This window comes from Sceloporus undulatus, chromosome 8, assembly GCF_019175285.1.
Source record: "Sceloporus undulatus isolate JIND9_A2432 ecotype Alabama chromosome 8, SceUnd_v1.1, whole genome shotgun sequence".
NCBI classification, from domain to species: domain Eukaryota; kingdom Metazoa; phylum Chordata; class Lepidosauria; order Squamata; family Phrynosomatidae; genus Sceloporus; species Sceloporus undulatus.
In genome coordinates this window covers 22660351-22732255 of record NC_056529.1, presented here as the reverse complement: position 1 = coordinate 22732255, position 71905 = coordinate 22660351, and the positions used below count along the sequence as shown (strand labels likewise).

Below are 71905 nucleotides of genomic sequence, written 5' to 3'. Positions count from 1 at the left end.
CTGGCTTTCCTCCAGATCCATCTGCAAGAAGGCTAGCAAAGACATGCCAATGTCAGTGCTGTTGTCCTACGCCAAACGCCAGAGCATTTGCAAGGAGCAGAGAGAAGAAAAGGAAAAGGGAAGGGGAGAAAGGCATGCTCTGGCTGCATCCACACTGGGGAAATAACCCTGTTTGGCACCACTTTAACTGCCCTGGCTCAAGGCTATGAGCTCTGCTCCATTCCACTCCCACAACAAACTCCAACTCCCAGAATTCGATAGTCTTAAACCAGGATGCTGAAAAGCGGAGCCAAACTGGGTTATTTCTGCAGTGCGGATGCAGCCTCTGTGTCATGCTTCTCTCTCTCTTTGTTTGAGGAATCAACATTGGAAAAAATGTATGGGGAGAGAGGAAGACTAAAGAGTCCCCCCTCTTTCTTTCTTTCTTTCTTTCTTTCTTTCTTTCTCCAAAACCTTTATTAAACCTAAAAAACAAAACACATCTGGCCAATCAAATTCACAGCGATACAAAGGAACCAATAAAAGTTTATTCCTTCTCAAACAAATATTGGCCAAGATATATATGCGCTTGGAAGCCCCATACAGAGAACAAAAGCCAGGGCAGCGGAGTCCAGCTGTGAAGCCCCCCCCCCCAAGAAGACTTGGAGAGGGGGCTCTGGAGGGAAGGGAAGGGGATGCCGGATCCCAAAAGGGCCAACCCACCAGATGTGTGGATGGGGTGACCAGAGGAAACGCCCAGAATCCCCTTCCAAAGCATTTGGGATCAGGCTGAAAGGATGTCTGCACATTTTCCTGGCCTTAGTGGGGTCCCCCATTGAGAAAATGGCCAGCCACTCTGAGCGGGTTTTATTCCTTGCAGTCCTGGAAAGATAGGGGCAAGGATTTGGCCCATGCTCCAAGTCACCCCACGCATGGCGCAACCTTTACCCAGAGCAAAATGCAACCTGGGGTGCATCTGGATATTGACCAACTGAAGCATGTCCAGAGGAGGGTGACCAAAATATGGAAGGGTCTGGAAACAATGCCCTTTGAGAAGAGACTTAGGAAGCTGGTTCTGTTCAGCCTGGAGAAGAGACGGTTAAGAGGTGATATGATAGCCCTGTTTAAGTGTGGTGGTGGTGATGATGATAATAATTTATGTATTTATATCCCACCCCTCCCTACGGATTGAGGCAGGTTACAGAAGTACAGTTAATACAATAATACAATGATGCGGCTGCTAAAAAGGGCAATGCAGTTCTAGACTGCATTGATAGAAGTACAGTCGACTCTTGCCATAGACAGACTTGCCTTCCGTGGCTTTGAGCTTATGCGGAAGGCAAGCTACACCAGAAACAATGGGGTGCGTACCCACGCCTTGCACCCTGCACCACCATGAGCATGGGCCCTATTACTTTCTATGGGGCTTGAGCATATGCACCCTTCCCCATACGCGGGTGGGGTCCAGAACAGATGCCCCACATATGGGGAGGGTGGACTATATATTGCTAGATCAAGGGAAGTCATAGTCCCATTCCATTCTGCTTTGGTCAGGCATCACCCAGAATACTGTGTCCAGTTCTGGACAACAAGAAGGCTGTTGAGAAGCTGGAGCGTGTCCAGAGGAGGGTGACCAACATGGTCAAAGGTCTGGAAACCATGCCTTATGAGGAGAGAGTTAGGAAGCTGAGTATGTTTAGCCTGGAGAAGAGAAGGTCAAGAGGTGATATGTTGATAGCCCTATTTATATATTTAAAGGGATGCCATAATAATAATAATAATAACAACAACAACAACAACAACAATAAACTTTATTTCTAGCCCGCTTTTCCAAGGATCAAGGCGGGTTCCAATAAATAAATTGTACAGTTACATAGCACATAGTAAAACAACAATCAAAGTACAATTATACAGTTAAAAATGCAATAACAATTTCCAACTAGCAGCAGTAAAGCAGCAGAAGGGGAGAGCAGGAGTTACATTGGGGCATTAGGGGTATGCCTGCTGAAAAAGATATGTTTTTAGCCCCTTTTTAAATTGGTCAAGGGAGGAGGCCGAGCGGAGCTCGCCGGGAAGCGAGTTCCAGAGCTTAGGGGCCGAGATGGAAAAGGCCCTCTGTTCGGTGGTAGAATATCTAGTTTCTGGAACTCTCAGCAGTTGCTTCCCGGCCGAGCTGAGTGTGTGGGGCGGATTGTATGGAGAGAGGCGGTCCTCCAAGTACCCTTGAAGAGGGAGCAAGCTTGTTTTCTGCTGCTCCAGCGAATAGGACCCAGAACAATGGAAAAGAGATTCCAGCTCAACATTGGGAGCACCTTCCTGACAGTAAGTGGAAGACTCTCCTTCCTTGGAGATTTTGGTGGAGCCTCCTTCTCTGGAGGTGTTTAAACAGAGGCTGGATGGCCATCTGTCACTGGGGATGCTTTGATGGAGAGTTCCTGCAGGGCTAGGCTGGATGGCCCTTGCAATCTCTTCCAATTCTAGGACTCCATGAAAGTGCAACCTGGGTTGCACCCATAGAGGTGCAGGGCTCCCGGATGTGCCTTCTCCTTCCAAAGTGAGGAAGGCCACCTTCTCCTCTTCCTCTTCCTCCTCCTCCTCCTCTGCAGCCCAGTCTTTGAGACCCCAAGTATGAAATGTACAGACAGACAGACAGACAGACCATCCCTATTTTGGGCACTTGGTGTGAAACGTCCCCCTGAAACACAATGGAGGAGCCCCATGGCTGCCTAGGAAGAAGCGGGAGAAAGAAGGAGAGGAGAGGAAGAACAAGAATTCCTCCTTGGGAATTAACAATGTCAGGCTGTCTCCATATATCAAGCTAATTTGAAAGGGCTTTAATTTTCATAAAGGATAAAAAAAGGTTTCTTTGCTAGATTAAACTTGCAATTGTCATTCATATATTGTTTATAAGGTACTCATCTCCTTGCTTTTTCTGTTTTTGATTTTGTATACTAGTTAGCAGTGAAGACTTGTCTGCGTGTCTCCGAAGGAATAAAGAGCGGAATGTCCTTAACTGTCAGTTTTAATAAGAGGAGTCAACATGCCTCCATTCAGGTTAAATATTGCCCTGTCACATTTCAATAGAGTCAACAGATTTTTTAAAAAGAAAGCTCAAAAGCTCGGTGTGTGCAGAAAAAGGGGGAAACATCTTCCTTGTCATTGTGTGTCAAAGCCCCGCTTTCTTTGGGGGTGGGCTGCGGAGGGTAGGACAGGGGCTTCTTTGGTAAGAAGCGAGAAATTACCACTCAGACTTGGGGCTGACATGAAAAGGGGCTCTTTTTGTTAGGAAAACAAAGGAGATCTCTAATTTAATAATCACCTGCAAAGGGTTATTGTGATGGAAACAAAACGCAACACAATCAAAGTCAGCGCTTTTAACTAACTATATTATTCTTAAGCAATCACTTAAGCGTTTCCCTCGGATGGGGAAAAGTGAAGCTGCAGCAAAAATCCTAAATCCAGAGAGCTCCCTTCTGGAATGACAAGTGTCCAGCTAGGAAGGAGAAAGGAAGAAGGACGGAGAGAAAGAGGGGAAAGAAAGAAAGAAAGAAAGGGTCCATACAGACAGGCCAAAATAAAGCTGCTTCGGGTCACTTTGGGGGTATGCTGTTTAAATGCTGTATGCATTAGGACTGGAGCATGGCTTTGGCACTGCTTCTGGACTCTTAGGACGCATGCATCATTTAAAACAGCGACCCAAAGCAGCTTTATTTTGGCCTGTCTGTATGGGGCCAAAGAAAGAAAGGAAGGAAGGAAGGAAAAGGGGGGAGAGCAGGAGCAGAAGTGTGTTGAGGAAAAACAACAAGGGTTTGGAACATGGCAGCTTAAAGGGCCACCTGAAACCACCATTTGGCACAAACTGGGCCTTTGCTGTTATTGCCCAGTCTGGCCCCTTTCTGCCAGCCATTTAGAAATCCAGGTCATCATAAATAAAGAAAATTCAGTTGCACACAAGAACTGTCAGAATATGGATCCAGAACCTTTTCAGACAGCAGATTTAATGCAAAGTTTTGAAGGTGTATAACTGTAAAGGCAATTACACAACAAACACAATAAAGGACAAACCTTTATTTTCTGACTTACTATCTAGAAGGCCTAACCCAAGAACCTCCATCATTTTGTGCCCAATACAATTTAAACTAGGAGGACAGTCATCCCAATTGAATAGAAAATGTCCTATTTCAGCAAAATGGATGTCAAGTACACAAAACATCCATGGACACAGTATGCTTTCTGCTCTAATTCTGCAGCCTTTCCCCTGCCTTTGACATGTTGTGTCTCATGGGATTTGTGAGCGTCTTGAGATTGAATCGCAGCCAGGGATAAGTGTCCCCATTCCTTGCCTTTCTCCTTTCCTTCCTGCTTTCCTGACATCTGAAGAGACCTCTCTCCATCCTCTCCTTTGCAGTCCTTCGAAAGGAGAAATATGGGTCCCTGGACGCCAAGGAAAGCCCTGGTTGAAAAGCAAAACCAAAGCACCACCAGCTTGTGCCGGCTGTAAAAAGGTGGTTGTGCCAATCCTACGTTTGAGTTAATTTTCGCTAGAACAAAACAAGGAGCTGGTCAATAGCACTAGAAAATTGGAGACTGTCTAAAAGGAAAGTCCTGCCCCAGATTATCATGTCAAAAGAAAGGAGATTTTGATGACACTTCCTCATCTCAAATGGTGTAGAACATGGTGCAAATGATTTCAGGAGCATCAGGAGGAAAGCCCAGTTCCCATCAAAGTGGGGAACGTAGGACCCCAAAGCCCAACATCTGCAAAGCCAGCCTCTCTCCTTCGCACCATCCCTCCATCCTCATAACAGCATTCAGGCCAGAAAGCATTTCCTTTTAGAGCAGGTTCCTCCCTTCCCTGAAACGCAGGTGGCTCCTTGGATTGTGTTTTACAAGCCACCTGCAGGATGCTGCCCACGCCTTGCTCCAGACCCTGGCCTTGCTCTCAGGAAGCCGCTCTCTGGGCTTTAATCGGAGAAACCCAATCCGGATGGGTGCGAACTAGAGAAAGACTGGGAGGGGAAGCGGAGGGGTGCCATGGGGCAGGTGGCCCTGTTTCAGGCAGGCAGGGAAATCTCTGCCCTCTTCTGCTCTTCACTTTAGGGAGACGCTTTGCCACAGTTTACCCACCGAGAAGTCTGCACCCTTCAATTAGTCAGAAAGAAAGGAGGCTGCATCTTCTACCAAGGCAGGCCAGCGGTCCACATGGTTTAGTTCTGTCCACTCTGACTGTCAGCCTATCATCTCACCTTCTGTCCTCCAAAGTAGACATGTCCAGCTCCCTAAGTGGCCATTCATCCTAACTGGGAGATTTTGTTGCCAGGATCGGATATTTCCGCGCATGGCGCAAGGGCTGCACCACTGAGCTCCCTCCTTCCTGCATTGCAAAATTTGAGTTTCCTAGGAAAGCCACAGTCTCCCGTTTGGGCAGATCTGCAAGAACAGAAGCAGGGAGGGAATGCTCCACTAATTTTCTCCTCCAAGGAAGAAAAGGGTCATTTTCACAATTTTCGAAAAAGTCTATGAAAACTGTGCTGGTGTCGATGATGATTCGGGTGCAAGACTTATTCTGCACAAAATTCACAAAGGGGTGTTTTGCACAGAAAACAGCACAGTCTGTCCAGAAAATCTGCATAGATTTTTCTATGCAGGAAAAAGAACGTTGTTGTTGTTTGTGTTGCTAACTGCCGTCAAATCGACTTTGACTTATGGAAACCCCATGAATGAGAGACTTCCAAGTCCCCCTTTCGTCAGCCTTGCTGCTCAGGTCTTACAAATTCAGGGCAATGACTTCCTTTTGCTGGAGTCTATCCATCTGTAATGCGGTCCTCTTCCTCTTTTCCTTCTGTCTTCTGCCTTTCCTAGCATTATTTTTTCTTTCTAGCCCTTTTCTGCACAGAAGATGCACATATTTGCACATATAACGTTATATGTGCAAATATGTGAATCCTCTGTGCAGAAAAGGGCTTTTCTCTCTGCAAAAAAAGAATGCGTGAATTTTGCATGGAATAAATCTTGATTTGGAGAGACTCATCATTCTTCTTGTCGGGGTTTCTTGACACCCAAGAAACACATGACTTTTTTACCATTTCCCCAATATTTTCAAAGGAAGGGACCATCCCAACCGACTCCTGCTTGCCCATGGTCTCTGGTGGGCTGGTTCCCCATCCCCATCAATAATGTGGCTTTTTGGATGGAAGAAACCCTGGCTCCTGGTTCTCAGCCCTTAGTAGCCCCTGCTTCTCACCAGCATCTGTTCTTGCGCATCTCCATCTCACCGGTGCCTCTTTTCCATCTTCCTTCCAGCCTGACGTCACCCGTATATAGACAATGGAGCTTTTTTGCAATTTAATCCTCCTTAAGACAGTACGCATTAATCTCTAAAAGGCTCCCCGTCGCATCTGTTAACCCAAAGGGCATAACATCAACATACTATGATCCTTTGTGACGTACAAAAGTAGTTATTAATTTGCACTCATTATCTCAAAGCCATTTGTCAGTAGCCTTTAGATATAAATGCAAGAGCATTCACGCACCAGACGTCGTTGATGGACAACTGGCTTCGGAGTTGGCACCGTCTGACACTGCTGCCGGTTCACGCTCGACTGGCATTTACCCACCTGTGGCAACCTTCATGGCTGCTGTAGTGGCAAAAAAACAAACCCAACCTGTGCCAAACTCCAGATTTACTGGCCTGAGGAAATAGGGTCAGAATCCAGCCCTGCCTTGTCCTCTGAATGCAGGGAGGGGACAGGAACATTTACATTGGCCCTAAGAAGGTAAGCAAGAAGAGGAGGTTAGAGCTAGGGTTAGCATTGCATTAAGGTTAGGGTTAGAGTTGGTTAGGGTTAGGGTTAGGGTTAGGGCTAGGATTGAGGTTAAGGTTGAGTTAGGATTAGAGTTGTGTTAGGGTTAGGGTTGGTTAGGGTTAGGATTGAGGTTAAATTAGGTTGAGTTAGGGTTAGAGTTGCATTAGGGTTAGGGTATGGTTTAACACCTTTGTCTGATGAAGAAACCAGTTGAGTTTCAAAAGCTCAGCACATAAAGTGCATATTGCTTGGTTTAATAGAGGTATCACTGTTTTATTGATTTTAAATGTTATTTTGTTAGATGTTATTTTGTTGATTTTAGATGTTATTGTGGAGGATGTCTTTCCTTTTGCTCTGGTTTCTTCCTCCTTCCCTTCCCTCCCAAAGCACAAACAAAGTGCATGGTCCCACATTGAGAGCATATATATATATATATATATATATATATATACACACACACACACACATACACACACACGCCTAAATACTATGAAGGAAGTACCAGATCCTGCCTAATGTGCAAAGCTAAGCAGGACCAGTCCAGGTTAGTACTTGAATGGGAGACCACCAGTGAATGATACCAGGCACTGTAGGCTGTATTTCAGAGGAAGGAACAGGCAACCTCCCCTAAGAGGATTCCTTGCCTAAGAAAATCCTATGAAATTAATGGGGTCACCATAAATTCCCTCCTTTACCAACATGCCATGGCCACCATTGCTGGTCTTTTCTTCACAGGTTGGGCTTGATGTCTTGTGTCTCTCCTTGAGGAAGAAGGTTTCCAGTTCTGCCACCAGCTTTGAATATATATATATATATATATATATATATATATATATATATGAGGGGGCTCTAATTGGGTGATTTGGCGTTGACCTCTGCCCTTTGCTGACCCCGGGGGCAACGCGAGGCGGCTGTCGCAAAGCGCCTGGTTGGCAGAAGTCCCTTTCTGATGCTTCTCCAAAGGAGCGCCAGGTGGTGAGGGAGGAGGGCGCTTAGAGACGGTTCTCAAACAGGTAATTAATTTCTGGTGGCAAAAAAACTGAGCTTCATTATCGGACTATAAAAGAAACTTGTTTGTTTTAAAGTGACAGCGGAGTCCCTCCTGGGCAGCAAATGTCAGTGCGATCATCAGCGCAAGCGGAGAACGCGAGGAGTTTTGAAAGCAAAGCCACCGTTTGGGCCTTGATAGCTAAGAACATAAGAAGAGCTCCGCCAGATCAGATGGCGGCATTCGGATGCAAAGGAACCAGGTGTCCAAGGAACGGGGTCTGTAACACACACAAGCATATCCCACAATGGATTACGGAAAATCTCATGTTAGATTTGGGATTTCACCCTGAAGAAAGCTGGCTGCATGTGCATGGCAGAAATAATAATCCGGTTTGACCCCACTCTAAGTGCCACGATTGTAATTTTGGAAGGCATCTAGCCTTCTCCGTCAGAGAGCTCTGGTGCCACAATGAATTACAGTTCCTAGAACTCCACAGCATTGAGTCATGGCAGTTAAAGTGGTGTCAAACTGGATTATTTCTGCAGTGCGGATTGAGCATTGGAAATAGAAACTCGATCCGCACCTGAGCGCCAGAACAGAATGGCTGCCCTGTCTTTCCATTTTAATAATTTTAATGGCATTGTTTTATTGTTATCCTTTATAATTATGATTTATTGGTTATGGTGGGTGGGTTGGGTTTCTGGGACACTGTGTTCTATTGTATTTTAATGGAGAGGCAGGGTAATAATAATAATATATATCCCACCCCTCCCAATGGATTGAGGCGGGTTACAAAGGGACAAAAAGAACAATAGAATACATGTACATTGAAAATTAAATCTCCATAAGCCCCTTCCCCCCAAGCCTCCCTCCCTCCCTGAAAAACTCAACATAATAAAAGCCATGACAATATAAAACACAGTTAGTTAAAATGGAGATATTAACTGGAATGGAAATATTGGAGGTGAGACCCTATGCCCAATATGAAGGAAACCCATCATTAAAAGATGCCTGAGAGGTGGCCACCCAGCCTCCAGCGAAGGGGCATCAAGCGCCTTCTTCCAAGGCAGTCTGTTCCACTTTTGGCCAGCACTTGCCATCAGAAAGTCTGGGTGGGATTTCTTTTCTTGCTATTTGAATGCATTGGTTCACGTCCTAATAGTGTCAAGTTCATCAGGATACCAAGTTCAGAAAATCCAGGCTTCAGTAGTAAAGTCTCAGAAACCTTTATCAAGAAACTATGGCCTCATTCCCACTACCTTTTAAACTAGATTGCAAATCAGTTTGAACCGGTTTAAATGATCATGGTTCGCACTTGAACTGAATCAGCGAGGGGGCCATGCGCCAGACCCATTTAATCCGCGTCTTTTTGATGCTGATTTTTCCCCACGTCTTTTTGACTAAATCGATTCCATGCAAGTGCAAACCAGATGCAGATTGGAATCGGTTTAAATTTGCCCTTTGGCTGGCTGGAGTGGGTCCATTTTGAACCGATTCATTTGTCAATGTGAACCACAAGTGGGTTATGTTATTTTATTTTGCAGCAAGATAATGTGATTGGGGCAAATGTCGTGCGACCCATTCTCCACTGCCAAACCAATCCAGTGATTTGGATTGCAAAGTGATCTATGGATCCGATCCAGTGATGTTCATTGTCAGAACTCCCTCGAAGTGTAGTGGAGTCTCCTTCCTTAGAGGTCTTCAAACAGAGGCTGGATGGCCATCTGTCAATGGGGATGCTTTGATTGTGATTTCCTGCATGGCAGAAGAAGGGGGTTGGACTGGATCAGGGCCCTTCTTGGGGTCTCTTCCAACTCTATGATTCTATGATTCTAACTGAGCAGAACATGTTACATTTCAGATAGACTTAATTCTTACTCATTATAATTAGTAAACATATTTATTCCTCCTTGTTCCCATACTGACCCTTTCCATGTTATTGCAACCACATTCTTCACCTGAAACACCCTTGAACGGGTTTCATTCATCCTTGCCTCCTCATTGCTATCTTAGCGCCTGGGTCTGAGATCACCAAGTTGTAGCAGTATCCTTTTTTGAGTATATGTCCCATCATGCCAGTTTCCCCACACTATTATGAAGGCAAGGTGTATACATGCAACTCCCAAGACCTAGCCTCCGGAAAACAAGCTGGCTCCATCTTTTCTGTGTGAGATCCCTTCAGATATTTAAAGATGCCTATCATCTCACCTTCTTTCTGTCCTCCAAGGTAGACGTGTCCAGCTCCGTAAGTCATTCCTCCTAAGGCTTGGCTTCCATAGCGGTTACCGTCTTGACCGCTGTCTTCTGGACACGATCTTTCTTGAATGTCATGTCCAGAGCTGGACACAGGCAAGTACTGACCAAGGCAAAAGAGAGTGTTCCTCCCATGGCTGCCCTTGATCCAAAGGACCACCGATGGTAGAAAACAGTGAGCTGATGAATTAGTCTTTGTTAACACCTTTCATTGAATTACCATTAGGAAAGGTAATGCGCAAGTCTATAGATGCACAGAGGAAGGCACCCCCCCCCCCCCCCCCAGAAATGCCCTGGCAAGTGTTACAAATACCAAGGAGGAAAGGAATTATGCCAAGCAAGCCTTGGAAGTTGCAAATATTGACAGGCAATAAAATGAGTCAAAAGCTGGATAATGCAGACGCATGCATCTGGGGAGCCTCTGGGGAAAGCAAGGGTGCGTTAGGCAAGGCATGATTCTTTGTTTACTTTGCTTCGTAAAGTGTTTAAAGCAAACCCTCAACAAGAAATGTTGTGGCAATTTAAAAGGCAATTTAGGAGTCCTAGGAACCGCTTACTCTGGAGTAATTCTATTGAAGTTCGGCACAGCAAATTGCACCTGGAAACCCAGAATGCAAGGAAGGATAATGACCTTTGTGATAAGCTGTGGCATTTTTAGACAATGTGCAACAGTTGAACCACCAGAAGTGGTGTTGAGCATGTGGGGTTGTTGCACATGCAGGTGTGCATTAAGAGCAAAGCGTGAATGTACATTGCTTCTGTGCATTGCATATTGCATTTTTACAATGGCCTGCCAGCCATGCACATTGAGCATTGAACCACCTACGTGGCACTACCTTAGTATTCACCATAACGTAACTCTGCCGGTGGGTATGCCATGCTGCGGCAACACGGGGTCTTAGCCTCCATGTCTTTACACAGGTCCACCTTCAGCAGTAATGAATTTTAGACCAGCGCTGCAGCAAGGGAAGCATTTTCTGCGCACTAAGCTTACGAATCTTAAAACACATCTGAGGAGCGTCAGCCAAAGAGTAGCATGGACAAAGCAGAGCCCTTGTCCCGTGTGCTTTGGAATGACGCATCCAGGAGCCCCATGTTTGCAAGAGACTTTGCACTGCATTTTGATTTTGCATTGCATTGTTATTTTTGAAAGTGAGAGATGATGATGATGATGGAAGAGATGCAAATACACAAGAAGGGAAGGAAAAGTGCAGTTTTGCCCAGAGAAGGGCTTATAAGCGGCTTGACCTTAGTCCCCTTGTAGAAAAATGTTCATTATTCTGTGTAATACTTTCTCCCTCAAAAACTGCAAGTGTGGAAGGAAGACAGTTATTGCATTCATGTCTTGATCTAGAACATGGAACCAGCAAACACCTGTCCATCACTTTGGGCTCAATTTTCAACAAATATTCCCCTCTTCACCTGAAACAGATGAGAGAGAAAAGCCCCTTTAAGGCAAAGGGGGGAATATTTGTTGAAAACTGACCCCAAAGTGATTGAAAGTTGTTTGCTGATTCCAACGGAGCGAGGGAAGTCCCAGGTGACTTTCAAAAGTAAAATCCATAATCCACCCCACTAATCCAGATTTAATTCTACCAAGAAGCATATGGGGCACTTTGAAATGTTATCCAAAGTGGGCTATAATTTATGTAGAACTGCTCCCACTATTTCTGTCTCACACATTAAAAGCAAAACTTGTTGAATGTATCCCCATGAACAAAATCTAACCGGCAGACATTTAATAACGTCACAAGCAGAGTGGGTTTTGTTCCTTTGCCGCAGGTGAGGAAAGCAGCAGCGACACAGGAGCAAATCCTGTTTCAGTCCCATACAGGGAGAAATCAATCAATCCATTTCCCTGCAGAAACGGATGGACAGTTTTGTCCAGCGCTGAGTGTCTGCATTCAAGTTAAGGCTGAAGAAGTGGACATGGCCATTAGGTACATTGTGCATTGGGCTGCGCCACGTTGCCTTTGGCACAAGGGCTGTGCAACACAATCCATTCATCTATACGGCGTGGATATGGAAAAACCACAAATAACAAAAACATTATTCTTTTTACCTGAGAGGACACCTGTCTAGGAATCTCTAGGTCCTCCAGTGCAACTCTGTGGTCAACATCTGCCAGACATTGACCATAGACTTGCGCTGGAGGAGGACCTAGATATTCCTAGAGAGAACATATTAATCAAATCTGTGAATAATCAAATCTGCAAATATCAAAGCCACAAATATGGAGGGATGAGTGTAGTAGGAAGATGTCAAAGAAGGGGCCATTCTGGGCTCTCTCACGCTGGCCATGTGGAAAATGGCCACTGATCCAGAGGGCAGGATCCAGACCAAGAGTGGATTCAAATGAGGAGGAAGGAGATCCTAGCTAAACCTCATGAAAAGCCATTGGGCAGCAGAAGAAGAGGCTTCCTGGGAAGTCTCTGGTGTGGCTCTGGTCCCATCCATGGTGGCTTCCCATCCCTTTGGCTGCTCCCATCCATGGCACTTCTACAAAAATGAATCACATTTGAATTTGCACCTTTTCTCCTGGATCTTAATGAAAACGTTAAATAATAAACCGAGAGCCCTGGCACTGATCCCTGAAGTGCTGCGCTTAATGCCCCTTCCTTGCGCAGCAGCCGCGCTCCTCATAATTACACTCCGCTGCTCCTTGTCTGTCAACCAACAGCAAAAACCATCTTGGAAGTGGAGAAGAAAGAAAGAAAGAAAGAAAGAAAGAAAGAAAGAAAGAAAGAGGCCTCAGAGGCGACAGAAACAGAGGGAGCCAAGGGGGCTTGGAAGGACCAGAGCTGGGCCTAGAACTGGGGCAGACCTTAGCGACTCCCGAGTAGACGCCTTGCAAGACTACAGGAGTTTTGTGTAGGCATGAAGGTGGCCCCAGAAGGACCAGGTACCTAACAACCCAATGCAAAATTCACGAAGCAGGAATGAAACATCCTGGACCTTTTCTAGTCTGGCTTCCACCCGCGGCACTCGACACAGACAGCCCTCACCAAGATCTCAAAGGATCTCTTGCGGGCCAAGGCAAACGGCCTCTATTCTGTTCTCATGCTTCTTGATTGCTCTGTGGCCTTCAACACAGTGGATCACCATCTGTCTCCTGGTTGATCTACTTTCTGACCTTGGGTTCTCTGACTCTGCTCTCGACTGGTTTAAATCTTACTTGTCAGATAGATCTTTTGCAGTGGTCAGACTTCGTCCTCTGTTCCCTTGTCTGTTGGAGTTCCCCAGGGCTCTGTCTTGGGTTCCCTTCTGTTCTCTCTATACACACTGTCTCTAGGTAAACTCATCAGTTCTTTTGGTTTCTCCTATCATCTGTACGCCGACGACACTCAGCTGTATCTCTCCACCCCTGACCTTTCGACGGGGCTTGAACACCAAGTGTCTTCTTGTCTGACTGCCATCTCTCAGTGGATGCGGCTTCGGCGCTTGAAGCTCAACATGTCTAAGACTGAGCTTCTCGTCTTTCCACCTAAACCCACCCTTCACTATTCCTTTTCTGTTTCTGTCGACGACACTTCCATTCAACTGGTTCATCAAGCCCACAGTCTTGGCTTCATTTTTGACTCTTCTCTGTCATTTATTCCCCAGATCCAGGCCACCGAAAGGCCTGTAGATTCTTTCTCCACAACATTCCCAAGATCTGTCCATTCCTCTCAGCCTCTACTGTCAAGACTCTGGTCCATGCCCTAGTGGCATCGCGACTTGATTATTGTAACCTCCTTCTGACAGGGCTTCCTCTCTCACACCTCCATCCTTTAATCTCTGTCCAGCATCCAGCTGCACATATTATCACATCCGCTTGCTGCTTTGACCATGTTTCTCTTCTTCTATCCTTCCTTCATTGGCTCCCCTTCCCCTTCCGCATCCGGTACAAGCTTTTGTTGTTGACTTTCAAAGCCCTCCATGGACTGGCCCCTCCTTACTTATCTGACCTCCTTTTTCCTTACATTCCCACTCGTATCCTCCGCTCTGGTAGTCAAGGGCTCCTGTCCCAGCGCAGAATTGCCACTGCCCCCCTCCCGGATCCATCCCTTCTCACTTGCTGCCCCTCATTCCTGGAACCGTCTTCTCACATGTGCGCACCTCATCACTTCTCTACCCAGTTTTATAATGGAGTTAAAGACTATATTGTTTAGCGAAGCATTCCCAGGGGTGAGCCCCTCTCTGCCCCAGGATGCCTCCTTTTAACCATCCATCAAGAAGCCAAGCCCTTCCTCCAGTCCACCTGCCTTGGTCCAGGCCTCAGGGGGAGAGAAGAACCCCTGGACCTGATCCCCTTCCCCACCACCACTCCCTTCTCCTTTTGTGTTGTGTCTTTTTAGATTGTAAGCCTGAGGGCAGGGAACCGTCTAATTAAAAAGATCATATGTACAGCGTTGTGTACATTTACAGCGCTTTATAAATAAAGGTTAATTATTATTGTTGTTGTTGTTGTTGTTGTTGTTAATAATAATAATAATAATAATAATAATAATAATAATAATAATAATAATAATAATGTGTCCAGCATGTGGCTTGACCGGTCAGGTGGCCTTTTCTGCTCCATCCTCTGGATCAAACTCTGCAAACAGTGCAAAGAAAGAGAAACAGACAGAGAAGACATTCTTTTGCCTTGTATGTGGATGGAGGAGAGCAAGGAGCAGAAAAGGTGGAATGAGCAGCGGAGATGGATGGATGGATGGATGGATGGATGGATGGATGGAGAGAAAAAATGGGAAAGGAAAAAGGAAGGGGAGAAGGAGGAATGAGAAAGAGAAGGTGCCCAGGGCAGCGGCAGAAGGGACTTTGTGGTTTCTAGCTTTGCTGGTGGTTTTTTCTGGGGTTAAACAATAGTCAGCTTTGCAATTGCATTAAAGTCACAGTAAATGCAAGAGGTGTTTTCAAGGTTGTAACTGGAGAATACTCCTTTGCTGCTGCTGCTGCTGCTGCTGCTACTGCTGCTTCTCCTTCTCCTTTTTTTATTATTGATGTGTATTTAGTTGACTCACTTTTATGTTTTAATTATAATTTTGTACGTTAGCCTGCGTTTTATAGTTTCGGCCGCATGGAGGACTGTTTTCCAGTGGAAAGGTGGGCCATATAATGGGAATAAGGTTGCAAAAATAACTAGCCATGAAGAACGGTGAGTTTTGCAGGAGCATTTTACCCCCTTGAAGTTCAAAATGCTTTTAGGGTCAGGCATGTGGAAGAGAAAGGAGGCCGTTGTACATGCCATGCACACCTTGTTCATGCGATCCCTGCAAATGTGTGCATTTATATGGGTCCAGTTCCTTTAAAAATAAAATGAAAAACCAACGTGTTCATTTCTTGTAATTAATTTTGGATGCATGAGGCATTTTCCTAAGGTCCTCCTGACTTTGTTCTTCCAAGAAATTTCTCATTCCAAAAAAAAGGGGGATGGGAAGGAGGAAGAATAAAAAAAGGTGAGAGATTGGGGGGAGATGCCATGTGCTCCTTTTAGCTGATCCTGTGTTTCAGCAACAGACACAAAGAAAAACATGTCCCCGAATATGCAGCCCAGTTCATTTCGAGGGGTGTATTGGACCCAGGGGGAGGTCTTTGGGGTGGGTTTGGAGCCGGACGAAATTCGGAGGAAGCCCCCGAAGCTGCCGAAGCACCCTCTCTCTCTCTCTCTCTCTCTCTCTCTCTCTCTCTCTCTCTCTCTCGCCGTGAGACCGAGGGGGATTGGGAAACGGCTAAAGTTAATTGCATTTCCAGATGACAAACCTCTCACCTCTGAACTGAATGGCTCTTTATAAAAGCTATCAGTAATAAACTGTAAATCTCAGCTATGATTGCAAATAAAGGTCATCCTTTCCAAGCTGCCACTTCTTCCCTGGCTCTTATTATTTCCCTCTCCGAAGCCGCCTTCCTCCTTAAGGGCTGCAGCAGCAGGGCCTCTTCCTCAGCCTTAAAGAGCAAAAGGGCTCCCCTTTTATGTTATCCTTTTGCATCATCACAAATAGAGGATGGTGCACTTTCCAAGACACAAGGAGAGCCAGGGAGCAGCAGCCTTCCCACCCTCTTGCCCTTTCCTTGGTCTCCATCCATCCATCCATCCACCCTTTCTCTTCTGTATTGTTCTCTCCTATTTTCAGTGCAGAAGGATTCCCAGGATCCCAGAAAATGGGTTGGAAGGATTTGGGGGTCCAAAGGCAGGTGAGACAGAAGCCTGGAAAGGGTTAGGGGGCTCAATTGGCACCCAGGAGACCTGCAAAAACCCCTATAGAAAACCAGACACCTCCCCCCCCAAATGCCCCCATACCCTCTAGAGGCATGTGTGCCTGGTCTTTGCCCTCCTTAGATCCATTTTAGGCCTCTTTTCTTGGGCATGGGTTGGGCTCAAAGGTGGCAGAGACGGGTGCCCAAATGGGTTTCCATTTGGGAAAGAATGAAGATGCCTTTCAATCCCAGCCCAGTCCAAGGTGGGCAAGGGAGACAGCAAGAGACGTTTCCCAATAGACTGAAAAATGGCAGAAGATACTTGTCTTTGGGTACCAAATGCAAAGGCTGAGGATGAGATGCAAGAGGGAATTGCTGGGAAGCATCAACAGTTGTGGTGGAAGGGAAAACCTTTCTCAATGCAAATGGATTGCAATAACTTGGCACCAGAAAAGTGCATTTGGGGGCCACTGTCGTTGGCGCAACATCGGCTTCAGGAGCCCAAGCCAACACCATTTTGGAGAAATTCTCATTTGTAAAAAGGCGCGGCTGAGGCATCCGTTGCAGAAATGAGTCTCCTCGCTTGCTTGCCTTTTTAAAAAGCAGAGCTGAGACATAAAACAAGGCAAACACACACACAAGAAAATAAAAAAGCAACCCTGCCTTCTTTCCCTCTTATTCACTCAAATGCAGACCGAAGCCCTAGGCAACACAACGGCTGTGGATTTATGATAAAACGCAGTTCAGAATAATGGCTGGAAGTCTTAGGAGCAGAGAAGAGATGAAAAAGGAGAAGCAAGCAAGGCTTTCCCTTCTCCTCAGTGATAAATGGAAAGGAGCACTTGGCTCTTCTGCCTCATTTATTACTGCCTTTTGCGCTGAGGCTGCTGGAGCTACGTTTGTGTCAGCGTTTCCCCCTATTTTTAGGGGTTTTTTCGTTCATCCGTTTAAAAATAATGCTACGGTTGTACCCTCACCTTGCTTTGATTTTACTCCGGGTCCAAAGCTTGTTTGGCAAATGTTAAGAAAAGACAGCCAGCATGGCGGAGTTGTTTGAGCGCATTGGACTACAACTCTGGAGATCAGGGTTCGAATCCCAGCCCCTGTGATGGACGGTTGTGTGTGTTTATGTGTGCCATTTTTATCTGGAAAGAAAAATGCATAGATCTCAAGCCACAGCTAAGCCACAAAAACAGGATTTATACAGTACATTACCGGCTGAAGAGAGAGGGAGGGGAAGGGAAGTCTCTTTGCTTGACCGACTGACCGGCAAAGGGGCAAGTGGCTGCAAACCACAAAAGCTACGAAGGATGAGACAAGCTCAAGGCTGCGAAAGGTTTCGTTACCCCAAAAAAGAAAAAAGGATTAGAAACATGATAAGAAAACAAACACAATGTAGTCAAATAAATGCTTCCAAATTACAAGAGGCTTTCCGCAGATCAATGGCTAAGCTTGGGTAACTTCGAAGGAGAACCCTTCGATAAATGCGAGAGATGAGGGTCCCTGGGAGAACTTGTCTTCCGACTCGCTCTATGATATTCTTAGGCTGCTTGGAGGCCTTCCCTGACTTCACCAGGCAATTCTGCAAAGAGCCTCCAAAGTCCCTTTTTGGGTTTCTGGTGGGTCTGGAGGAGTGTAGATTTGGGGAAAGGGCAAATGGGGGAGAATTGCCCCCCAAATATCAATTCCAGTATGAAATTGTCCTGAATTTCTAGCATTGTGGAGAGCGAGATGCTGAAAACTGCCTCCATTGGGTCCCTTTGCCTTTTGCCCCTTTTCTATGGAAGCTTCAATGGCATTTCTGGAGGCTTCCTTGGAGTTTTATGTTAGTGCAAAGCTAGAAATTGGGGGGACTGAGTCGAAATTTCATGGGGCAAAGAATCCCCATGGGAAGCAATGCCCTCATTTTGACACCCCCAAAGCTGCACCCACTGCATGGCATGTGCCATTTTTAAAGAAAGGTACTCAGAAAGCTCACCCATGTTGGGCACATGATCCATGGCAAAGGCAAAGGCTTAATATTTGGCAGATCCAAGGCTCATGGGAGTTGCAATCCAACCAGCCCTTGACCAGATCATCCTTCTGTCCATATTACTTTGGAACGAAGGCCCTTGGATGCTCATTCAGAGAAAGGTGACAAATGCAATGTTGGGCAGAGCCAAAAAAGCACAACGCGCGGCACAGAATTGTTTTGAAAAAACGAGGCAAAAGGGAAGCACTTTTTACAACGGAATAAAATTATCACAAGGAAAATCTCCGGTGACCTTTGCCTGTTTCTCGTGAAGTCGATAAAAGAGTGACAGACATTAGGGGGGAAATTTACCACCATTTGTGTAGGGATTCTTCAACCGTCTTCTGCGGACGTCGGTCCACCTACCAAAGCGCCTGGACGTTTGTGTCTGGTGCAAAATGGCCACATCCTACTCAAGATTGCAAAGGCAGAGTTGTGGATGGTGTGCCATTGCATATGAGAATGTGTTTGCATTCGGTTGGACTTTTAGTGTTTTGGGTCAGTTGTTGCACACAAGGCTTACGGAGCGCAATTAATGGGCAACTTCACATGTGGAGATTTGCTCTGTGAAACCCTGATTCAAATCTTCAGCATGTCAACTTCAGAGCCATGAAATAGCAGTGAAACTGGCTTGCAGATGCTGGGAGTTGTAGTCCAAAGTGGTAATTTCCCCAAGGCCTGGTTAATGTCATCCATCATCTCTGCAACCTTCCAGACTTTGCAAAATCTGCCTTTCGAAGTTCCCCATCTCTGTCTCTAGTTTCTGGCCTTGAACTTTCAAGCCATCATCCATCTGTCTGTCTGTCTGTCAGTTTAGGGAGCCTGAAACATTTCCCTGAGTCCAGGGTTGTCTCTTCCCAACGCAGCAGGGCTGTCAAAAGGGTTTGTCTGACACAGAAACAAGGTAATTATTGACACGGCGCATGGAAGCCATAACCTCTCCCCCCCAAAAAAATCATTAATTAGGGGACATTCCCATGTTGCGTGCATAAAATTAAGCCATGTCACTTTCACGCCAGGGACCCCCGTCCTCCGTCCTCCACCTCCCCTTCCTTCTGGCGCCATTGATTAGGTGTCAGATAATATTGACAGAGTGTTTTGTAGAGGTTCACTCGCCCATTAATGCTGGGCAGGCGGCTGGGACTCCCAGGAACATCCTATTCCACGCTTCTGGCTGAATGCATGGCAACGGGACGCATGGGCCATGCTCCTCTGCACCTCTTGCCATGGTTTTCTCCACGCCTATAACTAAAAGGCAAATCCGTGATAAAGAAGCTTTTCCCTTGCTTCATCTTCCCTTCATGAAATCAGTTGCCTCAATGTACTTAGAGAGGACCTCAAAGCAATTGTATGGAGGCCGGAGCAAGTGGCACAGAGGACCTTTTTTGCTATGGTTGCGCAGTGCCTTCCCTTCAGACGTCCACCTGGCACCGTTGCTGGCACCATGCACTTGGTGCATGAGTCAAGTCAAAGAAGGCTTTTCAGTGCGCAAAGGGATCTTGGAGCACCTTTGAGACTGGCAGGAGTTGGGAGCATGAGCTTTCCTAGACAGCCTACTTGCAACTGCTTTGAGGAAGGGCAGGGTGTAAATCCACTTCTGCGGAGCTTTGTGTGCTTCTGTGCCTTGCAGTGTGGCGCACCATTGTTCCCCAGCACCATTTATGTCCCTGAGATCCCTTCTGGCTGCTGCCTTTTGCTGCTCCCTTTCCAATCAATTGGTTCAAGACTCGGGAGGCAATCCTGGGGGTGACGCTTCTATGGGGCAAGGGACTTGGAGTCTTGACGAGAAGGGCCTGTATTTCAGAAGAGCACAAAGTGCACATGCACATCTGTGCGCAGTGGCGCTGCGTGTGCAACCCCATTTTTACGGCCTTGAACTGAACGTTGCCTTTTTGCATCAGATAAAATGGTCCAGCCGCTTCCGTTGGGGAATTTAAGCCAGCAATGGGATTTCGGCCATGCTGTGTGCCCCTGGTCCACTCATACCTCTCCAGCCATGGAGGATGCTTCCTGCGGCAGCCCAGGATGGGGCCATGGACCACCCTTGACCTCTGGAGGGCTGACCCCTATCAAGGGGCTGCGTGCACACTGTGCATTTCCTCCCTTTGTGGCCAGCCAGGGATGCACTGCCCTTGGGGCCGGTTGATGACGTTTCATTATGTTGATTCCTATTGGCACGAGTAAAAGTTGTGGACGAGAAGAAGCCAAAAAGGGGACGGAGGAGAAGTAACCCATAAATTAAAAGAATAACCGTATGGGCCAACAAACAGCCTGGCGCAGGCAGCAAACAAAGTCACTCCGATAAACACATTTGCTTTGATTTACGCGGCCGTGGTAATCCTTGGAGCGATCCGTCCCTTTAGTTGGTTGTTTTGTTTGGAGGATGAAGGACAAAATCAATGCCAGAGCTTTTCATTCTTTTAATAAGGAGATGAGAATCCCCTCCGTGCTGCTTCCCGGATGCGCCTTCAAAACCCATATAAATCTGTTTAGGGATCAGGCCCTTCCCTCCCTCCCTGTCTCCTTCCATCCTTCCTTCCTTCTTTCCATCTGGAGGAGGCTTTTCCTCGAGAGGCCTTTGAGTTTTGGCTCATAAACCTGGCTTTCTACATTTGTCCTCTCCGCACCCGTCATGTTTCTGTAAACAGAGTCAATAATTGGGGCCTTTCGGTGGTCTAATGCTCGGCCATGCTGCGCTTGTTAATGGGCAACTCAGGTGTCCATATGTGTGAGAATGTGTCTGTGTTTGTGCACATGGGGCAAACTGTTTGAAATAAATACTCATTAAGACTGGTAATGAGAGAGGACCACCAAGCAGCCCTGGCAAACACCTTAGCATCATTTTGGGCATGCAAACGCTTCGTCTGCCACTCTCAATGGGCTGCAGAGAAAAGGCTGCACCCTCCTTGTCTATGATGATAATTTATCACCACAGCGTTGATTAAAAGTGTTTCTTAATCACTCTTCTGCCTCCTGGGGCTCCCTAAAGGATACTCCATGCAATACAGTATATTCATGGCCCTCAGGGATCGTCTCCAACCAGATCCTCCAATGATGCTGCGGGTGGGCAACCCCAAAAGGGGCAAGGGCACTTCTCACCCCAAACCCTATGCACTATACACTATGTGCTACCCACCCACCCTCCTTGGCATCTCCATCTGCTTCCCAGCCGTCCTCTTTCACTGGAGTCCACTTCATCATTATTAACACAGGAACTGCATTGAGTGAGAAGCCCCCAAAGAGGCAGCTTTCTTTAAAAAGGGGAAAAGGGGAAAAAAACACACAGGTCCTAAAACCAACAATCTGACATGCGGCCGCGAGGTATTGATTTGGACGGGCAAACAGAGAGAAGCGCCACGCGGTGAGGCATCGAGAGTTAAGTGTTGGCGCGTCTGCTCTCACAGTTGAACATGGATCTGGGTTGCGTTTCCCCCGAAAAGGCTTAGCATTCCCACTGGATCAGTCTTCGACTCCTGGATCAGTGAGTCCAGGCAACCAGTGGCAACTGCTGAGTAAAAGAATAGTTGGGAAATGGGGCAGAAGATGGAAGGCAGATGGTTGAGGGGTCCTGGGTCCTCCTCTGACCCACCGCCTTGGAGCTGTCCTGCCAGGGTCACCCCTTGGACCCCATCCCAGACCCTGAGCCCCAGGGACAAGGGACCCTTGGCATGCCATCGGGGAGGAAGGAGAAGGCTTAGCAAGTTTGTGTAACATACAAAACCCCTGGAGTTTTTGCAGGTTGCAACAACCTGATTGGAATCAATTAAGCCTTGCAAATTGAAGCAAGCCGCACGAAAAAGGGAAAGGAAGGAGGAAAAATAAACACAGACACATGGCTGGAGGAGAGCTCTCATGGTTTGCCTGCCAGCCCTTCCTCACCCATGGGACTTGGAGGTTTAAATCCGCACCATGAGATCTGGCAACCCAGCACTAACAGCCATTTCTCTACTTTCCCAGGCAGGGTCTTGGTAAAGTGGTGGATGATGGGTGCTGCATTATGGACCGTGGGAGGCCTCAGCCCACAGCCTTGTGAGATCTCTCAGGTGCACTATTCACACAAAGGCCAATGTCTGAGCACATCTTGTCTGTATGCATGTATATGTGCCTTCAACTCACCTGTCGAATTATGGAGACCCTATGAATTTTCCATAGGGTTTTCTTAGGCAGGGAATCCTCAGAGGTGGTTTTTCCAGGTCTTTCCTCTGCAAAGGATATGCCAACACTTGGTGTTTGTTGGCAGTCTTCCATCTAGGCACCAACCACAACAGGAGTGAGGACTAGATGAAATTTGGGGTCCTGGGGTGTCGCTGGGGAGGATGCCCTCTCTGCCAGTCCGAGCCAATCCCACAAGGAAACGTTCCTTTCCAGGAAAAGACCCCAGGCCAAGGCAGAGACCAGGGTCTCCTCTCTGCCAAAGGCAGGTCTGTAGCCCAGGAAATTAAACTCCAGGACTGAGGGCCAGCCAAAGACCATCTGCCAAGGCCAAACTTTTTCATACCTCTCCACAGATTAATTAAATCGCACAAAGGGCTTGTCTGAAACACAATTCATCCAGAGACATTTTAAGTTAAATTCAGGAAGAGGTTCCTCAGATCACAGGGGGAAATATTAAAGAGGGATCATGAATGGAAAGCCCAAAATGAGCCGTGATTTCCCTTGGACAAATGTTGCCAAAAAGATGTCGAGCAGAGGCTCCACAAAGGGAAGCAGAGCCTTGTCTGTCGCAAAAATGCACGGACACGTACCCGGCGAGGATGAAAATCCCCCCACGCCCTGTGTGTCAGGCAAAGCTAACTTTGCAGGTGTAGCCCCCCAGAATCCCCCAAACCTTAAGATATGCAGGGCAGAATCACCAAGAAGTGCTCCTGTTTTCTCATTTTTTATTGTTAAGGCCCTTTTCACATCCGTCGCCCGTCTCTTTGACCATTGTGCCAATGGACTGAGTGCTAGATCACATCCCCTAGAATACAGGGAATATTCAGCCACACATATCCTCCTTTGCAAATCTAGATAGTGTTTTCCTCTCCTCTGAGGGATCTATGAAGCTATTGGGTATGACAGTCCCGCAGAATGGAAACACAACCGTGCCTCTCTTCCCCTGGTCCCTTTTGCATCCCTGCAGAGAATTTCATTATTTCCCTCAGGTGTCGGAGGGGATCTCCATGTTGCTCCAAGTCATTAGAAGGCCAGGGACCAAGTCCAAGTCCAAGTTCCCCCGATGGACCCCTCTGGTCTCTGCGGTCATAGAAGAGCACTCTTGGCAGCTCTGCTGGATGGTCACTCCCAGCAGGACCTTTCCTGGGCAGACCCTCCTGTAGACCCCCCAGGAATTGGGCATGCTCCTGCTGCCCCTTAGTTTTCAAGGCATGTTTTTAAAATCCCATTCTTATTGATGCAAGCCTTCCCTGTTTAGTCCAACCATGTTTATCTCGTAAACCACTTAAACAGTGTATGCTAATTCGTGTATGGTGTATTTGTGCTTTATTGAGGTGCACTACAGTACTTTGAAATTTTGTATCTAAGTGGTAACTAAATATTGGTAAATGAATAAATAAATAAATGCGTTTGGCCAGCATCACATTGGGATCTCTGTTGTTCTTAGCTTACTTCAACTTGTCCAGCGGACTTGACCAGACCTTGTTGCCTAAGGCAGAGGAGCCGTATTCAGTTCAAGGCAGCAGAAGTGGAGATGTGTATTTGTCAGCATCGTACCCCATTGAGCATAGAAGCACATTTTGCATTGGGCATGATGCACATTGAGCATTGCAAAAGCAGGTGCATTTGGTATTGCAATTCCATTGTGTAGTTCTGCGAACATAATGGTTACACTCCACCTCCTTAATGCAGGATCTCAGACATGTTTTTAATAAGAAGAAAAGGTTTCTTTCCTGCCCAGTCCTGTCCTCCCATTTTGCCCTCATAGCTGGCCATGCTGCCTTTGTGTGTGTTTCACAAAAGGAGCCTCCGCCAGCGCTGCCCATTAGGCACCGTGATCCTGGGCTGCCCTCCTGCAGCTGGGCCTGCCTTGCCCCCCAAACCCTTTTTGGAGGGTCCTGGGGATTTACGAGGGTCTAATGGGGGCCGCCTCCGCTCTTTACGAGCCCAAAGCCCCCCGATGCCGGCCCCAGAGGTTGCTCCACCATCCGGCCGAGTGCTGCGCCGACGCCACTCAGAAGGGCCACGAAGCCCAGGGAAGTTAAAAGCATTAATAAAAGTGCGACTTATAAATTACTTCATCTTTGTCACCCTTTCTGAAATGGGGTGAGCGAGGCCAGCGTAAATTTATTTTTAAGTGCTTTTGGAGACCTTCAGGGGTCAGGCCTGAAACGCTGTCCTCTATAAATCATTCTCTCCGGATCTGATAAATGCGGGTGAATCATAACATTAGCCAATATGGATCTATTTATCATTGGCAGCGGCTGGCCAAGGGGCCAAGCGGGCAAGACCCAAAGGGTTAACAAGGGAGATGGGTCTCCCATTGGGATGCCAGGGCAGTATAGGGCTACGCATGGACCCCTTCCCACCAAAAATGAGACTGGTGACCATCACCCATGCGCCCATCACCAGCCATTGGATCTTGCCCATCCCTCTTGCTCTCCTCCATCCTTGCGCACTTTGTTGCAACAGACTGACACCTGTTTGGAAAGCACACAATGTCAGAAAGGCAATGCTCTCCGTTTGGGGACAGAGCGGACCCTGGGCCACGCTTGGGGCCTGAATGGTTATGCCAAAGTGTCCCATGCGGCAACCTGCAAACAACAGCTGCACATACCTGGCAGTGGCCATCTCACCTGATTCCACTATAATAAAAACAGACAATTCATTTCAAAAAACACCGGGTTGATTTAAGCTGACCTCGGAAGCAGAAAAGAAAACTCCTTGGTGATACTGGGGGAATCCCAGGAAATACCTTGGGATGAAGAAAACATTGTGAGGGTCTCCAAAATGAAATGGTTTGCAGCCATCTTAGTCTCTTGCAGAGTAAAAAGGAAAGGAGGAAACCTTTAAGACCAAGCATGTTTTTATTTGTGCATTGCATTTCTGGATAGAAACACACTTCTTCGGATGCTGTTCCATGTGGTACTTCAAAATAAGCTCGCCTTGTATAGGAAGATTTATTTGTTTGTTTGTTTGTTTGGGGGATTTATATCCTGCCTTTCTCCCAAAATGGGATTCAAGAAAACCTGGGACTTTGAGATACTTTTTTGTCTTCTGGGGAGGCCCCAAGGGAACAAATGTGGAATTCATGTGGCCAACATCAGAGAGAGGAAGAAAGGGATTCCACTTTAATGGCCATTGTTCCATCTGCAATCCTGGGATTTGCAGTTCAGGGAATTCCCATCCAGAGAGCTCTAGTGCCTTACTTGCAAACTAGAGGTCCCAGGATCCCACAGAATAGTGCCATGGAAGTTAAAGGGGTGCATCATGCAAAAGGTCCCTCCTGGCGCATGACTTCCACCATCCAAGAGGTCATGGCCAGACCCCATACACCCCATATGCCCCACGGCCTCCAAAAAGGCCACCTTTCCAGCGCTTGTCCTGGGAACCTGCCCCATCGAGAGCAAGAGAGAAAGCCTTCCTTCGGCTGGAGCTCTGCTCCCAATTAAAGGTCGTCAGTATTGACTATCTGAGGGATTTCCATCCTCAGGAAGCAAATTAGAAACTCAATACCTGGACTATTCCTAAACGCAGTTATCAACTTTGGGGTTTTATCTCTTAAAACCAAGGCAGCTTAAGGTTTAATTCTATTAAATTAGAGTTTAGAAATAAGATTTTGTGCTGAGGCCTAAGGTTCCCTTCACTTTAAATTGCGGTGTGCGGAGGCACACACACACCCCTTAAAAATAATGCAAGAGGAGAAAGGACAAAGGGTTGGGTCAGGGGGGCTTTGGCCCTGTGTCCCCCCCTATATCCGTCCGTCCGTCCGTTGGCCCCTCCACCGCCTCCTTTTCGGAAATGCTAATCCTCTGGCATTGCTCCTTGGCACAACTTTGCCCTTTGTTCTTCAAACCTCCTTATTTCAGCCGCTGACAGAGAAGAAAGCAGCAACGTTGCCTTTCTTTGTGCAAACGGCACAATGCAGCCCCATTGGGTTTGCACCAGGCGTGTCAAAGGAGCAGGGAAGAGAGTGATCAATCTCAGGAACTCCCCTGTTTTGTGTGAGCTGCAGTTTGCCAAAGAGCCACGGAGGGCTGGGCCTTCTATTTTTCCCCCCAAATTGGAGGCGCAGCACATGAAAAGCCCCTCCGACGGGGCAGAAGCAGCTGCTGAATAGGGCCCTTCAGTGTCCTGCGGCCCAATTCTTGCAAACCAAGTCCCAACACAATGATACAGAAGGAGAGGAGGTTTCCCAGGCCAACCGTGGCCAAGCCCTTGCATTTCATGGATTGACTTCCACACAGTTGCCACCAAAAACAGCTTCAGTTTCGGGGTTTGAAAAATTAAAAAGCCATACAAGAAAAGATGGCCCCAGGCGGCTCCGAACGGGTCGTTTCAATGAGCACTTTCTCGCCACACTTTGATGCCGTTGATCCTGAGACGGTCTGATGAAAATGGGACATTCCCGGCGCATTCCTTGGTGTCCGCCCTACACTGCTGCCGCTCTGAAAAGAGGCCATCATTACGGTGCTCACAAATTGTGTTTCATGGCACTTTAGCAACCTGCCCAGCATTATTTGGCTATCAGGAAATACACTCCAAGCGCATTGTGACTCCATGTGAAAAAGCCCAGTTCCTGCATTTTGAGGCACGCCGTTAAAAGGGCTCCTTCATTATTTCCACTTGCATGGGACTTAAAATAGGTTCAGGTTTATTAATATATATATTTAAAACACACACACACACAGAGCACACAAATGATTTTGGGCAGGAAACAGATAGTCATGACTACATTGTACTAGCTCACATCCTACGCGTGTGATTTGTTGTTGTGTCCCATCAAGTGGGTTTGGAGAGCGACCCTTCCCATCATCCACAGCCCAGCTGAGGTCTTGCAAAGCCAGGACAGTTGTGGCTTCTTTGCTGGATCTGATTTTGGCCTCATTCCCACTACTTTTTAAATCAGATCACGAATCGGTTTGAACCATTCAAATGACTCTGGTTCCCACGTAAACTGGGCATAGATGAATGGCACAGTCCATTTCTCCCCCAAACCACAAATATTTAGGGGTGTCACCCCTTTTTAGGTGTGGTCCACACACCCCACATGCCCCTAATGATGCTCCAGCACAGAAACAGGAATAAGACAACCCAGGCTCCAGAGATGTGCCATACATTTATTAGGATCAATGATAAATCCACCAAATGTGCAAACCTTCAAGTTCTCCAGAGCTCTTCGTCAGGCCAGATGAGTCTGGTAGTTCAACTGCATTGATGGAGCTCTCTAGCAGAGTATCCTAAGCGTCTGAGCGAACTACAAGTCCCAGGATGCCACAGGATACAGCCATCGGCCGTTAAAGTGTTATAGGAGTCTAGTGCTGACCCTGGCATCGCTAAATCCACTTCTTCTGAATACAATGGATGATGGGGCCATGGATCATCCCCTGCAAAAAGAGGAAAAACAGTGACAATTTTTAAAGAACAACATGGGATTTCCAGAAGAATTAGAAGAGCAAAGGCAGATGCATTTGAAGAAAGTCTGAGCCGTATGCAAGAGTACCAACCGCACCCCAAAAATGATAAGGATGAGGATGATGATGCTTCCCAGTTTGCCAGGGCTCCATCCTGGCCCTTAAACAAGTCTCTTTTAGGGATGCCCTAAAAGCCCTTCTGGGATTCATGGAAGAGACAGAGGAGTGCCAGCTTCCCTATATAAGAAATCTCCTTAAACATTCCAGTCGGAAGGAGCGAAGAGGAGGAAAAATAGCTCCAAACCGAAGCACCTGCAATAGTAAATCTCGGGAAACAAAATGCAAAAATGGGAGCAAAATGTCACAAAGACATCAAAATTAGGGACTGAGAGGTGGGAGAAAGTCACGGCTGGTTTCCGTTGTTGCTGGGGACAAACTGAAGAAATACGAGGGGCCCATTCACACGGCACAAATATAGCACTTGTTCCAGTTCGGGAAGGAGGCACTATTGCTCTGTGGCTGAGAAGCCTAAGTCCAGCCCTAAACTGCAGATCCCAAGATTTTGTCACAGCAGTCAAAAATGCAACCACAACTTTACAACAATTGCATTGTATGAATGGGACTGTGCCTTCTGGTTTCAGACAGGGAGGGGAAAAATCATTACATTACCAAAAACTATCACAGGTAAATGCATTCCCCCCCCCCCCACCATCACCACCCAAACAATTTCACAAATGACATGTTGAAGGTAAACAAAAACATCCCAGCAAGAGGAACAAGTGGCGCTGGTCACTCCAGGGGAGGGCTTTATTTTGCAGTTGTTTCAAACCCTTTTCTTTTCCTCTTTTCCAATGTCTCTTCCTCCTCCTCCTCTTTCTTGGCTCTTTTTAAGCAAAGGCTGCGAATATTTGTCGGGGCTCATCTTGAGATTTTTGGTCTGCGGAGAAAATTGCCCCGGCCTCCGAACATGTGTTTCTGATACTCCGCAGGCATCCGCATGGAGACCTCTTGTCTATTCTGACAATTCTCACAGCCCCATTATGTGCTCTTTTATGGGGAGGACTTTAGCACCAAAACGGGGGGGGGGGGGGGGTTTGAGGGGAAACAGCGCGTCCAAACAGACCCCAGGCCTGTTTTATATTTCTCGCCGAGGGTCTCAGAGACAGAAGCAGAAGCTGGAGGAGTGATGCAAGTCTGCAAATGCGCACCAGGTGCCCTCCATCTCATCCATGAATCCCAGAAGGGCTTTTAGGGCATCTCTAAATGAACCTGTTTAAGGGCCAGGATGGAGCCCTGGCACACTGGGAAGCATCATCGTCACCATCAACATCAGCAACAACATCTTTTCTTTAAGACAAATAACAACAACTGCAGTTCTTCTGTCAGTAGCAACCCTAAAACAAACCGGCAAAAACAATGGAATGAAACCACCATAGATAGGGTCACACAAATGCAAATGCAAGAAGCTACAGTGAGTGTATCATCTGATGACACCTCCTTGGTTTCTAGATTCTTGGATTGAATCTGAACCACATTCAGAAGCCCTGTCTATGAATCATAAATTCCCTTTCGTGTGCCATGGCCCTTTCTTGGCTCAACAGACATACAGTATTCAGTTCATGATTCAGTTCATAGCTCCATGAATGTAATCCTCCCAAAAGACCTAAATCCTATTGTTACTCCCAGTCAGAGGAGGGCCACTGAATCCATTGGATCTAGCTACTTGTTTGCTCATCAGTCAATGACTGATTGAATGGATCTACTCTACTTGAGGGGGATATATAGAGTAGATCCATATATATAGTCGCTTATAGCTAACGGAAAATAGAAGGTTAGAAATTATTGCCGAATATAGATTTGAAAAAGATGTAAGGAACTACTAACTTTTGTATATATGTACAACTTACATGTGTGTTAATTTTTTATTGTTGATAATAATGAATAAAAACCATCTATTTAAAGAAAGCATCCTCCATTTTTGAGCATGGCTAAGATGCATTCATTTACATTGGGGTCTTATATTGTCTTTATATTTATATTATATTCGTTTATATTTATATTAGGGCCTTTATATTGTAGAGCAAGGAATGCATAGGCAGAACTGAGGAGCTGCAAAGGTGGGCAAGGATCCTGAAAACCCAAACCCAAAAGGAGCCCAAGCGAAAGGAAGAAAGGGAGCCAGAACGCACCCCTCCACTCCCTTTTTTCTTCTTCTTTTTATTCCTTTTCCAGTCCTTTCTTTTATTCTGCCCTGGTTACAAAAGTGACCTGTCCAAGTGGAAGGAGATGAAATGGCTCGGATGTATGGATTCCCCAAGCCCTGACCTTTGGCAAAGAAGCCATGCTGCGGCCCCTGCGCATGGTGTGCCATGTGCGCACCTGAAGGTTTTTGTGACATACCAATCATGTGTGCAAGGAGAGAGAAAGAGGGCAAATGGCCCTAGAAGATTGTGACCCATGGGGTGCCAAAACCAGACACACATGTGCACCCTTTGCACATGCACACAATGAGAAAGAGCTACAAACCCATTGAGGAAGCCCCACAAGGAGAGATGGGATACCTACCCTTTGCCTGCTATGCCCAAAAGGATGCTCTATGTTTAGGACTTCAAAGGCTGGGGGGGGGGGGTAAGCCAAAATTATGACAACCGGAAAGCAAGGAAGGGCGGGGAGACCCTCGATGGGCGGAACGGGGGTCTGCCGGGGGGGGGGGGTTCTTTGATGTCTGGATTCCAATTTAACCTCCAACTGAGTTCTGAGCATTGAATGCGGGGAATGCATCACGTCGCACACCCCAAGCCGGCTTGTCAAGGCAAAAGCGATGCCTTCGAGAAAGAAAGAAAATTACATGGGATTTACAAAGGCCGCTGTCGGCCGATACACACACACACATGCGCACACAGTCACAAACACAACCCTCAGCCTCATGCTTTGGGTTCATTAAAGACATATGTATGCTGGGGGTCAATGCATATGGATCACCCTTTTCCCCTTTCCATGGCCCAGATTACATATTCATAACTCTGTCCAGGATACTCACAAATGCTGCACACCAGACATGCGCACACTGGGCGTGCACACACCAATCCCTCTCCCTAAAACACACACACACACACATTTTTCTTTTGGTTTTTCAAAGGTTTCAAATGGAGCCCAGCAACCAATGCCCCTTTGCCCCTCTGGGCTGAAAGGCTGCGCCACTGTCCATCTGGCGCACGGCAACGGGTGCGCCAAAGGGGCAAGGGGTGGGTGGGTTGGTGTGTGTGTGACACAAAGGCAACACACACACAAACACACACACACACACAGAGGGAGGTATTAGCAGATTTACCATCAGTGGCTCTGTCTGACTTCATGTCTAACATTACATTCCTGCTAAGAACACGCCTGTCTTTGCAAGAGAGACATCTCTGCAAGCTGCGTTTCTCCCTGAATGACGTTTTCTCCCCCCGAAAAAACCCCAATGGGAAGAAAAGGGGGATATAACCTCTGGGAGTCTGCGCATACGTTGCAATTGTGGTTTAAAAAAATCAAGAAATTAAAAAAATATCTCTATCTTGATATGCGGGCATGGATGTGTATGTTCATGTATGTATATATATATATACATATACATATACAGAAACACACACACATCATAAAACCCCACTGGGAAGAAAAGCAGGCTGCTATAACCTCTGGAAATCTGCAGATACATTGCAATTGTGGTTTTAAAATGTAGAAATAAAAATATATATTTTTAAAACCACAATTTGCAATGAATACAGACTTCCATGATACACACACACACACACACACACACACATCCATGTCCACAGAAGGGGCTATAACCTCTGGAGGTCTCTGTTTATGTTGCAGTTGTGGTTTTAGAAATCAAAAAATAATAGGGGCATGTCTGTGTATGTGTATTTGCATATGTATGCATAGATCTAGATATACACATCATAAAACCCCATTGGGAAGAAAAGGAGGCTATAACCTCTGGAAGTCTGCGCATACGTTGCAATTGTGGTTTAAAAATGTAGAAATAAAAAATATCTCTATCTTGGTATGTGGGCATGTATGTATGCGCGCGCGCGCGTGTGTGTGTATACACACACACACACACACACACACATATAAATGTGACTGCAATGTGAATGGCACCTCAGAATTTTTAAGGCTGTTATAAATGTTTAAACCATTAATAATAAATCCCGGTTGTTTAAGGAATATTTCCAAACATCATAAAATATTGAGCCCAAGGAGCCCCCGCCGCCGACATAAAAAGGGGCGAGATTTATTGCAACATGTTTGAGGGATAACCAGCCATTTGGGGGGCTAATGTATTTTAATATTTATACACCTGACAGAAGCAGAATATCAACGGCGTGCCCCGTTTCCCAAAGTGTGTGGAATTGTCACAATTAACGAAAGGAGCCGCCGCCGCAGAGGGCACCCCGGGTGCCGCAAAACCTGACCGGGATGACGATCGCAGAAAACCCTGCAGCCCCAAAGAACCCAAGCCTTTTATTCAGAAGTGGGCAGGAGCCCCAATTTCGGGGCTCCGTGGGGCAAACGCGGCACCGGTTTCGCCGAAAGCAAAGCCGGCAGTTGACAATCAATAATTGCACTTGACGTCGCAGGAAAAGCAGGGAGGGACGCAAGCGCTATTGACTTCCTTTCCAAAATGTTTACAGTTTTAAGCAAACAGAGTAATTGGATTACACAAAGGGACCTGGCTAATTTTATCCGCGCCAAAACCCACCAGGTGCAAAGGCACCCGGCAAAGGCAAAGAATGATTATTATTCCTATTATCGGGGTAACTGTGTTAGTCATTGTTTACACAATTAAGGATCGAGAGGCGCACGCAACGTGTAATAAAACAAACCGTTTCCGTCACCCAGGTGTTTGAATAACTTCGCATGAGGTTTACTGTAAGGCTCTGGAAGGCATGTGCAAGGCGCCTCGAGTCCCATTTTGGGAGAAAGGCGGCATAGAAATCCCTAAAATCAAATCAAATCCAAGACAGTGTTGGTGCCCCTTGAAGAAGTCAGAGGCAGACAGAAAAGACAACCGCATCCAAGGCCTGGCTGCCAAAACACCACCTTGGCTTGCTATTTTGCAATACTTTTGCATCTGGGAACATGAAGGAAAATAATATCAGCAAAGATTAAGAAATCATAACAATTTTAATTCTCCCACCATCAGGAATCGTTACAAGGTCCCAGGCTTCTCTGTTAGGAGTGCCACTTACACACTGCGCATGTACTGTTTATTTGCCTACATATTTGGGGAGGGATGGAGTTGGAGTCGACGGACGGACAAACGGACGGAGGGCAGGGATGGCGTCTCAGATCGGAGAGGAAAGCGGTGGACAGAGTGGCACTTGGTGATCTTAACACAACGACAACGGCTGAGCGGCAGCTGCTTCTCAAGACTGTTTTGTGCTCCTGAAATGAGCCCCTGCGCCTGAGACAGAATGTGTAGATGGAGCAGGGATGGAGAATACACACTGGGACAAACGCACACACACCAACGACAAGCTTCTGGAGGCACAAATGCATCTTCACGCAGCAAAGACATGGGAAGGCAGGCAAAGGCAGCAATGAATGCAGAGGCAGCACATCTGTGCCAATACATAAAAACAGATGTGTGTGTGTGCGGGTACACACACATGCCAGTGCACACGTGTGCTGATACACAGAAACTGACACATGGGTTCGCTTCCCCTTTGTATCTGATGACTCAATGGCTTATTCTGAAGAAGAAGAAAAGGAATTCTTCTGTTCCCTTTATCTGCGTCAGATACAAGAACAACCAGGGAACTCACTTTCCTTTGTTTGAGACACACACACACACACACAACACACAATTTGGGGAGAGGGATAATCTTTATCATTTTCAGTTTTTTAAAGAAGAGTTTAGTATTGTGCGTCTGTTTCCTTTTCTTTAATATGGAGTTGAGAAGCATGAACCAGTTGCAGAAAAAGGAAATTATTGTGTCTTTAGTAAAGAAAGGAAAGGAAAGGGAAGAGAAAGAAAAGGAAATAAGGGAAGGGAAAGGAAAACAAAGGAAAGGAAAAGAAAAGAAAGAAGAAAGGAATGGATGGGATGGAAAAGAAAAAGAAAGGAATGGAATGGAAAGGAAGGAAAGGAAGGGAAGAGAAAGAAAGGGAAGGGAATGGAAGGGAAAGGGAAGGAAAAGAAAGGGGAAAGGGAGGCTTCCCCTTCTGCCCACTCCTTCACCTTTCCTTTCCATTTCCTTCCTGCGAGGATCTCTTTGTCTGAGTGCATATCTGCACTTATGCACACCAACACACACACACACACACCTCTCACAAAAGGATCACCAAAAAATCTGGGCCCCACAACATTCCACAGCCTTGAGCAAGAAAAGAGTTAAAGCGGTGCCAAAGTGGGTTATTTCTCCAGTGTGGACACAGCCTTTATTTGCTAAGGATGGCTCCTAAAGAGCAGGATCCCCAGATCAGGTTGTCAAGTGCAAGGAACGAAATGGGGAGAGGGTTTTTTTGGGGGGGGGCTGAGGAGGGGAGATGGGGGCAGATGGGGGGGGTCCTTGTGGTGGTGCCTCTGTAACCCTCTCTGAATACATTTCACCATTCATGCGTTTTCTTCTTGCCTGCTGCCAGAAAGTGAGGACAATCAGACCAGACACCCATTAGGTTTCGCATGCAATTTCCCCTGCGCTGCTGACATCTTGGCAGTAAGGCTGGCAATTCTGAAATCTTACCAAATGAGAAAAATGTCAGAAAACGAACTGACAGCTCGCGGTTACTATGGTGATGGGAGATATTGGGGGGCGGAGGGAGGAAGGGGGGTGCTTTTTCTTCATTTCCCCCCTTTTTTCCCTTTTAAGGGCTTCGTTAATTCAAAAGGAATTGAGTTCAGTATTTTTTTAAGCCATTTTGATCCAAGGGGAGATGGAGGGGAGGGAGAGACTTAATCCTCCTCTGGTTGAAAGCCTTTGGGGAGAAGGAGGAAGCCTGCAAATGGGTCTCCCCTGGAGTAAGGGGTGAGCAAGGGTGCATCGAGGATCGTGGCCAAAGAAAGAGAGGAAAGGAGGGATGCCTTGGCCCTTCCTGGGCAGCTTCACGTTTTGGGGAGAGGGTCAATGAGGGGCTTGGTTATTCCTCCAGGACAAGGGATTTTGCCCCCAAAAGGGAATCATCCAAAGTGGGGTCAACAATCTCCTGAAACAGAGAAGGAAGGGTCTCCCGCCTCCAAAGCTATAAGGGTGGCCCCATAAAGGCCTTGCTTGCCCAACTCCATGCTTGCCTCTCTTTGCAAGATGGTGGTGATGATGATGAGGAGGAGGAGGAAGAGATCTATTTGTATTTCTCACCTTTCCCTACGGATCGAGGCAGGATTGTAACATAAATAAAAGAACAAAAACACAATAAAAAGTGACAATTAAGTCCTATCCCTCCCGCCATTAGAAACAATAAAAAATTAAGTTAAAGTAGTTATAGCAATATCATAATCTAAAGGGTGCCCTGAGAAAGGGACAGGCTAAGGAAGGAAACACATTGCAACAGGGAAGGAAGGGAGGGAGGATGCAATTGCTAGAAAGAAAGAAAGAAAGAAAGAAAGAAGTTGATCACACTGGGGCTAATTCAGTATTAGAAATTAGAGTATATTTAAAGCCTCCCACAATCATTATCACACACAATTGTGCAAATGAAGTGATGCCGGAAACGCACTGTCGCTGAAATCCCGAAAACAAAAAACTGCATTAAAGCTTCTCTGTGACCCAGCGCTTTAATGGTGGGTTTTGTGCAACGTCACGTGAAATCGTTTTGTGCAATTATGCAATTTCCCCGGGATATTCACGGGGTAAACTCCTGATCTCCTTCATGTGATAAATTCCAAAGAAAGAAAGGCAGAAAGAAAGAAAGAAAGGATAAAAGAGAGAAAGTTGAAAAGGAAAAATAAAGGGAAAGGGAAAAGGGAAGGTGTGATTAATTCCAAAGAAAGGAAGGAAGAGAAAGAAAGAAAGAAAGAAAGAAAGAAAGAAAGAAAGAAAGGGCAAAAGAAAGAAAGGGAAAAGGGAAAGGGAAAGGGAAGGGAAGGGGAAGGACAGAGTCCCAGGATCCAAGGCCAAGAGGACTGAAAAGGTACAGAGAATAAAAACCAGGGAAGCGGGACAGACATTCAGAACCACTTTCTACAAGAGGGAGGACAATCTGCAATTCGAGGGATCCCTGGGGAAGATGCCCAAGCTTTTCAAAACCATGTATTCCTTCCCTTCCCTTTTCTTTTTAAGGCCTGGCCGGCTAGGATTTAATGTAGAGAGAAGGAGCAGGAGGAGGAGGAGGAAGAAGAGGGAGCCGGGTGGCTTTTGGCGGCTTCTCTTCCCAAACAGCCAACAATGCCATCTACTGGGAAAGAAGGCAGGAAGAAGGAGAAAAAGAAGGAGAAGAGGAACAGGAGAAGGAGAAGGGAGCCTGCCTTCCTTCTCCTCCTTCCTCTTCTTGTTTTGCAGAAAAAGATCCTTTGGCTTTTTCCAAAGAAAGGAAAGTGGCCTTAGAAACCCCAAAAAGGAAGGAGGAAGGAAAAGAAGAAGACGAGGAAGAGAAGAGGGAAAGCAAAAAAATAAGAGGAGGAAGAGGAAGAACAGAAGTAGAGGAGGAGGAAAAGGAGAACAAAATAAAAGGAGGAGAGAGTAGAGGAGGAGAAAAAGAGAAATGAGAGGAAAGGGAGGAGAGGAAGAAGAAGAAGAGGAGGAAGGAGGAAAGAAAAATAAGAAAAGGAAGAAGGTGGAAGTAGAAGAGGAAGAAATGAAAAATAAGAGGAAGAACAGGAGGAGGAAGTAGAAGAGGAGGAAAAAGAAAATGAGAAGAAGGGGAGAAAGAAGAAGAAGAAAAGAGGAAGAAGAAAAGGAGGAAGGAGGAAAGAAAAATAAGAAGAGGAAGAACAGAAGTAGAGGAAGAGGAAAGGAAAGGAAAGGCTGCATCCCTCTTTGCAACCTTAGAAATATCACTAAAGGAGGGTGCTTTAACATTTTTATCTCTCTACATTTTATAAAGATGCTCTAAATTGTTTTTAATTCTACGGGTCGTTTAAGGACATCTTCAGACGTTTTTCCAAATGTCTATTTGTTTCCCTCATTGATTCTTCCGACGCAGCGGCAAAAATGGGGGAAAGGCAGCTAAAACACAACGGTTTCACAAAAAGGTTAAAACACACACATTTGTAAAAAATAAATGCATGCATACAAAGAAAACAAATCTGTTCCAGTGTGCGCAAAGCTGGTTCGAATCCGAGGGAATGGAGGGATGGATAAACGCATGAACGGATGGGTATTTGAGATGGATATTGTCATCCTTGGCAGGATCCCGCTTTGTATTTTCATTGTCAGAAAATACAAGGTTCCTGGGGGGCTTTGTTGTACTTTTGTCCTCCGGCTGGTGGGCTTCTCTTGGGGACGATGGCTTGGCCAACAGATGATGATGATGATGATAATAATTCCGCCTTTTCCCGAGGGAATGAAGGCAGATTACAGAACAAATATAATAATAAAATATAATGAAGAATAAGAATTCTGATTTAGATGAGCCCATTTTGGCTGGTTAAGCTTTGTAGGTTTCTCATGCAAGAAAGTAATAGTTACAAAAGAAGGATATTATTATTATTATTATTATTATTATTATTATTATTAGCTGGGGTTTGGTTTGAGGTACCCCCCCCATGGTTACCAAAATTAAATGCTCCAATTAAATAACAATGTCATAGTAAAACAGTAAAATTAAGGCTTGCTTTCTGGAATTTATATATTTCAAAAAGGGGGGAAGGAACCTATCGGGAGATATTTATGTGTATTTATTTATTATAAAGAATATTTTTATATCCTGCTTTTCCCTCAAACAATTGGGACACAAAGTGGCTTACAAACGGGGGAAAAGCACAATCACACAATGAAACTAACACTACATTTCGGCCCTTCAAACCGTCAGATCCAGGACGATGGGGGCATTTTAACTTCCACACAATTATGCAAAAATGGGCCTTAAAACAGAATTAAACTAGTAGAGTATTAAAAAGCATTGTTCATTAAAAGAGTAAAATTCAACTTAAAAAAATAAAATTGCTTAAAAACAGTAGATATTAAAACAGTTAAAAATACTAAAGCATTAAAGCAATAAAAATATAACCATATACAGACCCTTAAACATTCAAATCCAAGGTTGGTGTATTTGTTGTTGTATCACGTGTGTGTTAATTGTTGTGATTCCCTGCCTTGATCCATGGGTAAGAAGTATATTATTATTATTATTATTATTATTATTACTGTATATCAAAACTGGGTGGGAGGGAAACAAATGCTTATTTATTGCTTTTCTACAGCTGTTCCTGGGTTCAATTCACCAGATATTCATAATAAGCCATCATAGCAAACAAACCCTGCACTTTAGCTGTATATTTATTTGTGGTTTAAGATGTACACACACACACAATTATTTTTGTTACTCTCGCTGTAAAAAATGGACAATTTTAAAGACAATGGTTATTTTTTACAAAATGAAATAAAATAGAATTGCAGTTGCCAGTCGTTTCCATTTTCTTGCATTTCACGCGGCATGTTTTATGGCAACAAAACCAAATAATGTTGTATGTTTCACAGTCTATCAAATGTCACCAACTGGGGTTTTAGACCATCAATGATTTGGTTCCTATCCCAAAATCTAGGAATCGGTGTGATATTGTGAGATAACCTGCTTTGTTGCAAATGGTGTCACTTTTTGCAATGGTGCTATTGCTACTGCAATCTTATCTATGCCTTGGAAGAAAGGCAGGATAGAAATGCCTTAAACAAATAAATATAAATATGCAGTTTCATTTACATGTATTATTATTATTATTATTATTATTATTATTATTATTATTATTATTATTCCTATTATTGTTATTAGCCAACAGCACAGAAGGGCTTGTGAAAGAGAAATCCAAGTGCAGAAACAGCTGAAAATAAGGCAGAGAATGCAGGCAGGAAGGAAGGAAGGAAGGAAAGAAGGAGAGGAGGTACCAAAAGGAACAGCAGCAGGCAAGGAAAAGACCAGCAAAAAGAAAACTGATGGTGAAGGTAAAGTGGAACAAGAATCATCACCGCAATAATATACAGGCTTCCTTCACGATTCTCTAAAATAAGGAAGACTCAGAAATCAGGAAAAACAGGGAAACGCAGGGGAGGAATGGCTGAAGAATTTCAGAGGCTGAAATGCATGTGCAGAAGGGACCCAGCAAAAGGAAGGAAGGAAAGAAAAAAGCAAGGAAGCTAGGAAAGAAGAAAAAAGCAAGTGAAGGAGGAAGGAAAAAAGGAGGGAGGGAGGGAGAGGAAAGCAAAAATGAAGGAAGGGGAAAATGCAAGGGAAGAAAAAAGAAAGAAAGGGAAAAACAAAGGAAGGAAGGAAGGAAGGAAGGAAGGAAGGAAGGAAGGGGGAAAGGAAGGAAAAGGAAAAGGCAAGGAAGGAAAGCAAGCAAGCGACAAAAGAAGGAAGGAAGGTGGTGGATTTGTGGGGCAAGGAAGAGGCTCGTTCCCTTCAGTCGGGAGACTCTGGCTTAAGAGGCCCATGCGCTTTGCCAGCTTCCCCTGCCGATTTGTTGATGTGTCGGTTTGAGATCCGTGGCCCAGCCTCCTCCTCTGCAAGCGCTTCAGCCCTCCTTAGTCATGGCCAACCCATTCTCTGGCCAGACACTTTCTAGAAACCTGGCAAGTCGTGACACCTTGGACTGGCCGCATCCAACAAGGCGCCTCTGCCTTGCAGCTCCTGGCAAGGAGAATGGCCTTGGCCTACCCTACAGGGCTGCTGGGAAGATGGCAAGGCCAGGTCTGGCGAGGGCTTTGAAGGCCCCAAAGCCTGCGCTAAAGGCCTGCTGAGGCCAAAAAGGCTTGCACCGGATGGTGGTTTCACTAGACTGCAAGCCATTTTGGCTCAAGGTGTGAAAAAGCAGAAGAGGAGAAGGAAAATAATAGGGACCCTTTTGTTTTTAACCAACATCCGGTTGCTTTTGTTTGTTCAATTATCCACCATCAAAATCATGCAAGGTTGCTCCCAGATGAAAGTGAATCAGGATTACTAATCAACAGACAATTAGCCAACTCAAAAACTCTTTCCTGGATCAGTGGCCACAACCTCTGCCCCCAGTTCTTAGGTCTCCCTTGAGGGCCTCCTTCTCCATCCTCTCCAAGGGCAAAGGCACTTTCCCTTGAGAAGCAGCCAGGGCACACAGCCTCCCCATCTTCAAGGGACATTGACAAATGATCACACAAACACACAACCCCAAAATGCAACAACCGGCAGTCAGCTCATTTTGCAAAGGCTCCCTCTTCCGTTATTTCCATTCACAAAACCTTTGGCTACACAACCGGCCAGGAGGCATCCCACAACTGAGGCCATCATAACCACAATATGCAAAGGGGGGGACCGTCCTGCAATGCTTTCCCTGGGAAGATGCCCAGCACCAACACACAAAAAGATGAGATGTTTTGAGGCATAGTTTTCTGGTTGGATGCTGGGAGGAGAAAAGGAGAAGCGCAAACGGAGGGAGAAAGTGGCAAGGTCCTCTTCCCTTCCTCCTCCTCCGCCTCCTTTTTCTCCTTCTGCCCTTTCTTCGCAGGGCTCCTAACAACCAGGTTTTCTTGTCTCCCAGCCTCCCAGGTTTGCGGTCAGATAATTTTTTCTGACAGCCTTTCTCGGCTCAGGTGGCGATGGCGGCGCATGGCCTTCCTCCCTTTCAGCTCCAATTTGAGCCGAGTTAGTCATGTGTCCTCCTCCTCTTCGGCGCAAAACCCGTCATGCAAGATGGCCAGGGATGGGCTTTAAATTATTTACACCTCTGTTCAGGCCTGGAAGGGGAAGAGACGGGGAAGGAGGGCTGCGTTGGCCAGGTCTGAGTCACCATGTCTGCAGGACCCTCCATGCAAGGCAAAGAAAGAAGGAATGGAAGGAAGGAAGGCACTGCACTGCCCTCCTGCTTGCTCTGCAAGGAGGGTGCCATTTTGGGCCCATGCGCACGCCTTGCTTTCCCAAGGGCCTGCATCGGGTCCTTCCTGCGGCCGTACCCCACGTCCGCACAGAAGCCATAAACCGGCCCAGCGTCCCCTAGAGCCTTTTAAAAGCTTTCGGGTTTTTATTTACTTTCCTGCCTAATTTGCACAGAGGCCGGGGCCAGAAAAGTTTCCATCCGCTCGGCTGTGCAATTTCATTTTCCTCCTCCTCTTCTCCTTTTTTTCAATCCAAGCGAAGCGCCGAGCTTTTTGCAGGGAAGCGGGGGGCCAGTGGGGCGTCTGTGCATGCGCGGAGTGCTCATCAATGTCAGGTGGGAGGCTGACCTTTGCTCGGAAAGTGTGCCGTTCTATGCAAACATTTACTATATGCCTATTTTTGGTGAGGATCAAAGAGAGGCGGAGGAGGCAGAAAGGGGGGAGGAGGGTGAGCACAATGGAGTCCCAGTTTTTCTCCAGATATTATTGAAAAGGAGAAGGAAAGCAAGGAAATTGCACAGCCATGCGGAGAAGGAGGAGGAGGAGGAGGAGGAGAGAGCGGGGCGGCCGCGCAGATCATCCTCTCCCAGACTAAACACTTTGCCTGGATACAAAGAGGAACGCAGGCACTGCTCCTTTCATAACGCAAACGCAGCAGACAATGGCCAACATTTAAGGACAGGCCCTGGGGTCAGCTTCACCCCAAATATCCGGATACATCCCATGCACCAAACTCCAAACAACATGCTTTCACCTGATGATGCAGCTGTGTTTCCAAATAATAATAATAATAATAATAATAATAATAATGAATATCCCCCCCTTTCTCCTTTTCCTCAACAGCCAGTGTCAGAAAACGCAGGGTTCGCCAACCGCCATGCAAAATGGCTTCCAAAATCCGCCTTTTCCCCGGAGGCAAAAAAGGTTGGCAACAGGCTCCTGACATCATGAGCCATTTCTGAGCCACACAACTGCTTCTAACAACAAAACCGGCAACAACAAAGTCTTGTAAAGGCACCATGTGTTTCTGCAACAAACCGAAAACAGTTTGGAAATGACGGTGAGCCAAAAGCCCTGGAAACCATTTTTGGGACCCTCTCCATGCCACCCAACAGGACATGCATGCTTTTGGGGAAACCAGGAGATGCTTCTGGAGGTTCTGGCAGGGAGGTTAACGTTGTGCGTTTGAAAGAATATTGTGTTCCTCCGATAAATCACGCTTCCTTTTGAGGCCAGCCTCCTCCTCCTCCTCCTCCTCCTCCTCTTCCCCCTTTGAGCTCCTTCTTGTAATTGAACAAGTGTTAAATGGCACCAGGCTGCCACAGCTGTTGCCATACATGAACCACACTTCAGCTGAGCTTTCGTTCCACATTTTTGCGGAGCAGTTTCCATAGCGTTGCAATCGGCTCTGCATTCTTCTGCACCATTTGCTTTCCCCATTTTAGTGGGGGGATTTCAATGATGGAGGGGTTGGAGATGCAAAAGGCAAGGCAGAGTGGCATTGGAGGGGGGATCTTGTTTTGGGCCAATCTGGTCAGATGGAGGCGGCTGGAGGAATGTGGCCAAGCGTCCACCTTGCCATGCCACAGTTCCACTAAAGCGACAGAGAAAGAGATATCTCACACAGAGACCTTTTTCACACTCACACGTAACACACATCGAAAGCTAATTCCTTGGCTTAATGGAGTCAAGGCGTTTTTAAAGAAATGGCTAATGGGTATCCATTTTCCCATTCAAGTGTTTCAAGCCTGGACGTCTCCCTGCGACATACAGTTCTTGATTCAACCATCCACAACTTGAAAATATCCATCCAAACTATAAATTCCAAAAAGTAAGCCTCAGTCTTGCCATTTTAAATAAGGGAGACCATTTTACTATGATATATACTGTATAATGGTACTTGAGCATCCATGGATTTTGGCATCCACAGGGGATACCCAGGGTCCACTGTAACAACAACAACAACAACAACAACAACCTATTGCATATAATGAGGCTTGTGCGTCTATATGCACTGTACAATCTTGCTATTTGGACCGAGGGAAGTAGGGGAAACAGGGAATTGGCAAATCCCTTTGCACTCATTGTTGCTGTAGCACAAAAAGGAACAAAGGAATCCCATAGAAGCATCTTTGGGGCTTTCTGGGAAAGTGTTTCCATGAACAGGGTGGCAGCTTCATCGGATCCTTGCATCCATTGCTCTGTGTCCTATTCTCTGGAGCAGCAGAAAACAAGCTTGCTCCATCCTGAATGTGACTCCCCTTCAAATACTTAAAGAGGGCTATCATATAATCTCTTAACCATCTCTTTTCCAGGTTAAGCCCTGTTTAAGTATTTCCTAGCATGGATCAGTATGACTTTCACCCTTGGTTCCCTAATCAAATGCAAAGTGTCCCTTGGCCTTCCCTGGTGATCAAAAAATCCAGGACTGGGTGGTCCTTCGGTCACTTCAAAGCCCCCTTCCCCCTTGGCTTCTGGCTTTGCTGTTTTATGAAGAAGCACCTGCCATTCGTCCCAAAAGCAACTAAAATGTCCCACCCCTCCTTCTTTCCAGGACCATCTCCAACCAAAGGACGGGCCATGATGGCTTAAGGGGCAGCCTATGGGACCTAAATTGTATTTGTTAAAAAGAGAATTATTCCAGAGAAGAAGAGGATGCCTTTTTAAGACAGTTCCCCTTTCCCTGTCCATCTGCGGACGGGCGTCAAAGGAGGGTGCCGGCTTTGAGAAATCCACCTTTATCCATCGCTGCTCATTGTCTCCAGCAAATACTTCTGGGTTTTGTTTTGTTAAAGCCTTGGCTGCCAAAGGCTCTTCTCCTGCCAAACACTTTTTGCACAGACATGTTCCTTGCAGCAGTCGGTGCATGGAGGTGGAAGGGAGCGCATACGGAGATCTTGACCCAAGGGAATGAATGGGGCGGATGGGGGGCAGAGATGCCCCGATTCCTGGAGGGAAGGGTGCCCAGTCATCCAGTCCAAGGCCCCTCCAGATTGGCCCATTCAAAACCAGTAACTCCCAGCCCTGTCTCTGACTTGGAGCCTTAATCAGAAGCAGACCTGGGAGCCCCTTCATTCCTCCCCCCCCCCTTCTCTTTCTTTCTTTCTCTCCTTCTCTCCATCCTCTCCTTCCTCCGCCTTGAGAGAAGGAAAAGGCGTCTGGTGGTGCTCCTGCTCTGCAATGGATGGAAATCTGGAAAGAATTTGGAGGGTGGGCCGGCCCATTCCCCTCTTCTCCCCCATCGCCTCCACCTTTCATTTCCTTCAGATGTTTATAATCTAGCACCTTTTCTGAAGATAAAAAAGGCTGCAAAGAACATGTATGTGTGTAAATGTGTGCATTAAAAATGATCAATGTTAAATAAAAAAGCAAAACATTCCCTTAGAAGTATTTGCACATCTGCAAAATAATGTAATATAAGGGTGGGAGAACAATATATATATATATATATATATATATGGCATTCATGATTCCCAGTCAGTCTGGAGAATTATTCAAATCCTAAATTAAATGTTCAAGGGCCAGCTGTGGGTTGGGTTTGCTGCTTTTTAACCAAAAACGTTGCTGCCAGCTGTGCCTCAAATTTCTCTAATTCTATTAAAAGCCTCAATCTGGGGGGGGGGGGGGAGAGCTTCCCAGGTAATGCGTCCGAAACAGCCCCCCTCCTCCTTGCTCTTTTTTGGAAAGGATTTCTGCACAGCTTCAGGATCAGCTGCGTTTTGTTTTGCCTTTTGATTGCCATCCCAGAGGCTGGGTATGTTTTATCTTAAACTGTAAAATAAAAAAGGGTTAGGAATGCGCACCCCCAGACAGCCTCCCATAAATTAGTTTGCATTTTATTATCTCAGGGCTTTGCAAGGCGGGGAGGAGCAGGACCTGGCTCTTAAGGAAGGTTTTTAAAGAATCAGCCTTTAAAGTGAATTCCCCATTTGGCTAAAATGACTTTTGATTTAATATGCTCCATCTGCAATCAGTACCCGGCACAAGGGCCCTTCGCTTCCCAGCTAGGTTTACCAATAATCCGCTCCTATGTATATCCCACCCCACATAACAACTGCCCCTGTGATCTTTTTGCCTTTCTGCCCCAGAAAAAAGCCAAGAACTGAAATATAGTTTTTTTGTTAAGGTAGGAGAAAATGGCTAAAAATAGATGCATTAAGAAAGGAAGAAAAAGGATGGAAAGAGAGAAAAAAGATGATGAAGATGTGCCATTAACTGCAATGGACAGCCCAGCCCAGCCCTTTCTCAACCCTAAGAAACTGGCAAACATTTTTTGCATTGGAAGGATAGAAGAGTTATTGATAAAGTAAGGACACCCCCCCCCAATACAGCTGTTTCTTCCCCTTTCTGCTTCTTCTCTGTCGGCAATGGCAGAAATAACAAGGTTATCTCAGGGACATAGCTAGGATTTTAGGAGTGGGGGGGGGGGGGGCCGGGCCAAGGGCCCCCATTTAAAAGGGGGCTGGGGTGCGGGGGCGGGGCCGCCCCCCCTTTCTTTTTTATCAACGGGGGGGGGGGGTCGGCCCCCAAACCCCCCCCCCCCCTTGGCTACGTCCCTGGTTCTCTGGGAGCAGCCCCAGATGGACCAACAAAAGCATCCGGATGATGGGATCGCACAATTGCAATAAGTGGCACTGTCTGGAACGGGACGCACTAGCGGACACTACGGCCCTAAATCCTAGGTTCTTGGACAAAACCCGAACTACAGATAGTCCAAAACTACAGCAGCACCTGGCAGACTGCGCAAATAATAAATTAATAAATAAATAAAGGGCAGGCTGTTTCCTAATAATAATAATAATAATAATAATGAGCAGGGCTCTGGGAACAATTCCAAACAGACCAACAAAGCATCTGAATGATAGGACATCACAATTACAGAAAGTGTTTGGAACAGGATGCACTTTCTGATGCTACCCCTCTGACTCCTAAATTCTTGGGATAAAATCTGAACCACAAATAGTCCAAAATTGCAGCAGCACTTGGTAGACATAAGAAAGAAAGAAAGAAAGAAAGAAAGAAAGAACAGGTTTCTGGGATCAAGTATTTGAAAGGATCACTCAAGAGTACAATTGCAAAAAGTGCACCATCTGATCTTAATGCCCAGAGTCCTAGATTCTTGGAGAAAATATGAACCATGGATAGTCCAAACCTCCAGCAACTTGTAGACTGTAATAATAATAATAATAATAATAATAATAATAATAATAATGGGCAGGACTCTGGGAGCAATTCCAAACAGACGGACAAAACATCTGAACAGAATTGCTATAAGAGTTGGAGCTGGACACGTTATCCAATGACACCTCCCTGATTCCAAAATCTGTGGTCAGAATCTGAACCAGGGATGGTCCAAAACACCAGTTTGTGGCTCCCGGGAGACTGGGATCTGATACTGATAGTGTTGGTAAGCTTATCTGACCTTATCTGAGGCTGGCTTTCTCCCTGAAGGCATTATTATTCTCCTAACAATCTTGCTTTTCCAGGGCCTTCTCCTGCATTTGCAAAGTTTATGAAGATAATGCTCCTGAAATTACACATTACAATCAAATAATTTTAAAATGGAAGTCAGTGGGAAGAGAGAGAGGAGGAAACAAAAGTCCTGCAAATATACCTGGTACTGTATTAAAATAAACCTTTGACCATTTTTTAAAAAGGAAGCATTTGTAGGTAGAGGGCAGGGATTTTTTAAGGGGGGGGGATATACAGCAGGTGAAATGAAGGGAAAGATATTGTCCCCGTGGCTTCAGACAGACAGACTTTAATAACACTTAACAGAGTGATGCGCATTAATGATCCCAGGAAGCCCTTCTTATGTCTCATCCATCATGCGGAGCAGAAAATGAACCCTTCGACAGCATTAGGAATTATTCCAGATCTTGTTAGTAATTCGCACCTTCTCTGTAGCGTCCGAACACACATTTGTGTGTAGGAGACACTGACCATAAATCTAACCTCCCCCCCCCCCCCCAAAAAACCCCCGAATGCGCTCTCTCCGTCTTTCCGAGAAATCCTATCAATTGTTCTCATGGAGAAATTTCACATATGACACCCCCTAAACTAAGCCGATAGACCGAGAGAGAGAGAGAGATAAATCGAAAGGATGGGTGTCATGTTTAAAACGGCAACGTAAGAAAAATATAGTCAGTCAGAAGACTGGGGTCTCTGCATGGTGAAATAAAGCTGGCCTGAACTGGGAATGCTTTCTCTCTTTTCAATGGCTTCCTGCCACTGGACAACTGACCAGACAATTCCTGGATTTTGCAAACTGCATGCAAGAGACTTTATCTGAACGGTCATTTAAAAAAATATATCGATAATAATAATAATAATAATAATAAAGCAACATTCTCTTTTAAATAAAATCCCTTTGCTAGTAAAGATACCAGAAACAGAACTATGCATTCTACAATCAGAAGAAATCAGAATAAAGCCAGACAGAGAAAATACTCTCTGACAATATGCCAGGCAATTTCAGTCCATACAACAATAGGGTTGAAGCCACCAAGCTGGGTTTTGGACTATGATCCTTTAAACTGGTTTGCTTTCGAACATCCCAGGCCTAAAATGGCTGTGCACTACTTGGATGCTGGAACGGCTGAGAAAAACAAAAAGGAGTCGGATCAAACGAGTGTCAGAATAAATGAGAATTCCTCCCTTGAAATGTGGAAATGGAAGGACAAGGCAGCAAGAGAGAGGCTTCAGAAGGCGCTGCCAAGGCCCTTCAATCCCACTTTTTCCCTTCCTCCAGATTCGACTGATGAGCAAAACAGAGTCGGAGAGCGTGAGGAAGAAATGAAGAGTTTTCCTGCCGTGCACATTTTGGTCCTTGCAAGGAAGCACTTTCCTTCCAAATCCATGGGCCCCGATCCCCTAATTACAAGAGAACATGCTCATGTCAAGAAATGCCTAGGAACCCTTTTCAGCTGGGCACAGCTCCTGACAAACGCTGCCAGACTGCAAACTCAAGACCAACTACAAAACAGGCCCCAAGACCAGGAATAATGTGCAGGGATTGGGCTGGTCACAGAAAAAGACACGCGCGCAACACACACAGCTCCTTTCCATGCACCCTTCCCATAAAAGCAAAGGCAAACAAGCCTCTGGTTTTCTTTTTTTGCTGCATGCAATTTTGTAAAATAACAGGAAATCGCACCAAAGGACAGAAGAGTCATTGAAACTGGATGAAACCCCAGTGAGAAGAAAAAGGGGAAATACAATCGAGGAAAGATGGAATCCTGTCTCTGTCTTTCCCTTCCTCTCCCACCCGACACCCCCAAAAGCTCATCTCCTGAAATCTGGAAAGAGAGTCCAGGACGGCTTGCTAAGAAGGAGACCCACAGGGCAAATGATCTGTACCCCAAAAATGTGTGGCCAAGGGATGTGGCAGGAATGGACTTCCACCGTGTCTTTCAACAGTCCGATATTAGGACCAGACCATGTTAGGAGAGAATGGATTCTGGTTACAGTTTCTCTTTTAATTCCCAGCACATTAATGGTAAGACGTGGAAACTCCTGTAGCACGAGGCTTGGTTCCAGGCGTTCCCTTCACGGTCCAAATGGAAATGCAGCCATCTGCAGGGAAAAGTCTAAACAAATCACACACACACACACACACACACACACACATCTCCCTCCTGTCTTTGCAAGGGCTGGGCTGCTGCTTCCATGCGAGGGGCGTGCTCCTGCTCTCCAGCGCCACCGAGATAAAGACCCAATCTGCTCATCAGACACCTCAGGGCTCAGCCATCTAATAGGAACAAATTGGCAATGAGTGCCCAAGCAAAGAAGCGCGGGTCCAACTGATTTGTAGATTGATACTGATGTCTAATGATCCCCTTGGGCAGATCAATAGCAACAATCCTCATCCCCTGACTTTCCTCTTTATTGGCACACAAGGCACAGAGAATTGAGAGAGAGAAAGAGAGAGAGAACCAGGCCCAGAGGAAGCAGGATGGGGTCCCTGCACAGTGACGCACGATGCGCACAACCACACCAAATGCAGGTGAGGAAGACATAAAGCATGCAAGAAAGAGAGAGGATGCAACATGGGAGCAAAGCCCAGCAAGTGTGTCGTCGGTCACTCAAGCCCACAGCCGTCCAACCTCTGGACCCTTGACCCATGGCGGGAAGTGTGCGCCAGGCCCAACGCATGGCATCCAAACAAGGGCGTCCCAGCCTGGCCCACAAATAGCTTGTAGGAAAAATCATTATCATCATCATCCAAATGCATCTGAGGAAGGAGACTTTAGTCTCAGCAAGGTCATGCTGCCATCTTCTTTCTTTCAAAGGTGCTACAAGATCTTTCTACATATTGATTCCACAGTCCAAGACGGCGGTATCTTTCTATTACTATTACTATTACTATTACTATTATTATTATTATTATTATTATTATTTGTATCCTGCCCCTTCCCAAAACTAGAACTCAGAGCAGCTCACAATTCAAAAGAACGGTACAGTTAAAAACATACAAAAGTGATGCCTTAAAATAGAATTAGATTATCCCAATATTAAAAGAGAACGCAGCCAGCGCTCCAGATCCAAAAGTTCTTTATCTTCTGGTTTCTGGCTCGGAACAAGAGGCAGGTGAGGCCAACCCCAAAAAGGCCCTCAGCAAAATGCAATGCCACACACTAGAACTAGAGCCGGATGAGGAAGGGGTTCACAGCTTAGTGGGCTACTCTCCTATGACTCTGGAGACCAGGGTTCGAATCTCAGGAGACAGGAAGGAAAAAAACAGGAGACGTGGCTTGACGTCGTGGTTTGAGAGTATTGGACTATGACTCTGGAGACCAGGGTTCGAATGATCCTACCTCAGCCATGTAAAGCTACTAGGGGGCCTTGGGTGCAAGTCAAGAGGGCATTCCCCCAAGAAAGGGCCCAGGGGCCTCCCAGAGGATGGAGACAGGCCACTGTGTCTTTTTGTCTTGCAAATGGCTGTGAAGCTTCCTGGGCTTTGACTCTGGCCTGCAAGAAACGCAGGACAAGAACAGCCAAAGGCAGCAGGGCCAGGACTAGCCTCTCTCTCCCTTTGCTTTCTCCTCCTGGGTGGCTTTGGACACTTTGAAGCCACTGGAGTTCCCTAAAGCTTGCAACCGGGGCAGTCAAGGCATTCTCCCTGTTGGGGGGGTTTGGGCTGCTCTTGGCTCTTCCGAGGGGGGCTGCCATGGCCACTCTCTCAGCCTCAAAGGTCAGCCATGGAGGAATCTTCCCCGGAGAGGCTGGCCTTCAGGGGGCAGGAGGCCTGAAGGCACACAACAACAACAACAACAACAACAACAACAACAACAAGGGCAGCATCTCCCAAGAGCCCCCCAAGCCCCTTCCTCTCCCTGGCCCCTCCATGTCCTCCCTCCCCCAAGGAACCCCCCCCCCCCTTTTGCTCTTTTCCAGGAGGGCCCCCCCCCTTCAAGCAAGCAAGAAGGAAGGAAGAGGGAGGTCAGGAAGAACCTCCAGCCCCCCCTGCCCCGGGGGATCCCCTCCATCATTTCCATCCCCATCATCCCCTCCACCTTCTCCATCACCATCAGCCCCATCATCCCCTGCTGCTGCTGCTGCTGCTGCCTCCTCTCCCGGCCCCTCCCCCTGGAGGCGGATGCAAATGAGGCGGAGCAATCAGCGCCCGGGAGGCAATTAAGGCGGCGCCTCCAGAGAGAGAAGGAGAGGGAGAGGGAAGGGGTCTTCTTCTCCCGGGGCCCGGAGGGTCTCCTCTCTCTGTCCATTCCCCCGAGAGGGAAGACTGGGGGGCAGAGGGGGCCTTACCTGGGCCAGGGCAAGAGGCCCCTGCTCCTTCTTCCTCTCCTCTTCCTCCTTCTTTCCTTCTTTCTCTTTCTTTCTGCGGCGCCAGAGACGCCCTCCCCCCTCCCTCCCCCGCGGGACCCTCCGGCGGCCAAGGCGGGGACCCTCCCCTCCCTCTCTGGCCTCTCTCTCTCTCTCTCTCTCTCTCTGCCTTGCCGCCCCCAGACCCAGGACGCCCGAGGCCCCGCTCCAGGGAGAGCGAGCCCTGGCTGCAGCCGAAAGAGAGAGAGAGCCAGGCCCCCCCCGAGAAGCCCCCTCTTCGCCCCCAGACCCCTCCCTCCCTCCCCTGGCAAGGCTGCAGGGCTCCTCGGGGAAGGGAGGAGGAGGAGGGGGGGGGGACCATGAGCCTCTCTCCCTGGAGCCAGGGCCAGGGAGGAGGAGGCGGCCGAGGAGCCTGGCCCTCCCTTGTTGCAAAGGCTCAGAAAAGCCTGGATGGGGGCCATGGGGCTGGGCCACTGCCCTCCTTCCTGGGCCTTGAGCATCCAGAGGTTTGGGGAGCCAGAGCAAACTCCCTCCGAGAGCAGAGGCCCAGGCTCCTCTCTTTCCAATGCACTCAAAGGCCTCCTTCCCTTGCAAGAGACTGTCATAATTCATCAGCAACAAACCTTTGACTGAACCCACAGAGACATGATTCCTTCCATTTCTCTATTGTGCCCAAATGAAGGCATTTGCATTGAGTCCTCAAGCAGCCCATTGCCCAACACCTTGGCTGCCCTTTTCCCCTCCTGGCAACTCCAAGCTCTGGGTGCCAGTCTCGCCTCCTAGGAAAAAAAGGAAGCCGAGAAGGAGCCATCCTCTCCTATTGGCAGCAAGGACTTTCTCTAAAGGGAACAGCAAAAGTGGCGCTGCTACTCAATGGGCTTCTTGGCCATTCTCAAGATGGAGGACAGGAGGTTGGGATGTAGGCCATGTCCTGGAAAAGGAGGGTGTCCCCCTGGAGCCTGGAGGAGAGAGACGCCACCCTCCAACTCTGCAGGGCTGCAACTGGGATGGGTCACTGCTGCTTCCATGGACCTTGAGAAAGTGCCCTTGTCCAGAACTATCTCCCCCTTGAACACAGCATCAGATTCCCTCTAGGAAAACAGGAAACGGGGTGGCCATCTTGCAGTGACCCCGAGGGGTCCCTTGGGGAATCTCCCAGGCATGCAGAGTTGGGAAACCTTTCCCTTTATTTGCACTACACCTCCCAGAGCTGCTGGATATCTAAACTGAGGGGCCCTGGGGCCTGCAGTGCCCAAAAGGGAAACTTTCCCAAGCCGCCCCTGTTGGGGTCTCTGGCACCTGCCTCTCATGCCAAGGAGGGGGCACATGCCCCATTGGCAAGGAGGGTCCCTCCCATCCACCCGCACTCTTCTTACCTCTCCTGTGTCTCCAGCACAGGCCCTGAGCAGATGATGCTTAATGTCCGTTTACAAACCCTGGAAAGCTGTGTTTAACTAGACCCTCTTGAGACACAATTACGGTCGTGCTAATGAGCTCTCCGTTCTAAGAAGGCATCTTCACTTAGACGCCAAAATAATGCCGCTCTTGCAGCGGAGGTGGCAGCAGCAAAGGAAGGCTTCCGGCTGCTCCTGTGCACAAGGAAGACTACGATTCCGCACCCAGCTCCCCCTAAATCCAAAAGCAGAGGAACCACGCAGCCCTCGGAAAAGACCCTCCACAGGTGGATAAGAGAAAACCCAACTGACCTTCTGCCCCGTGGCATGGGCATGGTCCTGACCCCCAAGGTCCAAGGCAGTAGGCACAACCCCCTGCTCCCTGGGATTAGGGTTGCCACTTCAGGACCAAAACCTGAGATGTAGGGATGGTTCCTGGAGATAGCAATAGCACTTTACATTTCTATGTTACTTCATGGTGAACTAACCTTTACAATGATGTCCTAAGGTATTATGCATGAAGTACCAACCACAGGTATTTCCCAGGGGTTGGGGTCTTTGGGGCTTCTGGGCCCCAGTAGTGGAGAGCAGGGGCCACATGCCCACCCCAGTTGTATGGACACAGGGGCTGGCTTCCCCTCCTGGCTCGGTTTTGACTAATTCTGGCAGGGAGAGTGTTGGCCCTAAGGCACCCAGTGCCTGTTGCCCATCATACAATCATAATATCACAGAATCCTAGAGTTGGAAGAGACCCCAGGGACCACCAAGTCGAACCTCATTTCTGCCATGCAGCAAGACACTGTCAAAGCCCTTTGTGGGACAGATGGCCATCCAGCCTCTGTTTAAAAATAGCCTCCAAAGAAGGAGACTCCAAGGCAACGTCTTCCACCGTCAAACAGCTCTTACTGTCAGGAAGGTCTTCTTAGCGTAGGTGGAATCGCTTTTCCAGCAGCTTGACTCTTTGGGATGTAGCTATGCTGTGCAAACTGTGGGAAGGGTCTTGGCTGGAGTCTCGAAAGGCCACAGGTGGGGAACTTCTTAAGGTCCATCAGCTGTTCCTCCTACAGAGCAAGGCAAGAGGGTCAAGCTATGGCTAAGATGAAGGCAGATGACCCTAGGAAGCAAGACAGGAACCCCCCCCCCCCCAAAAGCTGGTTCATATTAAAGGTGGAGGAGCATCTGAACCAGCTCTCTTTCCTCCATGATGGCCAAAGAATCACTCGCCAGCAGGAAGGCAACCACAACCTCCCCCCAGGTTCATCGGCAACGGATATCTGTTGTTGTTTTCCACCCAGTTGGCTTCAACTTCTGGTGATTCTCTGAACGAGAGACCTTCACAACACAATGCCATCAACAGCTCTGCTCAGGTTTTGCTAACTCCTTGCAAAGTCATAGCATCTAATGATATGACCAAAGTCTGGTAGCTTCAGTTTCATCATTTTGGCTTCTGAGGAGAGCTTGGGCTCAATTTGCTCTCGGACCCATTGGTTTTTCTTTTGGTCAGTCCACGATATCTACAAAGTCTCATCCAGCCCCCCATTTCAAACAAGGCGATCTTTCTACATTGTCCAGCTTTCTCCACTGTCCAGCTTTCACAACCATAAGCAGAAATGGGAAGCGTTATGGCTTTGCCAGGATTATCCATAATGTTTCCAATGTCTCCTTATGGTTGTGAAAGTTGAATCGATCATCGTTTGCGGAGGCTTCGTTTTCTTCCAGCAGCAGCAGCCTTGCAGGGTTTTGATTTAGCCCTTGCTTTTTGGAAATGGCTGACAGATTTCCCTCCCTGTAAAATAAGGCATGTGTTTTCATTCAAAATACCTCTTGCAAACAAAGGAAACATAACTTGCAAAATAATGCAAAAATGGGATGGGGGCAGAAACAGGAAACAATGCCTTCGACTGGGTCGGCTTTGTTGTCTAATTCAATTTTGTAAGTGACCTGGCCAACCCCATGAAGTCAGGGCTTCCCTTTCAAGAGCAGAGGAGGGCTGGGCTGATCTGATGACGGATTATTCCCTTGCCCCAAATTCAATTTTAGGATGCCCCATCGGAGAGTTGGACTTGGTAACCCAGAGTTCGAATCCCTGCAGAGTTATGGAAACCCCTTGGGTGGGAATCCTAAAAGGAAGGCAATGGCAAACCCCCTATGAACAATTCTGATCACAACAAAAATCCACTGAACAGTGATACCTTTTTTGGACCAAGCAAAATGCACAACATTTTGCAAGCTTTCGAAGCTTCATTGGCTTCTTCATCAGGCGAGGAGTTACAAACCAAATAGGAGGGGAATAATATGAAGATGTTATTCCTAGGCCTGCATTTTGATGTTTCTCTTCTTAGTTAAGATGGTATGGAGGGGCAAATCTTGCAGGCTTGCACCTCCTTCTTCTGGCTGTTTGGGTACTGGGAGGAGAGTCTCAAAATTTAACATCCTGGAAACTGAACATCCATTTGCAACACAAAAAAGATACTTCCTTTGGAATCCAGCCTGTCTCCATCCTTTGTGAGGAAACAAGCCCCTTTTGTAGGCAGAGGACATTGGATTTCCCAAGAAGCCTTCATGCTTTTGCATCAGAGAAACCTTGGGTGGTGCTGAGGTAAAACATGCCAATCCAGAAGAAAATGTATCCCTCCCATTTTCACCCTCTTAAGTGTCCCTAACTGTATTTATTTACTTGTATGTGTGTGTTTGGGGGGTGTTGTTGTTTGCCTACAAGTCATTTCTTTCTTATGGCAACCCTAAGAGGGGTTTTCTTGGCAGGTTTCTTCATTGCCATTGCCATCCTCTGAGGCTGAGAGAGTGTGACTTGCCTAAGGTCGCCCAGTGGGTTTTCATGGCCGAGCGGGGATTCGAACCCTGGTCTTTGGAGTCATAGTCCAACACTGAAACCATTATGCCACACTGGCTCTCATTCATCTATTTATTATCAATAAGCAATTTTATATGCCGTATTACTTATATGTCTCCTATTTCCCAAAACAGGATGCAGAGTGGCTTGGCCTGATGTCCGAGACAACGCCAGTGGGACTGTGGCCAGGATCTGACCGGTCGGTCGTCGCCTTCTGATTCCTGCTGGCCCCTTTGGATGCATTTCTTCAGCCTGGAGAAGAAGGGGACAGAGTGAGGCCAGGAAGGCCCTCTCTCTCCGCAGGGTTGCATGCAAAACTCATTTCTGAGTTGCTTCCACTGGGTCTTTGTTTTCCTTCTGCCCCCCATTGAGGCTGGTAAGGAAAGCAAAGGTGTCTGAAGTCACAGGCCTGTTGCTAACCGTAATAATATATATACCGTAGGTGTCCTTCCCAGCATGGAGGAATGAGTTATGGTCTCAGCATCTTTTATTCTGCGAGATTGGAGTCAGCAGGAAGAGCGGGGAAGCAGAAGGCAATTCCTATTGGAGACGATTCTTCCATTAATTACACACACACACACTTTTTATTTATTTTGTTTTTATTTTACTTGATTGTATGTTTGCCGGGTTTGTCTCTGGGATGTCCTTACTTGCTTATTTGAATTGCTACCCTGCCTTTCAGGGAGGTGTTTCCTGCTAACAGAGACAGAGAAGAGGAGGCATAGCATTACGGAATATACAGAATAAAACACACATTTCAGTTATCCCCTGGTGTCTCATGGTCATTCCATAGCAATAGGCGACCCAGTGGCCAAGAGGGTATTTGCCGCTCCAGGATTGTCCCAGGACCCGAGGCCAATAGACAGTGGTCCCTGGCAATGCCCCTAAGCATTGTGCATTAACTTCCAACCACAATTGTTCACTGCTTGGGGGTGCATCCCACTGGCAAGGAAACTTTGCCTTGTTCAGACAGGTAAAGAAGCCCAGGTCAAAAAATGAGGAAGGAAGGAAGGAAGGAAGGCAGGCAGAAGGGGATGGAAGGGAAGGATGGAGAAGTGGAAGAGAGGGAAAGAAAGAGAAAAGGAAGCAAGCAAGGAAGGAAGAAGGTGGTGATGGAAAAGAAGGATGGAGAAGAAGGAAGGAGATGGAAGGGAATGGAGAAGGGGAAAGAGGGAGGGAAGGAAGGAAGGAAGGTACAATGGACAGAGAAGAGCCACTTTCCTGGCCATTGGTGGTTCTTCTGATTTAGTAAGACTCTCACCTGGATCCTTTCTCTTGAACTATTTCCTTTTAAGCAAAGGGGAGTGTGGGAGATGGGGAAAATAACAGTAATTGAGTGGGGTGGGATGGGATGGAATGGGGGAAGCGATGGGGAGAGAGGGCCTTTAAAAACAGATTTTACTGTCCTGGGGAGAGCATGACAGCAACAATTTACAATTTTCTGCCATCCAATTCTCTCTCTCTCTCAGCCTGCTTCCCTCCCTCCCTCCCTCCTTTTATTATTCTCTCTCTCTCTCGCTCCCCTCTTTCCCTGCCTCTCCCCACATCTATCCTCCATTTCCTGATAACTTCTCATCATGCTAGTTCATGCCTAATAGAAAATGGTGGTGCACAGAGGAGTGGAGGCAAGGGGAGAAAAGGAAGAAGAAGAGAGGGGAAGGTGGAGGAAGACAGTATGAAGAAGAAGGCCGAGTGAAAGAGGAAGAAGACATTACGGTTATGGAGAAGGGGGGCAGAGAGAATGTCAGACCCCCAAGTCTGGCATTTGCCTATTTAAATCCAATCACGCCACCCTCCCCGGTCTGAGAAATGGACGGACAGCCAGCATTATGAATTTCTGATCAGAAGACTGATAGGTTATGAGAAGGGACATAATCCCATTGAGGCAGCTGGGTCTCCCCCCATCCCTCCATTTGCACACAAGGGCAAAGCAATCATTGCCCCTTCAGAGACGGCCCTCTGCTTTGCCCTTTGTATAATTCATTCCCCTTTTTCTTTTCTTTTTTTAAGGCCCAAGGAGTCCATTTGACTGTCTCCCCCGCCCCCCACCTTGAATTGGAAGAGAAACCCACCCTACAGATTCCCGGGGGCCTTTGCAAATCAGACGCCATTTAGGGCCACATTGTGCCTCTTTTTAAACCTCATTGCAATTGTGGTTTGCACCAAGACAGTGAGCTAAAGAGGAACTGAAAGCAAGGCCTGCATCCAGGGAGTCCATGCGCTTGGCACCTGGAGGGGTTTCCTCTTTGCGTCGCGTCTTCGCAGACCAAAAAAAGGAAACCCACCCTTCCCTCTCCCCCTCTCGGAAATCAGCAGAGCGCATAATATTTGCATGGTGTAGAAACAACATCCCAATTATGCAATTTTTTTGTATACGCACACCTGTCTATCACCAGTTGTGCCTTTCAAATATTAATTACAGGCCATCAATTATGATGCTTCTCAGTGCTGCAAGGTTTTCATTATCAGCATCTGTGGAAAATGTGAGTTCAAAAGTACTACAGGCACTTTGATTTTTATGCCGAGAAGTCAAGCCCTAACAATGCTGATTTGCCTGCTTTGCTTTCTGAAGGGAAGGAAGAGTCAGAAGCAACAGCAAAGTCAAGTCTATCAGCAGCAACAACAATGACGCCGGAGCAAATGTGGAAAATCAGGACTCATCCCAAGTGAGGAAGGAAGGAAGGAAGGAAGGAAGGAAGGAAGGAGGGTCCCATGGCAGGATTGCATTTGGGAAGCAAAGGAGCCCTACCTGAAATAATCAAAGGAAGGAAGGAAGGAGAGATTGTGTGTGTAAGCTAGCTCCAGAGTTTGCTTCCAGACAAGGATGATTCACCAGAAAGGCTATTTCCATTGGTATTGTTGTTATTTTGTTATTGTTTAGTGAGAGTTAACAAACCCACCTGTCCCTCCTATTTCCCAGCCTTTTATGGCCAATTCTTCCAGGGGTTTCCTGCCTCCTTTTCTGTTGCGCCTGAAACACTTTACAATTCTTGGTTCTAAAACTGTGATTTTTTCATTTCATCAACTGACAAAATTTCATTTCGAAATTGCAAGGTTTCAGCATTATATATTTATCTGTATCTTAAAAAAGCAAACCATGAATAAAGGTCCAGAGCATCTTCTCAAAACAGTTTGCAGCAAAGATGCACAAAAACAGAGGAGGAGGAGGGGCAGGTAATTGATCATTTCATTTTCAAGATGAAAGGATTGGGGGCCAGAAACCTTCCTCCTCCTCTTCCTGGTGAGTCTCTATGGAAATGCTGCCACCAAACTGCCCACGATTGAAACTGCACCCCTCTTGGAAGCCACATGAAAACCACACAAGCTTGGCAACATGCCCATTGTGTGTTGCTTTTGGAACTCCAAAGGGGAGGACAAGATGATGCAAGCAAAGCGGGTCCCAAGAGATGGGAGCCAGGGAACCCAGGAGAGTGGGCTGAGTCTGATCTCACCTTCCCAAGAAATGGAGAGCAAAATACCCCATAAAACAACACAGTGCTTAAGGCTGCTAGTTGTTGTTGTTGTTGTGTACCTTCATGTCGTTTCCAAATGGCGACCCAGCAGATAACAACAATAACAATAATGGGTGTTATTACAAATGGGAGATCAGGATGTAACGGTGGCCAACAAGTCCATTTCAAGCCTAGTAGTCCCATGCAGACCAGTGAACCTTCCCAAGGGCAATGGGAACTGAGGTTATGCTAACCCTACACAACTTTCATTGCCTTCATTCAATGATCCCATGCAAAGTTTCCTAAACTGGCCCTTTCCCTTCATTCTTCTCCCAAAACGTCCCAGATTGCTGCATTAGTGGGATCTTCGCATGTAGGCAAAGAAACCCACGCAGTCTTAGCGTAACCTCTGTTCCCTTTGCCAGTGACTGACAGTGCAGAGTTAATTTTTTAAACAAATGTCTGAGCAGGACGTTGTCGAATTACAACTAAATGACTTCTTTCATTTGTTTCCAAAAAATGCGGCAACTCCTCCATACGGCATCATTCCCTCCTTAAGAGGTGTGACTCCCTCCTCTATTTCCAGTGCCCCCATTATGTGAAACGCTAGCAAATCAAATTATCCAATAATAATTGACCACTTAAGTGCCCTATATTCTAATCAGGGCAATTGTCACTTGGAAATCAAGTGAATTTCACTCCAAGATCAGTCGAGCGCAATGGAAAAAACAAGAGATTCCTGTTTCCCCAAAGTGCAGAGAGGCTGCAAAGAGATTGAGAGAGTATCCCAAGAATTTTGTTCCTGGTTACCTCCTTTAGTTTTAATGTCCCTCAACGGCGCTTCTTCCAGTTCTGTCCCCTTTGGCCACATTCACCAGTTGTCACTACAATAGCAAAAAGGAAAAAATTAAAAACATTCTCTCATATATATATATATATATATATATATTGCTATAACCATTTTTTAATCAGGCCAATTAAAGTTGGAAAAGAAGAGCCTCAGTCCTACTGTTAATCCCAATTAGAGCAAGTCCATTGAATCTTGAATCAATGGGATTCTCCTATGTGTTGACTCACCATCCAAACAAATGTCTGGAACTTATTTGTTTTTGGAATATTTTGGTTAAACACGTGGATAGAGAATCTGTGGGTACAAAATACACGAACACAGCAACTGTATGTGCATTTTTAAGCCTTGTTTCTGGTTGGATTCTGCTCCTCTTCCCCCCCATCCGTCACTTTATGAGGTCTCTCTCTCGCACTCTCCATCTCGGTGTCAATTATTTGTCTAGGGTCACACACGCATTTGGTGTCCCACTGACTAATTCTGGCAGTCAATCTTCCCTTTGACAATTTCAAGAGAGGCTTAATAGGGACCCTTTCTCCCTTTGGATGCAGAGTCAGGCCCATTCCCTCTCCTCCTCCTCCTCCTCCTTTTATCGGGGAAACGCATTCACACACTCACCCCAACCCACACTTTGAGAGCCCCCCAAATCCATATGCATGGGGAAACGTCCGCCCCACATCCTCTTAAATCCAAGAGCCTTTGCCTGTTTAATAAATCTCAGCAGTTCCCCCATTATTAGACAGGGGATTAAAACTAATCTATCAATCCCAAAACCAAGCGTGGAGTGGATTAAAATGCAAATTATACCCAAGTACGAAGGTGCCTAATGCTAAATAACAAACATTTCAATCACGGATATATATATATATATATATATATATATAATCTTCTTGTTTATGCTAAATAGATGCTATTAGAGTTAATGTCTGTATTAATGCAACTTGGGGGAAGAGGCGTTTTAAGGAAACGGGTTGCTCTCAAAGCATTGGCGGCAATGGCATTGCACTTGGGAAGGCTCTGACGCTTGGCAGTGCTTAGGATAATTGTTTACTCCTTTGGGGTCAGCTCAGCTGCGCTTGACCTTTCCCAGGGCTTTTCCCCCTTTAACTCAAAGCCAGGCGTGCCCCATTGAGCCGTAATGAAGAGAGACAGGAGAAGCACCCTCTTTCAAATGCAGAATGATAATTTGGGATTAGAGACTCGGAGCAAAGGAGGGTCCTTGGAGCACTTGGCTGGGCGACATTGGCCTCACTACCTTTTAAACAGGATTGCAAATCAGTTTGAACCGGTTCAAATGACCCTGGTTCCCACTTGAACTGAATTAGCGAGGGGGGCCATGCGCTAGACCCATTTAACCTGGGTCTTTTTGATGCTGGGTTTTTTCCTGCATCTTTTTGGATAAATCAACTCAGCGCATGTGTGAACCAGGTGCAGATCAGAATTGATTTAAATTTGCCCTTATCCAGCTGGAACGGGTCCATTTTGAATCAACTCATTCATGAATGTAAATCACAAGTGGGTTATTTTACAGGGGGAAAATACAATCAGGGCAAATGTAGTGTGGACCACGCTCCACTGCCAAATAGATCCATTGATTCAGATTGCAAACCAATTTATTTGTAAGTGGGAACGAGGCCCCAATGGCTTTGCATGATTCGAACCCTGGACCCCTGGAGTCTTCCCCTGTCCTCCTGCCAGACTGATGCAGCTGAGGATGTATTGAAGGAATCTGCAAACTGTCCACTTTTGACTCTTTTGGGTTTCAGGGACAAGGCAAGCAGCCAGCGCTGGTGGAATTGGGGCTCTTCACCCCAAAAGGAGCCCTTTCAAAGGGGGCAGGCCGATCCCAGGAGAGGGGCGTCCATATAACCAAGGCAAGGATGAAGAGAGCGAATGCAACCCTGCCCTGCTGTTCAGAGATCAGAAAGACAGAGGAGAGAAGTGTGTAGAGGTTTATAAGATTAATTCTTATCTCCGCAGGCACTGGGTCAAGGCAAGGCAGAATTGTCACTCAGCCGACCCTCTGGATAATCTGCCTTCATTGCTTGCAATCAGTGTCTGCTGCAAACGCAACTAGGAAGGAAGACTCACTTGCAAAAGGGCTGCATCCTGGGAGAGAATGAAAGAGAAAGATGGTGGAAAGAGGTGGACTCCTTGGAAGTCTTTGCACCTCTTTGGATGCGAAACCTCTTTCTCCCTCCAGGTAACAGCAGCCGAAAGAAGGTGCAAGGGCTCCCTGGCTCTGCCTGAGATGGATGGGACCCCCAAAGACCACCTTTTACCTAAAGGATTCGTTGCCACCACCCAATAACTGACATCTCCCAATTTAGCAATTGGGACATTGCTGGCAATTCCACTGGTATTTCCCTTGCCAACCGTAGTCAAGAACTGGGCCAAGCTAAGGCATGTGAAAAATTGATTGTAACCCGCCCCGATCCCCCAGGGAGAGGCAGGCTATAAATAAATGAATATGTTGTTGTTGTTGTTGTTGTTAAAAGGAGTGCAAGAGAGGCAGAGTGCTTTTAAGTAAGGAAATTTTATAGCAAAGGGGCATGAAGCTCCAAAGGCACATTTCAAGCTTTTAAGGCAACCTTATATTGCATAGAGAAGCAAATATTTCTAGGTGGTCTTGAAACCATCAAAAAAGTAAATTGGTTTGAGCATTGGACAATGACTCTGGAGATCAGAGTTAGCCATGTAAACCCATTGGGTGACTTTGGACAACTCACACTTTCAGCCTCAGAAGATGGCAATGGAAACCCCCTTCTGAAGAAACTTGCCAAGAAAGCCCCAAGATAGGTTCACTGTATGGTCACCGTAAGTCGGAAACAACTTGAAGGTGCACAGCAACAACAGCAAAGCCTTGAAATCAGCAATGCAGTAAATGGCGCAGAATATGAGCAGCTCCTTCTGATGCTGGAAAAGCAGGTGATGAATCGGAGGAGTGGAGTTGGAGCATGTGGCTGGCCAGGAGAGGCCAAAAACTGTTTTAAGGAAAGGCTTTTGGGTGGAAAGGGAGCGACAGAGCCCCTTGGCCCGGACGCACCTGGATTTCTGATGGATGCGCATGATGCTCTTCCATGCTGGAAGAAGCGCAAGATTGAAATGCTCTTAAACATGGTTTGTCCAAGAGGTGCATTTTGAGGTTTCTTGCCATGAATCAGCCCAAAGGGCTCCATGGCGGCGGCAGCAGCAGCAGCAGCAGCAGCAGCAGCAGCGTCTCCATCACAGAAGCAGCTCATCTGATGCCTCACGCAGCTGGGAAAAGCAGAGAAATTATTCTCTCCAACTCTTACTGCTCCTCTGAAGAGGCATAAACTACACAAAAGGCTCTCTAAGTGTAGGAAAACAAGTCTATAATTACATAATTATGCAGATAGGCTGCCATTTTTTCTTTTATGTTAGCCTTTATATCTTTTAAAAAGGCAACGGGACGGAGCTGTGCTAGAAAGCAATAAAGTACGGGTAATTTAATACCAAATTACAGCCATATTGAAAAGTTTACATGAAGTTGAGAGCAGGCAGAGGTCAGGTTTTCAACAGGACTGTCTTTAATTGCGGCCATCGGTTTTAGCAATCCAGATCTCGGGGATCAAAGACAGATGTAATGTGTTTCCTCAACACCGAATAGTGAAAACAGCAGCATGGCTGGCACCGTCTCACACCACAAAGTCATAAAGCGGGCTCTTTGAAAAAGGAACGGAGTCCTCCTTCTCCTCGGAGGCAGCGCCAACCCAACCAAGGCCTGCGCCCTTTAATTGCACCCAACAGAGATTTAAGAAAGCATGTGCAAAAGCTGCCCGTCCTTGTCCCACAGCCATCGATTTCACGGCTTTCCCGCATGTGGAGAGAAACCCGAGAATGCCATCGCCCCACCGTTCCTATCTAGGGATGGAAAACATATTTGCAATTACTCATTCCCAGGTCAGAAAAGGCGGAAAGGCCATTGGGGAGAACAAGAGACCAGTGACAGTTTTGCTCAGTTTCTTCTGGTATCCAAACATCCCAAAGGAATTATTCTTAGGTTTTTCCATAAATGCCTGTTTTCCGCATAGCAAACCTTGTCCCCTGTGCATAAAAACCTGCGTTTTGTGCAAAAAGGCCCAGTAGAATCATTTCTCTACAAGATGCGAAGTCAAAGGCTTTCATAGACGGCATCCATAGTTTTTCATGGGTTTTTCGGGCTACATGGCCCTGTTCTAGAAGATTTTATTCCTGACGTTTCACCTGCATCTATGGTTTTGGCATCTTCAGAATAAGATTCATCTTCATTCTCCAAAGATGCCAGCCACAGATCCTGGTGAAACATCTCTTCTAGAACAGGGCCACAGAGCCTGAAAACCCCCCACAAAAAACTATTCTCTGCAACACTAAGGGATGTCTGGATACGAATGTCTGAATTCAGTAGAGCACTGACTCCCAAACGCTGGTCCTCCAGGTGTTTTGGACCTCAGTTTCCAGAAGCCTCAGCCAGCTTGGTCTGGAATCCAAAATCCAAAATACCTGGAAGACTAGAGTTTGGGAACCACTAGAAGAACATTCATTTTCACCTGCATCCAGGAGGAATCTTCCATGACTATTTCTCCTTGCATTGACATCCTTCTCTCTTCCTATCACCCGCTTTGGTCTGGTGGAGAAGGAAGTCTGGGCAACCTGTTGACCACCTGTCTGCAGGCATCCATGCCTGTTTTGTATCTGATAAAAAATCATCGACCAGCAAACATGTAACCCCAGCACCTTTGCTGCAACTGCTGACGGATTTTGCAAACGAAACCATTTCATCCTGATGTGAAATGTCTGTGGGGCGGAGGAAGGGGGTCCCAATCGTGATTCCCCGCTTTGCTCCTCGAGAAAGAGGGGGGCGGAGGGAGGCTGCGAGAGAGAATCCATCTTTTTCACGCAAGCAAATACTAAATAAAAAACACATTTTGCCTCTTATTAAACCTCCCCTGTAAGTGGTTCCAGGTTCACCCTCTTAAAAGAGGGGAGCCCAGGAGAGCCTCTGGGAATTTCTCCAGAGTGGCTGGAGATGAGGCACAGGCTGGGAGCCGGCCTTGCTTTAATTTGGCTTCTAAGGCACAGAAGGAATAGCATTTCGGAGTCATTAGCATTTACTTTTAAGTGGCCCTTTCTTTGGCAAAGCCTCCCTTCTTGTTTCTTACAACACACACACACCTGATCAGCCCCATTACCTGCTTTCTCGGTGGAGGGTTTTTCTCATGGACTCTCATTCCTCTCCCCAAACCCAGAAAGTGCTTTTTGGAGGAAGAAGAAAAAACACCTAACCTCCAACCATGAGGGCTGTGATAAAACCCATAAAAAGGCTTCAGAGTCCTTAAGAATAGGAATGGGAACTGGTCAAGATCCTAAAGTGCAAAGATATATAACTGAACACTTACGTTAGGATCATCCGAGCTGTTGTATTCCCCATTGCCACATATGGGTACAAAACCTGGACGGCAAGGAAGGCAGATAGGAAGAAAATCAATTCATTTCAGATTACGTGGGGCTGGAGGAGGGTGCTGAGGTTCCCATGGACAGCCAAAAAGACCAACAAATGGGTCCTTGATCAGACCAAGCCAGAAATCTCCCTGGAAGAAGCCAAGATAACAAAGTTGAGACTGTTGTACTTTGGCCACATTATGAGAAGAAACAAACCACTAGAAAAGACTATAATGCTAGGAAAGGTGGAGAGAGGAAGGAAAATCTCATGCCAGATGGGAGACCATGACCCTGAGCCTGCAGGACCTGAGCAGAGCAGTTGAAGATAGTAGTAGTAGTAGTAGTAGTAGTAGTAATAATAATAAGCAGCTAACAATAAAAGCATAAGGGATCTTGGAGGTGTCTCATTGATGGGGTTGCCATGAGTCAGAGTTGAGGTGATAAAAACAAATGCAAGAAGAAGAGACTATTCAAAACAAAACCTATTTTGGAGGTCTTTTGTGCACTTCAGCTGGACATTTTCATGTTCCACACTGAAACTGGTGCATTGCCAGACCCAACGGTGGACTAAGCACCACTAGACCTCTGGACGTTTGACCACTCCATGGCTGTAGCCATTGCATTAATATGAGGGAAGGTAAAAATTGGTGCCAATGGTTGTTGTTCTATGCCTTCAAGTTGACCGCAGCTTCTGGCGATCCTATCCTAGGGTTTTCTGGATGGGTTTTGTTCAGAGGAGGCAGAGTATGAGCAGCTCCTTGCCTTTCTGCAAGGCGGAGGGGATGGGACTGCTCAGGATAACCCAATGGGTTTCCATGGCTGAGTGAGGATTCAAACCAAGGTGTCCCAGAGTCCCAATCCAACTCTCAAACCAGTGCGCCATACCAGCTCTGACCCTCTCCGAAGGCTTTCCTGGCAAGATTTGTTCGGATCCTGCCTTGCCATGGGCTTCCTTGGAGGCAAGAGTGGGACTTCCTCAGGTTCAACCAGTAGGTTTCTATGGCTGAGTGGGGATTCGAACCCTGGTCTCCTAGGACCAACTCCAGCATGAAAACCACTAAGCCACACTGGCTCCCATTTTATGTGGCTACTCCCTTGTCCCCCTGAAAGAACCGGTCCCTTTCCACCCGGGGCTTCTACCTGACTGCTTGGACTTCATCTGCTCACCCAAAGGTCCTTTTCCTTCTCCTGAAAGAGAAACCCAATCCGGCCACGAGGCCTTCGAAAATGCCCCCCCCCCCCCCCCCGTGCCTTCTCCCTGCAAGAATGGACTTTACCTCCAAATTAAATTTTTTAGCAATAGTCATTATCCCGCTGCTTTTGAAGAATGTTAAGCTGCGGCATTGCGCCCACCGTTATTTATTACCTGCTTTGGGGTTTGAACAAATATGATTTTGTTTTTCCGTGCTGTCAAAAGAAAAGGCACATCTGGTTCTGGTTGACAAAATTATGACAAAATTCACTGTATCCTAAAAAAGAACAGAAACGAAAAGGGGGACGATTGAAAAGTTAGCAGACAATCCTTGGGCCTGGTGGGGGATTGGATTTCAACAAAGGACAGGCCAAATATTTCTTTTTCCCCCTCCTTCCCTCCATGTCCCCCTCCATCTCTGTCTTTTAACCCAACCCATAACATCCCAGTTTCTCCCCAGTTGGATACCAGGGCAACTGGGCAAGTACTCGTTTCTGGAGACCAGCTGCCCTACTGACCACATGTAGTGCCCTTGTGGCCAGGATCCACTACACAAGCCAATATTAGGTGACATCTTAAACATGAAATAGAGGAGCAGCTAGGATTCCCTAGTCTCCCATACAAGTACTAACAGGGCTGATCCAGTTTAGCTTCCAAGATCAGACAAAATCTGATGCTTTTAGAGCATGTAGGCCTATGTATGTATGTATATGCTTTCAAGTCTTCTGTTATGGCAACCCTATTGATTTCCCATAGAGGTAAGGAATCTTTGAGGTTAGCTTTGCTGTTTCCTTCCTCTGAAACAGAGCCCCATGGCACTTGGTATCCATTGGCAGCCTCCCACCCAAGGACAAGCCAGGTCTGATCCTGCTTAGCTCCCCAGATCAGGTGGGTTCTGGTGCTTTTAGAACATTTAGGTCTATGTATGTATGTATATGACTTCAAGTCTCCTGTTGACTTATGGCAAGGAATACTCAGAGGTAGTTTTGCCCAGACCTCTCCTTTCTCCTTTCTGCATCCTTCACTTCCTTCTCCCCAGTGACCAGCATTTGCAGAAATGTCTCCTCCAAGCATCACACAAGTTACTCCTGCTTGACCCATCGTAGGCAATGATGGAGGAGGAGGAATAAAATTGGAGGCCGGCAGGTGCAAGGACCAGAGGGGCACAGGGGTCTGACCCCCATGCCCCCCCCCAGTATCCCTCCCTTCTCTTGGCCCCCTGCGCATGTCGGGAGGCATGGCCAAATGTGGAACCCATTCTTTTATAACAGGAAGCACATGGGGATTATGTTCCAGGCATGTTCAGGATGGAACCGTTCCTTTTTATCTTCGGGAAGATTTGTGGCCTGCAGCCAGGGCTACTGTACCATGATTTATGGGAGCCTGCTGGGCAATTGGGGGGGGGGGAGACCTCATCTCTGGCCACCATTCCAGGCTGCAACCTTATCCTTTTCCACCTGCAAACTAATGAGAGCCAGGCTCACTCCTCGGGGTCCAGCCGCCTGCCGGCTTCCTTCTGGATTGGACAACCTTGCGGCCAAACCCTATTTGCAAACTAAAGGATCCTTCTTGCTGGACCTCAGGCACTCAGCACTCAAAAATTAGGGATATAAATCTTTGTTTATTTTTACTCCTCCATGCAAGAACAAATTGTTTCCAAACTTTTCTCTCCGCTGCATGACATTATGGGAGTTTGGGGAAAGTTTGCAACAATACTTTGGACTTAAAAAAATTGCACAAAAATATGTGGGGATTTTTTATGTGTGCAGAAATATTCCTTGTTGAACATGCAGACAATGTTACTGCAAAGGAGAGAGAACATCTTGCATAAGATACACCATTTGCTATGCCAAAATGTTGGGATTTGTGCAAAAACAAACAAACAAACAAACAAACAAAAACCCTGTGTGCATTTTAAAAAAATCCTGAAGTGCAAAGGATGTCAAGCCATTCACCTGTGGTTGCTGTTTATCTTGTTGATGATGATGATGTTGCTTTTCTTGTTGTTTTTATTGACATCCCACCTCTTCCCCAGGTAGGGGCTCAAGAAAGCTTACAAAAATTTAAATGGAGGTAGCCAAAAATATTCACATTATGCACAACTCTAGGATTCTGTGAAAGCTATAAGTAAACAATCAATAAAATTAAAACCAGTTAAAAGCTAAACGATTAAAAAAAGCAAAGGGATCTTGCATCACCATTGAGACTAACTATGGAAAAGAATCAGTGTGTAGGCAGAGCTTGTAGCACCTTTGAAACTAACTGAAAGAAAGAAGTTGGCATCAGGAGCTTAAGTAGACTTCAGTTTAAATGCATTTGGGGAAGTAGAGTGAGGCCTAGGAAAGCTCATGCTGCCAGCTTCTTTCTTTCAGTGAGTCTTAAGGTGCTACAAGATCTCTCTACATACTGATTCTACAGAATAACATGGCTATATCTTTGAATTCTACCACTATAAAATGTGTTAAAGAAGTTGCAGCACAAGCTTTCGTAGACTTGGCCTCCTTCCTCAGATGCATGGACCTATTACCCTGCACTGTTCATGGGGTGCACATTGCCACGCATGTGGCCCAGCCACCAGTCCACTGAACCCCCATGGCCGGCTATGGGCCCAGGCAATCCCACCGAGGAGCCAAAGTCCCAGGGCCCAAACGGGGCCCTTTTGCAACCTCTCCTCAACTTTCTCCACAAGACCCACTGAAATCTCCAAAGCCTCCTTGCTTCCTTCTTAGGCCTGTGAATGAAAGCAGCTCCTGTAAGTAGTAAAGTGGTTAACGATAAAAAGCATTGATTTCCTGCCTGCGGTGATCTCCCTGGGCTCCGAGGACTGGAGGAAACCCACAGCGGCGGAGGCAGCAGCCCTAGAAGCCAAGCCAAGCAGCGACAACCAGGGAGCAGCCATTCTGCTCCAAAGCCACGGGCCACAAGGCCTCTTGAACCCACAACACATGCACACACACGCACACATATGCACACTGTACATGAAAGCCGTCCTTTATACCCGTTGTCAGTTGCAAAGAAGGCTCCCAACTTGGAAGTCATGCATTGCAAAATACTGGTGTTACCTGCAACACATCACTTTAGGACAGCAGTTCTCAACCTGTGAGTCATGACCCCTTTGGGGATCGAACGACCCTTTCACAGGGTAGCCTAAGACCATCCGAAAACACATTTTTCCGGTGGTCTTAGGAACCAAGACACAAATAATTGTATGGCTGGGTGTCGCCACAACATGAGGAACTATATTAAAGGGTTGCGGCATTAGGAAGGTTGAGAACCACTGCTTTAGGAGATAACAGAAACTCCCCAGCGCTCGTTTTCTAAAAACAATTAACAACAGGTAAATGGAGGGGGGAGAGGAAGAGGAAGAGGAAAAAGAAGTAGTAGTACAGTCAGCCCTCCTTATCCACAGATTCAAGCATCCATGGCTTGAAAATACTTTAAAAAATACCAATTCCCATAAGCAAACCTTGATTTTGCCCTTTTATATAAGGGACACCATTTTACGATGCCATTGTATTTCATGGGACTTGAGCATCCGTGGATTTTGATATCTACTGGGGATTCTGGAACCAAACCCCAGCAGTTAAAAAGGGCCCACTGCAGTAGTAGTAGTAACAGTAGTAGTAGTTTCCAAATTATGGCAACCCTAGGGTGATCCTATCCTAGGGTTTTCTAGCTGGATATCCATGTCCAAGTGGGGATTTGAACCCTAGTCTCCCAGAGTCATTTCTGACTTATGATGCCCCTCTCAGTGGTATTTCGTGGCAGAACTAATTCAGAAGAGATTTGTCGCCATTGTCTTCCTCTGAAGCTGTGACTTACCCATGGTCACCTAATGGGTTTCCATGTTTGAGAGGGGATTTGAACCCTGGTTTGCCAGAATCCTAGTCCAATACATAAACCACACTATGAGATGCTGGCTCACCTAATGAGAATGGCTCACCCCCCATTTGCCACAGCCATTTTTGCAGGATGAGAGATGTGTCTCTTTTGCTGCAATTAGAGTCCAGCCATGTGCCATTTTGGAAAGGAGTATTTCGGAGCAGCGCATTGAAAGAAATCAAAGGCCCTGGAAGGGAAAAGACTTGAAGAGGAAGATGGGAGGAAAAAGGATGGGAGCCTGCAGGTGTACAAATGTACGGTTGTGCACATGTGTGCAGAGGGGGAGAGACCCCTCTGCAATTTCAGGCTTATAATGTTCAAAGAGTGTTGGGAATTCCTATGCATAAGCAGAGCCCTCCTCCTCTCGTTCTCTCTCTCTCTCTCTCTCTCTCTCTCTCTCTGGCTTCCTAATGGCAAGCGCTTCCTTTCCTGGTGCTGTCAAGCATTGTTGCAGCTTGGTAATGACATTAATATCTCCATCATTTAATTTATTTCATTAATCCCTCTCAAGATTACCATTACCAAGCCTCGCACAGTAAATAGCGGCCTTAATGCCATCAGGGTCCGTGCCGGTGCTGCCAGCGGGTATTATGGGGAGCCCCGCCAATGGCAGGCCAGGGGTTGCCCCCCCCCATTATCCACCATCACTGTAACCCCAGGCATGCTGTGGGGCGAGATTTGCAAAAACTATGTTATCTCCAGGAAGATATCTGTGGCCCTCTTCTAAATTCCCTCTAATGTTCTTACTCTGCATGCTCTGGCGATAAAAGTACAATCAGGAGGAAGGGCTCAATGTTTGAATCCAAATGACTTTGGAGTGAAGACTTTGATGGCAAGGGACTTGCAAGACCAACAAAGGTAATACACACAGAGAGACACACAGACACACCTTTAGAAATCCCCACTCAGCCATGAAACCCACGGGGTGATCCTAGGGGAGGCACATTCTCTCAGCCTCAGATGACAATAATTGTTGTTGTTGTTGTTGTTGTTAGCCTGCCTCTCCCTTCGGATCAAGGCGTGTTCCCAAAAAATGTAAAAATACAATGCATAATACAGTAAATCCTAAAAATCCATGGCAATGGCAGAGCCGCCTCTGAACAAATCCTGCCAAGAAAACCCAGTGTCAGCCGCTAGAAGAAGATATGCTAAGCATTGGAAGAATGGGGGAAATCCAAATATATCAGAATGGTACTCAAAATTATATGAATATATATATATGGAAAATGATAAACTTAACACAATTAATCGGAAATAAATCAATCAACACATTTGAAAAGGACTGGCTGAAAGTAAGGATCTCTCTGAACTCGGTTTGAAAAAGGCAGAAACTAAAATAATATCAACGTTCTGGTTTACAAACACAAAAACGTTAGAAAACCGAATGTGAATGAAAGGGCAACCATTGGATGCTAAAGTCTGAAAACAAAGAATTGGTTATAAATGCATGATCTAGTAGAGAGTTGTAAATGTATTGTATGTAAGGTCTTAATAAGAAATCCAAAGTCAGAATTAACCGGGGGGGGGGGGGTTAAATATGTGTGTTTTATGTTTTTTGTGTTGTATTTGGAGTTATGATTGTAAGTGAATGTCTGCCATAAAATATGTTTTTATATCTGTTTATAAATAATAAAAAGAATTAAAAGAAAACCCAGCATTAGGTTTAAGTTGGAAACCACTTGAAGACACACCACTATGACAATATTTGGATGGGCTTTCTTTGGCCACAAGGGGCACTTTTTGTTGACGGTCCCCATGTTCCAAGGGTACTGACTCTGCTCCGGGTTCTATTCCAGATTTTAAAAGGGACTTAATCCAAGTGATGCTGAAGCTCTTTTGGGGAGCTATGGCATTCAGCACCTTGGAGAACTCACTTAGAGCCTAGTCTGCATCCCAGACTTGGAAGCCACTGAAAGGAGGTCACCAGTCCCTACAACCTTATGGTCCAGCATTTGGGATTCACAAGCACACAGACACACACATGCACAACACTCCTCCTTAGCTGACAAGGAAGGTGCAAAAGAGCAGAGGAAAGGAAGAGGAAAGGAAAGATCTGGATCATTCTCCAGGAGGAGCCTTGCAATGGCTGGCCAAGAGGCCTAGTCCACAGCTGCCTCCTCCTCCCTTTGTTAGATCTCCCTTTGCATTCCTCTAAGAACTGCAATTTACACACACACACACACAAATATATTTCTGGATGGCAGGGGCGGCGGGGAAAATCAGGCAGGAATATATTTGCCATGCCTGGATCAGGGGAAGAAGGCTTGGAGGAGGTAATTGCTTGCTTTCC

At 46.6% G+C, this 71905-nt stretch overlaps 2 long non-coding RNA genes across 2 annotated transcripts; both read right to left on the bottom strand.

Annotated features, from left to right (window-relative positions):
- Positions 1 to 27472: 27472 nt before the first annotated feature.
- LOC121914848 lies at positions 27473 to 50618 on the bottom strand. The gene is made up of 2 exons (XR_006100592.1): positions 50538 to 50618; positions 27473 to 27759 (listed from the first exon to the last, which is right to left on the bottom strand). It is a non-coding gene; the product is annotated as an uncharacterized LOC121914848 (long non-coding RNA).
- Positions 50619 to 55398: 4780 nt separating this feature from the next.
- LOC121914900 lies at positions 55399 to 67839 on the bottom strand. Its single transcript, XR_006100603.1, has 5 exons — positions 67689 to 67839; positions 65908 to 66010; positions 64499 to 64690; positions 59063 to 59136; positions 55399 to 55496 (listed from the first exon to the last, which is right to left on the bottom strand). It is a non-coding gene; the product is annotated as an uncharacterized LOC121914900 (long non-coding RNA).
- Positions 67840 to 71905: the final 4066 nt, after the last annotated feature.